The 58760-nt window shown below is 43.5% G+C and overlaps 1 protein-coding gene across 1 annotated transcript; it reads left to right on the top strand.

Annotated features, from left to right (window-relative positions):
* The first annotated feature begins 13336 nt into the window (after positions 1–13336).
* Positions 13337–56267, top strand: LOC121271494 (F-box only protein 47-like). The gene is made up of 11 exons (XM_041177477.1): positions 13337–13541; positions 14864–15025; positions 16954–17030; positions 21837–21914; positions 29838–29946; positions 36129–36305; positions 39105–39107; positions 39812–39955; positions 41879–42021; positions 42840–42999; positions 56155–56267. Exons 1-11 carry the CDS (start codon positions 13337–13339, stop codon positions 56265–56267), a joined length of 1371 nt encoding a protein of 456 aa, XP_041033411.1.
* Positions 56268–58760: the final 2493 nt, after the last annotated feature.

Raw genomic sequence — 58760 nt, 5'->3', positions numbered from 1 at the left:
ATGCATTTTTTTTTTTCTGACAGAACTTGTGCTGCAGGTAGAGAACCGAAATTATTTGCAGGTTTGCATTGGGACAGTTTGCATGGCAGCCATAGCTGGTATTTGCTTCCAGCAATTAAAAGTCAAGGACATCATTTGCAGCAAACTCCTGGTGTTCGGAAGTCACGGCTAAATGTTTGCGTAACCCTCCCCGGTTTTTGCATTCCTACGCATGTCGCTGAACGCCGACCATGAGGTTAACGTGCGTCCAGGGGTTGCAACGATGGCCTGGTCAAATCAAACCATCTATAAAACTTAGCTCATCGAAAACCGAGCCCCGTTTGGCTGTCGCTCTCGGGTGCTCGAGAGTTGGCCCCCTGTCCGGCAACATCTCGATTTTAAAGTTCTCTCCGTGTTTTCAAACCCCGCCGATCGGCCTCGACTGCTTCTTATCTCTATAACTCCTCCAGCCCCCACACCCCCACCTCTCCCCCGAAATCTTTGCGTCCCTGCAATTCTGGCCTCTTTGTGCGTCCCTGATTATTGTCACTTCGCAGTTCGTGACTGGGGCTACAACAGCCAAGGACCCTAACCTCTTAAGTTTCCCCCACCCCCACCCCACCAAACCTCTCCGCCTCTTTTAGACGTGCCTTAAATCCCCTTTGATCAAGTTTTTGTTTACATGTCTCAAAATCTCCCTTAAGTAAGAGCAGCAAATGCTGGAAATAGCATTGAGTTAATCTACGAAGAGAGAGAGAGAGAGAGAGAGAGAAACAGAGTTAATATTTCAATCGATGACTTTAATTTCACCAGACCTGGTCAGAGCTAAAAGACCTTAACAGGTGTTTGTTTTTAAGCAAATACTGAGAGAGGCCTAGTGGAGAGGGGGGAGAAAAGGATACAAGGGGAGGGTCTGTGATGGTGGAGAGCAAAAGGGATAATGGTGCAAGGTGAAAGGAGGTGGTGATGCTACAAGTAGAGAAACAAAAGATGAGAGGTGGTGCAAATGGAAAAAGCAGGATCATTAGCTTCAGCTCCTGACCGAGGAACTGGGGGCAAAGGTTATGATTTGAAATTGTTGAACTCAGTATTGAATTTGCGAGGCGAGTTGTCAGTTGCCTAGCTGAAAGATGACGTGCTATTCCTTGAACTTCGGTTGAGCTTCATTAGAACAGTATAGAAGGCGGAGGTCGGAGATTGTCCTCTCACCACCTTCCTGCTTTCCCAGCCTTAGTGTTTGCTTAAAACCTGTTAGCTTCCCTAATCTTTTCCAGTTCTGATGAAAAGTCAATTAACTGTGTTTCCCTCTCCAGAGATACTACCTCACTTGCTGAGTATTTTCAGTATTTTCTGTTTCTATTTCAGATTACTAGCAGCTCTAGAATTTTGCTTTTGTTCTAATATCTCCTTATGTGGCTAAGGGTCAAATTGATATAATACTCATGTGAAGCACCTTGGAACAATTTATTATGTTAAAGATGTGATATAAATGCAGGCTATATCTCCAATAGTATTTCTTGCCTATGTGCACATGTCTTGTTTAACCTCTTGTCATAATATTTGGTCATGAATTTATGTTAATATTTAACACTAAAACTACATATATAAATATTTAGAATGGAAATCCTGTATGTAAGCAGTTTCCTGTAACTGTAGATACAGGCTGCAGCCAGTATGTGATACTGTGGAGTGATTTTTCTAACGTCTTTCCCAAGCCTGTCACCATCATTATATACACATATCAATAATAATTAATTGTTCATGGATAGCTTAACTAATAGAAGTATTAGCTTTATTTTTTTGACATCTGCTAGTGCCTAATTTTTTCCTCCATTCTTGTCTGTCCCTTTTGATCTTGCAGACCGGATAACAGCTGTGGTTGACAAGGTAGGTGATCCTTGTATCTCTAAACCTCCAACAGTATTGCTCTGAATCTTGCAGGGAAAGTTTGGAATGCTGATTCTATTTGTTTATTGTTCCCTTCACTCAATTAATCGTTACAACTAACATGGACTAAAATCAGAAATGGAGTGGAAGTGACATCTGTGCCAAGAGGAACCTAATAGTCTATTTATCAAGTGTTATATTTGAGGAAAAGAATTATGGGCAAAGTGGGAAGAAAGTAATTTCTCGGTGCATAATTGGGTAGCTATAGGGAATGTAAAAAAAGTGCACTAGCTGTATCTGGTTTTGCAGCAGCGGAAAGGCACAGTCCTCCATTTTCCGATGATTATAAATTTAAAATAAAATGAGGCTTGCAATAAGCAGTGATGCCAATGGTGAATCCTAAGATTTTAGATGCTAAGAGAGAGAGGCTGAAACTTAATTGAAACCTTGTTGAATGTCCAACGTCAGAGTAACCTTGTACTGCCCAAAAGTGTGGAAGTGATCTGAACTGAGTGTCCTTCCTCACAACCGTCATCACCTTCTTCTATTTCTGCAACATTTCCTGTATCTGTTGCTACCTGGCCCCAATTTCTCCCGAAGCTCTTTTTTCACGTCTTTGTCACTTTCAGTCTTGATTTCAATAATTATCTCCCAGGTGGCATCCACCTTCCACAAATCACAACTCATTGTCAGTGCCATGGTCTAAGGCATCTTTTCCTTTGATTCAAAAGCAGATGCTTTGAAGATTGTCTTCAGCAAACACAGATTACAGAAGACCTTTGTTGGAAAAGTGTATTATGTTAGGGATCTTTCCAGAATGATATTCAGGAGAATGAGCATTATCCAGGTGATATTCATAACTCCTGATACTCAATCATTTTAAGACAATCATTGCCAAGAGAAATTCATATGGAATAACAATATGGAGGGGTCTATGGAAACAAACAATGAACTTTATTTTAGGCTGCTAGATATGCATCAAAATAACAAAGAAGGTTTATTTAAAGCAGGTGTTCCCCATAAACCTCCAGTCTTTTATTTTGAAGCTTGAAGATGGAGGATAGATTTAACTTTAGTTATTTTAAAAGTTAATATATAAAGGCATTTGCAAAACTGAAATATGGCATATGTCTAATGCTGGCCAGTTCATGCTATAACACATAGTTTATTGCCCACATGGCTATATTTAACAGGAACATTTGTGCTGCGCTAGTACCTTCCAAACTCCTAATCTGTACCGCCTAGAAAGATAATGGCAACAGGCACCTGGGAACACCACCACCTGCAACTTCCAATCCTCACCATCCTGACATGGAAATATATCGCCATTCTATTGTTGTTGGGCCAAAATCCTAGAATTTGCTACCTAACAGTACTGTGACTGTACCCACACCACATAGACTGTAGTGATTCAAGAAGGCTCACCATTACCTTCTCAAGGGACAATTGGGATGGGGAGTAATTGCCAGTGACACCCACATCCCATGAAGATCCCAGGTCACTCCTCCGAATATGTCCTTATTTGACTCAACATCCTTTCCGATTACACCTAGGCGAAGTGCATGGGATTGTTTTTCCAAATTAAACCAGCTCATATATGCAAGTCATTACAGTTGTTATTCTGACCTATCATGGTAACTCTTGTAGACTGCATTCTAACAAGAACATTGTTTAAGTTTGGATCCTTTATACAACTTAATACAAACATTTTCCTTGGGGAGTGGAAACAAATTTTGAAGTATCATCTAACATAGATCCATCAGTTTGGAATTTGGGATTCACAGCCTTATAGGAGTATCACAGCCCAATGATAGAGAGATTCTCCATCTCAGTAAAATTACTTGTAACAAAATGTTATGATGGAAGTAGAGTTCTAGCTTGCTTAAATCTCTATATCTTTGTCATATTAGTTTCAAATAGATGAACATAATGCGGATTTAAAATGAGACTTCATTGTAAGCTCCCCTTTGAAAAGGACACTCTTGACTTTGTGCATGGGAAGGGAGACAGACACACAAAGCACCAGAACTTCTGCTCCCTGGGGTGGAGGAGGAGGGGGGGAGGGGGGGTTGTGTGGAATCATACACCAGAGGTACCCCAGAAAATGTGATGGGGGGGGTTCTTTAGATGTTCCCACGCAAGCTGCACAGGAATTGCTTGGGAAGTTTAAACTTCTGTTGGGCAATTATCCCGCACCTGGAACCATCCAAAACTCCGATTTAAATCTGAGACTTTGGATGGTTGCTACTCTTTTAACAGATTGGTTACCCAGCAAAGGTTAGAAGGATTAAAACCACTTCTAATTCCTGGGTACCTATGATACTGACTTCACTCCTGACTAGCCGCCCCCCCCACCCCCCTCGACTACACACCCACTCACCTCTGACTACATCCCCACCCGCCCAGACTAAATCCCTGCACCCAGAACTACCCTTCTGACCCTCCAACAACCCTCCTTCCTCCCCCGATTATACCCCCGCCCCTGCCAACTACATCCCCACCCTCATCCCCCGACTACCCTCCCAGCCCCAACAACCCTTCCAACCCACCATCCCTGATTAGTGCCCTCCCACGACTCTGACTACTCCCTGACTGCTCCGCCCCCTGACTACCCTCTGACTACAACCCCACCCCCATGACTTTCCCCACCCCGACAACTACCCTCAGTCTGCCCAATCGACCCTCTCGACTACTCCAGACTCCCCTGACCACCTAACCCCTCCTTGACCACCCTATTTCCCCCGACCATTTGACCCCCCCCACTACTTGACCCCATAACCTGACCACCCTACCACCGCCACCCCCTGACCTCTGTAAAGAACATATCTTTTTATTTTTGTTGAACTGTTGTAAAGAACATATCTTTTCATTTCTGTTGGACTGTGGATTAAAATTACAATGGCTGTGGTTTGAAAGACATGTCTACTGGAACAGTGTGAGGGATATATAGCATGTTGCTTCTTGGAACAGTGTGCCATGAAAGACAGGATGGTGCCGAGGAGGAGTCTGGTCTAATGGGGAACTGCCTGGCAACATTTTAATTGGCTCCTAACCAGGTGACCAGGGTTTGTGTGAGAGCAGTGCAGCAGAAAAGCTCCTAACCTGAAAAGAGAAAAGACCTAAAACCTCTTTTTCCTGTTTGTGTATGATCCCAATGATTCTACAATTATAGCTAGCTGGTTTTTTCCCCTCATATCTCTATAACTTGCTCTTTCTGAAAAACCCCTATCAAGAGGAAAAGGGGAAAATCACCGTTAGAGACATTGAAAAGCAAGTGCTCAACCAGTGAACTAAAGACTGAAAGTGCTGGGAAGACCATGTCATGTAATCAGAAACTGAAAGGTATTTGGAAGACATCGATCAAAGATATCGAATCCTGTACTCTGGAATTGGTGCTATTGAACTGTTTTACCCCACCTTTAAAATCTATGGTTTTGTGTGTATGTATCTTGTATGTGTGTGTATTGGGATTTAAGAAGGGGTGGAGTTTAGGTTTTAGAGTTAGAAGTTAGCAGTCCATATTTCTATCTTTTGCCACTGGTTAAAGACAATCTGTTTAATAAACAGTTATTTGCTTATTAAGTTTACAGACCTGGTGCTCGTACTCTGTTAACCTAAATTAGACAGTTAGGTGGTTTGATCAAACTTTTCACATTTATCGCAGCTTGGGGAGCAGTGGGGCTTAATTTTGCAGCGCAAAGCTGAGTCATGACACCACCTGACTCCCCCCCCACCACGACACCCCCCCTCGCCTCCTGTTGACCACCCAACCCCTCACCCTCTTACCTTACACACGTAGCTTTTCCCTTGCTTCTCAAAGTAGCTGGCACCTTTAAACTTACCTGGTTTACGGCAGATAGTGCTGTAAAAAAGGGGGGCGTTGCTTCACTTCCCCTGACGTTTCTGCCCTGCACTGGAAGAACTTCGGAGCTGCTGCACTGCATGTTTCTCACCAGGCCTGGGGTGGAAGATTCGGCAGCTGCCGATCTGGGTAAGGAACAAGGAGCAGAGCGGCAAGCCAACGGTAATTGCCACTGCACGGAAGTTCTGGGCTGAAGACAGTTAATTTCAAGGCCAGGCAGTCTGCCCTCTGTTAACAGGACCACTTGTAAACAGAATAAAATCAACCATTTTGTTTGGTGAAAGCATTGGTATTGAAATGATAATGTATGCAAGTTTGACAATGTCACAACAGATAGAGGGAATTTCTGTGTTATTGCCACAATCATTAAACAAGTGGGTATTTAGAGAACCAGGTGAAATTTGAATAGGTTTTTATTCTTTAGAGTTTAGAAGAATGAGAGGTGATCTCACTGAAACATACAAGATTCTGAAGGGTTTGACAGGGTAAACAATTAGGTTGTTTTTCCAGGCTGGGGAATCTAAAACACAGTTTCAGGATAAGGGGCGGATCTTTTAGGACAGAAGTGACGATAAATTTCTTCAATTGAAGTGTGGTGCATCTTTGGAATTCTCTACCCAGAGGGTTGTGGATGCTCCATCATTCAATATATTTATGGCTAGGATAGACAAATTTTTGGTCTCCCAGGGAATCAAAGGATATATATGGAGCGTGCAGAGAAGCGGAGTTAAAGCCCAAAATTAGCCATGATCGTACTGAATGGCGGAGCAAGCTTGAAGGTCCTTACTCTAACTCCTATTTCTTATGTTCAAGCATGGCTGAACAAACAGTTCTCCAAGCAGCACAGGGGCAGCTATTTGCATGCCATTCATTGACATGACAGATAGATATAACTAATGTTATTGTGACAAAAATGAAGCATTTTTCATTTTCGCTCATGGTGAATTACATTAATTGTTTCATGAAGACATTTGGAATCCTTTCCTGTGTTTGCTGAGGTGTAGAATATAAGAACAGGAAGGTTATGCTGGAACTATATCAAACACGACTTGAGTACCATGTGCAGTTTTGGTCACCTCATTACAAAAAGGATGTAATTGCATTAGAGAGGATACAGAGGAGATTTATATGGATGTTACCAGGACTGGAAAATTGCAGCTATGAGGAAAGATTGGATCGGTTTGGAACAGAGGAGGCTGAGGGAAGATTTGATTGAGATGTACAAAATTGTGAGGGGCCTGGATAGAATGATAGGAAGGGCCTATTTACTTTAGCAGAGAGGTCAGTGATTAGGGGGCCATAGATTTAGCGATTGGTAGAAAGATTAATGATAAGATGAAGAAAAATCGTTTCACCCATAAGTTTGTGGGTGTCTGGAACTCACTGCCTGAAACGATAGTAGAGGTGAAACCCTCGACTCATTTAAAATGTGCTTGTATGTGCATCTCAAGTGCCCTAACCTGCAGGTTCTGTGTTCCAAATGCCGGAAAGTAGGATTAGGCTGGGTGGCTCATTTTTTGGTCGGCACAGACATGATGGGCCAAGTGGCCTCTTTCTGTGTTGTAAACTTTCTATGTTTCCATGATTCTATGGGCAGAACTTTGCCCTTGGTGTGCGGGATTGGTGGGGTGGGGGGGGGTTGTGATGTTGGGAAGCCGCCCGCCGGGCCAATTAAGGCTCATGAAGTGTGACACACGAGTGGCAGTGCTAAGCGCTGCCTGTGCGGGCGGTGGGAGGAGGGCGAGCAGGTCTAGCGCGCACTTCGCGCATCCACACGAGAGAACGCTGAATGAGGCACAGGACCACCTCAGGGAGATGAAGAACATATTGAAAACGTTATTAAACAGCAGAAAAAAATTAATAAAACATGTCCCCTCATATAACCCTGTCACATGAGCAGGGACATGTTTTTAATTAAAAATTAAAGTTTGTATTTCATTTGTATTTGCTTTTGAAAACCTCATCCCGCCCATGGATGAGGTTTCGAAAAAAATGCAAAGGCTACTTGGCCTCTTCGCCTGCCCGTCAACCGGTAGGTTGAATGGACAGTGAAAAATTTAGGACAGTTGATAACTTCATGGCCTTAATAGGCCTTTTAATCGTTAGCGGGCGGGCTGCCGTCTCCAGTGCGTGCCCGCCGACTGAATTATCGCGCGACTACGTGTTGACGTCGGCATGCTCAGCTGATGTCAACATGTGTCATTTCACACTCAGTCAGGTCAGGCGCGCGCCCGCCCACTGAGCTAAAACTTCTGCCCTATGTTTCTTTTCAAATAGGTTATGTATGGGACTAAATCCATAATTAATTTAAGAAATGACTAAGCCTGCCTGAAGCCTGTGATGAAGTGTCTGTTTATATATTTCAGGGAAATGTGGATGTTCCGCCCCCAAAGTTGGCACTTACCATTTTCGCAGGGCAGGAATGGGCCCGGGTTGGGATTTGTGCATGCATGTTTCTTGGAGGCAGCTGCCCATTAAAACAACAATTACTTCCAGTCTGATTTTCATTAGCCGGGAATGGGAAACACGGCTCCATCACCCCCTACACCTCAACCCCCTCCCACGGCACCTTCCCATTCAACTGCAGATGATGCAACACCTGCCCCTTTACTTCCCCTTTCCTCACCGTCCAAGGGCCCAAACACTCATTTCAAGTGAAGCAGCATTTCACTTGCATTTCCCTCAACTTAGTCTACTGCATTCGTTGCTCCCAATGCGGTTTCCTCTACATTGGAGAGACCAAACGCAGACTGGGTGATAGCTTTGCAGAACACCTTCAGTCTGTCTGCAAGCATTACCCAGACCTCCCTGTCGCTTGCCATTTCAACACTCCACCCTGCTGTTATGCCCACATGTCCGTCCTTGGCTTGCTGCATTGTTCCAGTGAAGCTCAATGCCAACTGGCGGAACAGCACCTCATGTTCCGACTAGGCACTTTACAGCCTTCCGGACTAAATGTTGAGTTCAACAATTTTAGATCATGAACTCTCTCCTCCATCCCCATCCCCTTTCCAATTTTCTCCTTCCTTTTTGTTTTTTCCAATAATTTATATAGATTTTTCTTTTCCCACCTATTTCCATTATTTTTAAGTGTATTTCCATCTATTGTTTTATCTCTACCTTTTAGCCTTTTTCGATTCCTTCACGCCACTCCATCCCCACCAGGGCTATCTGTACCTTGCTCGTCCTGCTTTCTACCATTAGTTAGCATATTCCTTTAGATATCACCACCTGCAACATCTCTTTGTCCTTTTGTCTGTGACATCTTTTGGTTATCTCCTCCTATCACTGGCCCTCTATCCAGCTCTTCTTGTCCCCCCCCCCCTCCCCCCAACCCAGCTTATATTTCACTCCTTTTCTATTTTTCTTTAGTTCTGTTGAAGAGACATGCGGACTCGAAATGTTAACTGTGTTCCTCTCCACAGATGCTGCCAGACCTGCTGAGTTTTTCCAGGTATTTTTGTTTTTGTTTTGGATTTCCAGCATCCGCAGTTTTTTGCTTTTATATATATATATTATATATATGCAGATTAGACCTGGCTGGAGCAAGCCTAAACTTTGTAGAGTTCTTTGAGAGGTGGAGTACTGTTTTGGAAAAGTAGGACACCCCTTTGGATGTGGTCCTGGGGCACCTTTGGGAAAGCTAAGATGCCCTTTAGAAGAGGTAAGCTGCCCTTTGGGAGAGGTATGGTGCCTTTTGGGATTGTTACAAGTGGACATGAGTGTGTGTAAAATGTGCATAAACTCATTGGAAGTGTCACGAGAGCTGTTAAGAGGAACTGTTGAACTGTCAAAGGCAATTGTCAAAAATGTCTGTCAAGACGTCAAGGCATTTAAAACTCCTTCCCTTTAAATCTTTGAAGAAAATGTCTGGAGTGTTTAGAAAAATCATTGCTTGCTATTTCACTCTGTCTGTTGACATAAGCCTGAGGATAACCATTACTGGATTATTGCCGCATGATTGATTTCTCAACCTTCCATTATCACAGTAGGGTGTCTTCCATTTCACAGTTTGATTGACAGTTTATAGACTCTTTGAAGTGGGACTATAAATTCTGTTGCATGTTTTTATAAGGGATTAAGCACTTAAATGAAATATTTGTTCTCATGAGGGATTATTTAATTGAAAGAATGTAAATGTTGTGAATGGCTTTTTTATGAATGAGAATTTTTAAAAATTAAGTCTGCAATAGACACTTAAAGTTTTATACTATTTAATCTCAGTATGGATCCTGAGGTCTGCCCATGGTGGGATACCGAGTGAGTTTACATGGGAGGTGTAAGGGCAAAGGGTGGCGGGTGAACGGACATTAGTTGGTATTAAGTTGGCATAGAGGCTATATAGGGCCTTGGAGCAGAGGTTGACATGGAGGGAATGAGGGGTGATGGTGTTTGGTGAAGTGGCATGGGGAGTGTATGGGGGTGTGAGGGGTGATGGCTGGAGGGCTGCTTTTTGTTTTAACCTTACTTGTCCCAGCCCACCTCCGCACCCGGCAGTCTTCACACTTGTTCCGGAGTCACCTGGTCTGCTGCTCAGAGAACCACCACCACCCCCACCACCACCACCACCACCACCACCACCACCCCCCCACTTCCAACTTCCGGGGCACTTCCTCCCAGGTCAAGCTTGCAGAGCCGGGAAAAGTCCCGACTCTGCGCTCCCAACCTGAGAGCGAAAATTCAAGCCCTCACATGCAAATGCGTATTGCTACTATTATTTTAAATTTGGAAGATCTCAGTTAGTCCAAAATTTTGAAAAAAGCCCAATATGTTCCCAGGAAGAAAGGCTAAAGAATTCAATTCGCATAGGAATATCTTTTGTGACTTTTAAAGTATATGTTTAACAACCATATTTGAGCTTGAGAGATATATCTTTGATTTCCTTTGTTTAGGAAAAACCTGAAAGGGGCGTACAAGGCCAGTTGTTCAGTCCTTATGAAGTCATCAGAAATATATAGGCAAGGGGGCTCCATGGAAGGTTAGCAGAGAACCCAAGTAAGGTTATAGCCAGGGACCTTGTTTTACATCAAGTTTTACTTTGAGTTATATAGTTCAAAGGATAGATAAACTACATATTACTAAAAATCTGCTGTTTAGATTTGCTGTTGTTACTTAAATTTATTAATATTAAAAACATCGTTAGTTTACAGCCTCAGCCATTGTCCGGTAGTGTTTATTCAACTGTTTTCGGATGTAAGGAAAATTACATGGTGTATGAATATAGTGACAAATATTTCTGTTTCATCCTTGGGCTCACCATCTATCCACAATACCCAGCTAGCTATTGGGCATGCAAATGATTGCTGTGTATGATTCTAAGGGAATGAGGGCTTACAGACAGGAATAGCCACTGACATTGCTGGCAGCTCACCACCACCTTCTCAAGGGCAACTAGGGGATGGGCGATAAATGTTCGTGCAGCCAGTGTAGCCCACATTCTGTGAATGAATAAATTGAGCTCATGGAAAATCTCTGAGGTAAATTTTTTTTTCCAGTGTTCTAAAGATGGTGGCTGTCTGAGAGAGGGTTTTGCATGAACAGATGAAGCCTCCAGAACAGCGATTGGTCGTGCAGGAGCGGCCCTTTTGACGAAGCTATATCAGTTGTAACTCAGGGGTGTTCAGTGCACTGATCGTCTCCCACCTCCTCTTCTATGGGTCAGTTCTTTGGTCAATGCTAGACCTATGACAGTATGGCCGCGGAGATGACCGTCGCTGCGCTGGAGATGTTTCTGCTCAACAGGGGACTTTTCGGCTGGAAAATCTCTGCACAAGGTGGGGGCTGAGCCAGCAAAAGCAGGCAGTCACCTCAGTCTGGAACTTTCTGGAGCAGAGGAATAGCAGAATTTCAAGGTTGGCTATGTGTCTGCTGACGGACTCTGTCTACCCGGGATCAGAGAACTTTCCAAAACACTGCATTTTGCCTCACCTTCATTCCTCATACACCTCCAGGGGACATTTTGGAGGACATGGCCACATTTGTATCCATTGGTTGTATCTGTACCGCGGTTGGCGGTGGTGGGGGTGGTGGGGGGCGGGCGGAACATGAAGACCTAAGATTCTTTTTCTATTTTCCCCTCCCTTTTCTATTTTTCAGCTGTGATTTTGGCGCTGCAATATAGGGACACGGGTTGTGGTCTTGCTGATGTAGTTCTCTCTTTTTTATTTAGGTCATGCATAAGTGATTATACCCTCAGCGAATTTCCGTTAGGACAATGCAAGTGCATTGATTGATTCAAAAACGTAACAGTTATGGCCATAATTCTTAGCCAGTGGTGTACCCTAGGGGTCATTACTAGGACCACTGCTTTTCTTGACCCATATTAATGGCTTAGTTTTGGGTGTACAGGGCACAATTTCAAAATTTGCAGACAACACAAAACTTGAAGGTATTGTGAACTGTGAGGAGGATAGTGATAGACTTCAAGAGGACATAGGCTGGTGGAATGGGTGGACATGTTACAGATGAAATATAATGCAGAGGAATGTGAAGTTTTACATTTTGGTAGGAAGAACGGGGAGAGGCAATATAAATTAAAGGGAACGATTCTAAAGGGAGCGCAGTAACCATTCTTTGATTCTATGATGCAAAATCTCCAAAGAAGCATGGTGGAAACTGCAGGTATGGAGAAATGTGGTTTGGCCATTCCTATTCTGGGCCAGTGGTTCTCAAAACATCTTAGTTGAAAGACCCTTTTCCAAATGGATCAGCAATCACAGACACCCCACCCTCCCAAATTACAATATTTTATAATACTGATAAAATGCTGCTTTAAAGAGTGTTTTAATAATGCTTTTTAAGAAATCGTGTATTTACTTAAACAGGTATCAGTTGGCTGGGTATGCCTGTTTTTCACTGCACGCTATATGGTACTTAATTAATTAAAACCTCCTTACTCTTGAACAAGGCTGAACTCACCAGCCCACCACCAGCCTTGGTAACTGTGAGTTTAACTGGCAACCTCGATGCCACTTTCAATGTACCTCCATCCGCGCTCCCCTTTCAGGTGAAACAGCCAGCCCAGCCTGCACCGTAATGTGGCGGCTGCACTCTGCTCCCACCTCCTGGCTCACACCATGCCAGCTTCCGACCACTGCTCAATTATTGAATGGATTCCCTGGAATGTCTCTATGGATCTCCAGGGATTCACAGATCCCAGTGAGAGAACCACTGTTCTAGAGTCCCCCTGTTTCCCAGTTAGAGAACCACTTTAAACTTAGTTGTATTTCCCATTACAGCAGTGAGATAGAACTCCTTAGGCAGAAGTGTGCCCACATGTTATGTATTTCATGGATTCTGTAGAAAGAGTCAGAAACGGACTTCTAAGATTTCAGACATCATTATTTTGTTTTTCAGGAACAGTTTTAAGGTATTATGTCAGTCAAACTTTGTATTGTGAAGTTTCTGAAAATCATCCTGCTGAAATTGTGTCTAGGCAGAAATGCTACTGGGTGAAGGGCAACAGGACCTCATACTCCACCTGAGTTGCCACCTTCAGGAGAAAAGGAGAGAGAGGATGTGGGGAAAGAAAAAGAAGGTGGAAGTGGTTGTAAACGAGATGTGCTTGGCTTGTAACATTTACTTGTCTGTTTCCTTTGCAAATAATAGATGAAAGCCATTGAGGGAGCTGAGGTACCTTTGGGGATAAATGCTTTCACCCTGATTCCAAACCAGAAATACAGAAGAAGTTGCAGACATTTGCAATCCAAGAAGGATGGTGACAGGCTGGAAAACTTTCACATACAATATAACTGTGGCTACTTCCAGATAATACCGGTTGAAATCTTTCACAAGGTGTTGTGTTATCTTTCAGGTACAATTATCACAATACGTGCTTTTAAGAAAATCATTGCTCCCTCCCACCAAACCACCCCCTTCCCTCCTCCTTTTACTGATTTCCCAACTATCTTAAATTTCTTCCCATCTCTCACAACGATGTTGAGAAATGCTGTGATGAAGTTCCATAGGTCAACCCTCGAGTACCTCATTCCAGTGACTCTGTGTTACAGACAAGTCTGGATGGTGATGGTCAACAGTTTATTCGATTGGCAGGGACATCACAGCCAAGCTTTATTGTGCTCTCACTCAGTGCCCATGTACACACAAACGTTTCAACTTGGCCAACCAAATATTAAATTCTTTTTCAATACTTAGGAGCACTGAGCGCAATTCTAACTTAAGTCCAGACTGTGGAAATCACATCTAGGATCTTCATGCTCCCTAGGTTCAGTACCACACTGGGTGATTCATTGTAATTAATTAAATAACTGTTAGGTGTCAATATTATATCTTAATGAGTCAACCCTGGTAAAGTAATTTACAGCTGTGGTTGTGGGGTTTGTAATCACTAATGATTGCTGATATGATTCGGTAGTTGTATCACTGTTTTTTTTTGCAATATGTTCCTAAAAACTAAAAGATAAGCATGGAAGCAGCATTATAAGTCTCCATGTGATATTGCCTAGTGAAATATGGAGCCACACAGATCAAAAGGCCCTATGTTTGATTCTTTATCTGTCCTCAATTTGCTAATCTCAGGGCAAATTCCCACTCCTGATCTCTTTCCAGTAAGCCCTGCACATGTATGGAAGTTTCGTTGAGAACAACATTGATGTCCCCCATGTTTGATTCTCAATACTTCAGTTCACAAATGAAGAACGACCACTTGGACGTGGTACCAAGAATTATTGCCATGTTTGCCAGAGCTGGTGCTTTTGGAAGATTAGGGAAGAAAGAGGAAAAAAGATTATCCGGTTTAGTTTTGTCACATGTGATGGCCATTGTGCTAAGCCACTGATGATAGTGCCAGAGCGGAGGCATGCAGTTTTTATTTCTTATGCCTATAAGTTTCTAACAAGATGCTGAGTGTGGGTTATAACTCTCCCGCAGATAACTTGAGCACTTGCAGCCTCAGGCCCTCTAATACAGGACTTTGTCAGAACTGCTGAAGTAAGTTGCCCTCCTGCCCTTGGTTGCAGGACATGGATAGGTATGAGCACCTTGTGTAGAGAGAAAACGAGGGCACTATCCTCCTCACAGTGAAGGGTCTTTATGCCCTCTTTAAAAATAATGTATAATCATGTGCTTGCATAATCAACAAACATGGTACCTTACTTTTTTACCCTGTTTTCTCAGTGACAGACATCAGTGTTCTGAGCATGGCATCAAAAGTGGTTGGCACTCAGATTGTGGGCTATATTGCCACTTCATCTGGAATCAGACGGCTTCTATTGGAGGGATTCCACTCTACCGATATTTCTAAGGAATCATTTGAGTTGGAACACTACAGATCTTTAGGTAACACCCTAACGCAAGGTCAGGCATGCTGAATGGTGCTGAAAATCAGCCCTTAAAATTTGCAAATCATTTTGATTCCTCTACGCCTGAAGGTCAATTTGCTGGGGGACTGATCCACAGAAACGAGCAGCCTCCTGTGCAAATGGCATTCTTCATTTGAAGCAGAAATTTAGTTTGTGCCAGAAGCATAAAGGAAGAACTTAGGAGAATTTCTTTTCACCCAAGTGGTTATTGAAGCTGATCCAATTACAATGTTTAAGAGACACTTGACAAAGAAAAATATAGAAAGATCAGGAAAAAGTAGCTAAACCACACTGTAGTGTGTAGCTCCAAGTCTGAAATCAGCTGAGGTACAGACAAAATGGGCAGAAATGAATCTTTATGACTTTATGATATATGAGTGAACTTAATTAAATTGGCACGTTATTTGATGATTGGTGCGGGGAGGCTTAGAGCATAGCCCAATTCAGCTCTCACAACATATACACATGTAGACAATTAGCAGGGGTCACAGTATCCAATTTCAAGCAGAAATCTTGGCTTTTTTCCCCATCTTTGGGTTTTTTGTGTGCAGCTAGCAGAAAAAGAATTATATAATACGAGTAACAACTTCAGAAAGGTCACCAAATATCAGTTAGGAGGGGGGATCTAGCAGATCCTGGGATATGGAGTTTTAAGGAGGGTCAAACATAGAATTGTATAGAATATACAGCACCGGCACAGGCCATTTGGCCCAACAGGTTTATGTTTGTGTTTATACTCCACACAAGCTTCTTCCCAATATTTACTTCATCCCACCCTGGCAACATAACCTTTTATTCCTTTGTCCCTCATATACTTATCTCGCTTCCTTTAAATCAATGTATGCTATTTGTCTCAATCACTCATGTGGTAGCGAGTTTCAAATTCTTGCCAGTCTGAGTAATGAAGTTGCTCCTGAACTTCTTACTGAATTTATTAGTGACTTTTTTATATTTTGGTACCTGGCTTTGGAGTCCCCACAAGTGGAAACACCTTTATGTCTATTCTGTGGAAGCCTGTCATAATTTTAAAGACCTCTGTCAGGTTGTCTCAGTCTTCTTTCTGGAGAAAGGAGCCTAAAGCTGGTGTCATAGAATGGTTACAGCACAGAAGGAGACCATTCAGCCCAACAAGTCTGCAGTGGCTCTCTGCAACAGCAATTCAGCTAGTCCCACTCCCCTGCCCTTTCCCCATAAACCTGCATTTTTTTTCTTCAGGTGTTTATACAATTCCCTTTTGAAAGCCACAATTGAATCTGTTTCCACCACACTCCCAGGCAGTGTATTCCAGATCTTGACCACACGCTGTATATAAAAAAAACGTTTTCTCATGTCACTTTTGGTTCTTTGCCAATCACCTTAAATCTGTGTCCTCAGCCTCTCAACCCCTCTGGCAAAAGGAACAGCTACTCTGCCTAGATGCCTTGTGATTTTGGACATCTCTATCAAGTCTCCTCCCAAACTTCTCTAAGGAGAACAACTCCAGCTTCTTCAGCCCATCTGCGACCTCCCCAGTTTTCCCATTTACTGGAACCTTCCCCGAATTCTGGTGCTCTCCTTAATTCCCTGAATTCCTTGGTGCTCTCCTTAATTCCCTGCTGCTCTCCATCAATTTCCCATATGCTGGAGCCTATTCTCAGTTCCTCCATTTACTGGTGTGGCCCTTCACGCCAATATACTGCTACTGTCCCCTATTTCCTCTGTTCACTGGTGGCCTTCCCAAATTCCCCCATACACCGAATGAAGAGGGACTAATTCTAGCACTCAATGGCTTCTTCAGCTGAAGTCATCTAACTCATCAAAGACTGAAAGTGAGTTTTAATTAACGTTTTTCATTTTGCAATCATGGACCTCATCAATCTGTGCACCATGTTACCACAATAGTAATTTTTGGTTTCTCCCACCTAGGTTTGCTGTTTAAAAGATGTACTCTTTTGTTGCCCACTAAAGAGAGACTAAAATTTGTGCATAACCAATTATTAAAGGTAAGATAGCACGATTGTAAAGATTTTAAAAATGCAGCTTATATGATAAATTCAGTATAAATGATAGTTAATGTCAAGCCTGTTGAGCCAAGGCAAAATCTAAACTGTTCCAGTATAATTTTTCCAGGTTAGCAAATACTGCAGCTTGGAATGAATGATATTGTTGTGTCAAATTTATGCCCGCCCTGAAGATGTTAAATTTACTAAACAACCCAGAATGGGTCGAGAACATCCAAAATGACTCATGGATAAATGCACCTGTACAGTGCGCCTGATTCATATAAACCAGGAAGGTTCTAGGTTCAATAAAGACAACTGCAGTAAACTAGTAAATTTGGGTTACCTGAGTCTTGCATCGGGTGTCGTTATTTTCAAAATGGTCATTGTATGTTCCGTAAACTGGATAAGCCACATATCCTCGGATTGGCTGCATTTCCTCTGGCGTACCTTCTTTTTTCACCTTCATCTGATTCTGGAGCCCTGCCAGCAGGCTGTGATTTCAGTTCATTCTGTGTAGAGGGCTTCCTTGGTCACTGCCATCCTGAGGCCCTTTTCCATTAAGGGAAGGACGCCTGAATCCTGGCATTGGCAATGTTGGCAGCTTGCGGGGTGCTGTGGCTTGCAGTAGGGGCAGAGTGCCCCTGGGATTCCTAGCCAAATTGGAGAGGGCTAATGTCCTGCAGCTCTCTAACTGGGACCCCTTCCCTTTGAGTGCCACAGCTGCTAATGTTTGAAGTGCTGGGGTCTGGTGGATGGGGAGCTGTTAGTAATTCATTAGTACCTGACATATTAATGAAGTTGGGTTGGCAACTCTGGCTGGAGGCATTCCTCAAGTTCCATTATATGCTGTTCTGGCCATGTAGTGTCTAACCATGTGATGCCAGATCACATGGAATCTGATCAGATGACTTCTACAAATGTTATTGGATTTACCTTCTAAAGGCTGGGTGCCCTATGGTTGAGAATCCTTATTTGTTGTTTATGTGCCAACAGCTGTTGTGTGAGAAGTTTCAAGAATTTGAAGGCCACTCAGGAGTAGTGAGAAGGGGAAACAGAGGGCGAGAGAGAGAGAATGCCATTCTTCCTATCTCTCACTCTGAGTGACCAGTCTTCGTTATTCCCCAAGACTTCATTCCTCCATCTCTCCCCTGAACTTCCATTTCCAAATGTTCTCTCTCTGCAGCTACTGCCAGACCCAATCAGTATTTCCAGAATTTTCTATTTTAATTTCAGCATTTCCTTATATCTGTTTTCTGAAAGAAAACTCAAAATTAAACTCCTAAATTTAAGTATGTTTGAGCAGGACTGTTGCAAAAATCATTGTTACAGACCTCTTCAAAAAGAACGCAATATTGTAGGGATCATGTCTTTTTGTTTCTGTTGGACTGTTGTGAAGAACATAACTTTTTACTTTCTGTTGGATTGTGGATTAAAATTGCAATGGCTGCAGTTTGAAAGACTTGTCCACTGGAACAGAATGAGAGATATATACAGTGTAGCAGTCCTGGAACAGAGTGTGCCATGAAAGACAGGATAGTGTCAGAAAGGAGTCCTGGACCAAGGGAGCTCCCTGACAACAGCATTTTAATTGGCTCCTGACCAGGTGACCAAGGTTTGTGTGAAGAGCAGGGCAGCAGAATAGCTCCTAGCCTGAAAGCAACAAGACCTAAAACCTCTTTCTCCTGTGTGTGGAAGATTCCAGTAATTCCACAATAATAGCTAGCTGGCATTTCTCCTCATATCACTATAACCTGCTCACTCTGAAAACCCCTGTCAAGAGGCAGAGGGGAAAATCACCATTAGAGACATTGAAAGGCAAGTGCTCAACCAGTGAACTAAATACTGGAAGTGCTGGAAGACCACCTCGTGTCATCAACAAGAACCGAAAGGAATTTGGAAGACATCGGTCAAAGTCAACCTATCAAAACCTGTACTCTGGAATTGGTGCTATTGAACTGTTTTATCCCACCCTTAGAATCCATGATTTGTGTGCCTTATGTGTCGTGTGTGTGTGTGTGTGTGTGTGTGTGTGTGTGTGTAGAGATTTAAGAAGGGGGTAGAGTTTAAGTTATAGTGTTAGAAATTGGCAGTTCATATTTCTTTCTTTTGCCACTGGTTAATGGAAGTTTGTTCAATAAACACTTACTTATTAAGTTTACAAACCTGGTGCTCGTATTCTGTTAAACTGTTCGGTAGAATTGGGGTAATCTGGTGGTTTGGTCAAATTTTTCACATTTGTCGTGGCTCGGGGAACAGTGGGGCTTGATATTACAGCGCACTATCCCCAGTGAGTCATGACAATATGCCAGTTAATTGAATTATTTTCATCTTTCATGTTCTTCAGTATAAGTATACAGATCTCAATTTTCTTTTTCTTTTTATTCTTTTATATGATGTGTGCATCACTGGCAAGGCCAGCATTTGCTGCCCACCCCTAATTTCCCTTGCTTGGCTTGCTATGCCATTTCAGAGGGCAGTTAAAAGTCAACCACATTGCTGTGGATCTGGAGTCAGATGTAGGCCAGATCATATAAGGATAGCAGATTTCCTTCCCTGAAGGACATTAGTGAATCTGATGGGTTTTTAACGACAGTCAATGATAGTTTAATGGTCACTATTACTGAGGTTAGCTTAATATTAGCTGAATTTGAATCCCATCAGCTGCTGTGGTGGGATTTGAACTGGTGTCCCCAGACCATCAGCCTGGATCTCTCAATTACTAGCCCAGCAACATTATCATTAGGCCACTGTCTCCAGTCTGCCATTGATAAGTATCTTAAAAAACTTTTGAAAATAAATATTTTGTAATTCTTAATAATGAATAAAACAGAAAAACTCGTGCACTTTTTCACCCATTAGACCCTGAAAATTATATCGGGTCCTATGAACAGTTTTGGACTCTGATTTGTGTGGTAGAAGTAATCTCACGATTGAAACAGGCAGGCATTCTGACTGCTTATTTCCAAAATGGGCTAGACATGATAGCAGGCTATCAGAGCAATTTGCAGCTCCCTTCCCAACCTATGGAGGTACTAAAAATAGATTCTGTGCCTCTGTCTAGCCTCACCCACGTTTTATATTCATTTTCTGATGAAACGTTAAACTAAAGCCCTGTGTGCCCTCTTAGGTAGACTCAAAGCACTTTCCAAAGAAGAGCTGCCCCTTTGTCTTGGCCAGTATTTATCCCTCAACTGACATTGCTAAAATAGATTATCTGTCTATTATTTCATTGCTGTTTGTGGAATCTTGCTGTGTGCAAATTGGTTGCTATGTTTCTTACATTACAACAGTGGCTTCACTTTAAAAATACTTCATTGTAAAGCGCTTTGGCACATCCAAGTCCATAAAAGATTGAAGAAAGTGCAAGTTCTTTTTCTGGCCCTAGCCCTGTTCCTATGGTCATAATGATCAACTCATCCAGCCCTAAATGCTTACACACTGCCATGGTCAGATTTATCCTCAAACCCTGGCCATGCTCTTTCCTGACCTACTTCTGTTCTGTCATTTTCCTACTTGCTCCCTTGAACCTTACAGGCTATTTAATCTTTATTTATGCTGTTAGCCCTGCTTCACGCTTGGCCCAGGCTTTTCCCTTCCCTTGACACTCCAGGCCCCTTTCACATTTTCCCGGCTCCTTTCATCTTTTGTACACCTCCTTGGCAGTCTGAGCAGAACCTTTCCAGAACCCAGCCTATTTGCCTTACCTTACTGCCATTACCAGCCTCATGGCTGAGAAGTCAATATGTTTTTGCCCATTTCTTTACATGGACAGAAAATCAAGGGCTTTGAGACCGTGATTTCCTGACCAGTGCTCTCTCTTTCTTAAGATCCTAACACCTCATTTTTAAATGATTCAAGGGTTTGTCTGTTACTACTCTTAACTGGATGTATATCCCATATATTAATTAGTCTTTATGTGAAAAAGAATATCCTGCTTTTAGCCCTTTTGCTAGTTTGAACTTATGTCTTTTTGTCCTACTCTTGCAAGTTAGAATGATGTTCCAGATTTATATTTTCAATTATTTCAACTTATTCTGTACTCTTGTAATCCAACAAGGAATTCAGGTGAAACTTCCTTACCTGGAGAGTGGTGAGATTGTGGATCTTGCTACCACATGGAGTAGTTGCAAAGAGTAGCATTGAAGGAGAAGCTAAAATAATACTTGAGAGAGAAAGGAATAAAAGAATATGCCAATAGGGTTGGATGAAATGGGATGAAAGGAGGCTGGTGTTGAGAATAAACACAGGCGTGGATCTGTTGGGCCAAATGGCATGTTTCTGTGCCGTAAATTCTGTGTAAGATCCCCTCTGAGTTGCTTCCTTTCCTGGCTGAAAAGCCAAAATTTCTGCAATTTTTCAGAATTTTGACTATAAGGATCAGCCTCGTCGCCCTTCTCTACAATACCTCCAACAATTGGATGTGTTTTTGCATCAAGACCTGGATGTTAGACTCAAGGTGCAATTTGCATGGCCAGAGCACTGTACAGCTTACCCATTAATTCCTCTGCCTTCTATTCTACAGTTTTGGTTATGTAGTTCAATTGCAACATGTTTGTTAAGATCCAAAGAAAAAATTACGAATCTTAAATTCTGAAATAAAAAAGAGAATTCTGGAAATTCATCGCAGGTTGTTCAGCACCTGAAAGAGAAGCGATAGGTTGATGTTTCAATGTGATTCATTATCAGAAATGGGCAACCCTGAATGGGCCCTCACAAAAGGTTATCCTAGATTTTTTGTTCCAATATCTTCTGCTCCTTTGTTAATATTGCTCTTGAAGGTGCCATTTTATTCTTTCCTTTTGTCAGAATCCATGCTTTAGGATGGGTGGCTGTACTATGCTTGTACAGTGTTCAGGATTTGCTTGTTTCGGGATGTTATTGCAGGTAAGGCTCAGGCAATCATATTATAAGTAGTGATTACATTAAGTTACATTAAGGATTTTAAGGCATTCAAGAAGGAATTGGATTATTATCTGAAAAGGGAGAATGTGCAGGGTTACGGGGGAAATGGCATTAGGAGCATCGCTCATTCAGAGAGCTGGTGCAGACACAATGGGCCGAATGGCCTCCTCCTGTGCGGTAACAGATTCTGTGGGCAGAAATTTTCATCCCACGGGCACACGCCCGACCTGAATGGGAGTGAAATAGTGCGCGACGACGTCGGGCGAGCATCCTGACGTCATTGTGCACTATCGCGATATTTTGCTCAGTGGGCATGCGCGAGAGGCGGCAGCGTGCCCGCCGACAATCAAGAGGCCTATTAAGGCCTTTAGTCAATTAATTAAATTGAATTTTCTGCTGCCCGTCCAACCGTTTGGTTGGCGGGTGGGTGAATAGGCCAGGCGGCGTTTGCATTTTTAATGAAGGTTTCAGGCAGTAAATAGAAAAACAACAAAAATTTTTAGAACTCGTTTTTAACACGTCCCTGCTCATGTGACAGAGCCACATGGAGGGATATGTTTCGTGACATTTTTATTTTCTTTATTACTCCTTTTTATGCCTTCATCACCCTGAGGCAGCTCTGTGCCTCAGAGGGATTATGAAGCGTGCATTTGCGTGCATGTGCGAAGTTCACTCTTGCCCTGCTCGCACTCCTCCCCCTCGCCCACACAGGCAGCGCCGAGCACTGCTGCTCATGTTTCACGCTGGGTGGGCCTTAATTGGCCCACCCAGCGTGAAATCGTCTTCTAGCCCCGATCACGGGCAGCGGTCAGCTTCCTGCCGAGCCCGCCTGACAAGGGTGAAATTCTGCGCCAAGTGATTGGCAATTGTTTATTCACCTCTTTTTTGATCAATACCTGTTTTAAAAAGGCATTATAGGTCATAGAAATAATAATATATTTGTTAGATCCATGTAAGTATATGGGGGAATGAAATTTGATTGGGGAGGCTATGGTTAGACAGTCGTGTAGACTGTGGAAGGAGCAGGCATAGTGGGCTGAATGGTCTTTAAGGGGAGAATTTTCTCCCTGTTGGGCAAGCCATTTGGGATTCGGGTGCGGAGCCAATCGCTGCCCACGCTCGGCTCTGCAACGCCATTTTACGTGGCAGGCCAATTAAGGCCCGCCCAGCATGAAGCACGGCTCCTGAGGATAGCGGGAATGGGTGGGCGGTGCCGGGAGTACAATGACTGCCGGGTCCAATGGTGACCCGGTGGCCTGTTCAAATACAGCGCTGGCAGCCTTGCAAAGGCTGTTCATCATGGCCAGTAGAAGAGCTCCCCAGAGCGCTGCTGGAGAGCAGGCCAGGCTGGAAGGTAGAGCAGCGGGGCAGTTTCCCCCTTGGTTTTCTGACGAGTGCCTAGCAGCCCTCCTGGCAGCATGGCGGGAGATCCTCGTTCCGAGGAATTGGAGGCAGAGGCCCCCCCACCTGACCAAACGTGCTGGGAGGAGGTGGCAGAGATAGTCAGCTCCCATGACGTGGTGCAACGCATGAGGGCCCAGTGCCGCAAGTGACCTCTTGCGCTCGGGAAGGATGAGTACCATGTTGGCAGAGGTCACTTGACACAGCAGGTAGGCTCTCCCCCCAGGCTCCCCCCCAACCCCACAACTCTGAGTGCAGTTACAGCATTGAATCATTCACAGCATGTTTCCCTCACTAGATGGGCCAGCAGATATTGCCCATGCCTAGTTTACCCTGAGAGGGTAGTGCTGAGAATGGGTTCTGCACCCACAGCACATGTGACGCTGACACCCAGGGTACAGTTTTGGGGGCAACCTCAAGGCTCTGCACCTAGGCACAGTGGTGGAACTGCAAAACATGTTGAAGTCAGGGTGCTGACATGCTGGAAGTGGAGCTTCCAGGTGGCGGGGCACCAATCCATCGAGTGCCCTTGGCGTTCCATGTGCTTGTGCCTCTTTGCTTTGCAATGTTAGACCATATGGTGCCAAATATGATGGAGACAGAATATGGGCAAGGTGGGGTCAGCCCTGGCTTCTTGGTGTGAGTGTGCAGCAGCTTCGGGGTGACGAAGCACTGGAGTTCTGCAATGTCCCACTCTAATTGGTGTGGCAAGGATGCGATGGGAATCCAGGTACAGGGTGGATTAATCAATGCTCTTCTCTCCTTTTTGGGAGAACACTGCACACAATGCTGGGAGGCAGAGGTCCCCGCACCTGACCAAATGTACCTGGGAGGAGGTGGCAGAGATTGTCAGCTCCCATGATGTGAAGCGACGCACATGAGTCCAGTGTCGCATGCGATTTAACTACTTCCTGCGCTTGGGAAGGGTGAGTACCATGTTGGCAGAGGATGCGGACTGGCGAAGCTCCGGCCCAGTTGGCCATCGTCACCAGATACGAGCAAGAGGCGATGGATCTGGAGAGGTGCCATACCCCCAGGTTCACCGGCGGCAGAGAGGCTGGAGTGCCACAGGGAGGTAAGATTGCCAAGCACTGAGGTCACCACGTGTGCCCCAGCAGCCACGGCACTGCTGAATGCTCAGCAATTGAAACTTGCAACATGGGTTGACCATTGATTATGGAAGGATGAGCCGGCAGCCAGGCATGCACATTGACAATGTCTCCACTTTAACTAATCAAATGTCTTTGTTCTTCCTTTCAGCATCACCGGAGCAGGGCCGGGAGGAGGAGGCAGAGGGGCCACCTCTCACACCTGAGGGCCGAGCGTCACACCATCTCTGCCAGGCAGGCACCAGCGCAGATACAAGCACCTTGGTGGGAATTAGATCGTCGGCTGGTGTCTCGGTGTACAGCAGTTAGGACACTTCACACTCACTTGAGGTGCGGGCGGAAACAGAGAGTGCCCAGTGCCCTGGCTGTTGGAGGGCTGCTTGGTCGGGGGCTGATGGTGTGCATCTGGAGTCGTCCGTGAGGCAGCAGACGCTGGAAGGATCTGGCAGAGATACATGAAGCAGTGCGTGGCATGGTAACCGTGCTGGAGGATCACCGATGCAATGAGCCTCATGGCCGAGCGTCAAGCTTCCTCCATGGAGAGGCTCCTCCAGGAGAACAATCAGGGCCTCCTGGGGTTGCGCTCGGACCTGCAAGCCCTCACAGCAGCATTGACCTCAGCTGGTCAGTGCCAGTGTGGGAGATGGTTTGGGCACGAAGTATCCCAGCTCAGTGCCCATCCATCAACGGTGAGCATGGAGGTCCGATGTGACCTCACATCAGCGCAGGAGCTGCCTGTCGTCTCTGTGGACTCCTCTCAAGGCGCTCCGGATGAGGGCAGCAGCTCTTCCGCCCCTCTGTCAGTGACTGTGGGATCCAAGAGGCTGCGGTGACTGGGGAGATGCCAGCTGTGGAACTGACTGCTTCCTCCCAAGCGGGGCCATCAAAGGCTCCGCGGGCCAGAGGATGCTCGCGAAGGTCATTGAGGCCATCAGGACAGCACAGTGGGCAGATAAAAACAAAAAACTGCGGATGCTGGAAATCCAAAACAAAAACAGAATTACCTGGAAAAACTCAGCAGGTCTGGCAGCATCGGCGGAGAAGAAAAGAGTTGACGTTTCGAGTCCTCCTGACCCTTCAACAGCACAGTGAGCAGGTTGTCTCAGATGCCAGTGCCTGTGAGTGGGGAGCACCTAGATGTAGCACCTGGAAACGTAAACTTATGGCGCCTTAGGCACACCACGGGTTTCTCACTGGTGGTATTATGTTGCCCCGCTATTAGCTCATGATCACTCGGTGTGATGCGTAACACCGTGGTAATTTTTTTTTGTGCTTCATTTTGTTAAATCATTAAATTTTGATATGTGAGCATGACTCAGGGTGATTCCTTACTTCTGCAGGTGGACAGGAACCCATGATGTTATGAGTGACTTGTTTGACATTGAGTTTTATTGACAAGGCCCTTAGTTAATGTTCCTACTCAGGCAGATTTTGCACTCAGATATCGAGTATGGAGCCTGGAGCCCTGGCATGTGTTGGAGGCCCATCTGTGGTGGGTTAGCTGAAGGCTCGCTGGAATAAAGCCTCCCAGGTGTCCCTCCTTCCCTGGAGGATGCCTGGGTCGGGGTCTATCCCCTCAGTGTTCTCCTGTGCATGCTTATCCTCAGACTCACTATTGGACTCGTGTGCAGCAGGAGCAACTGCGTCTACATCTTCTTCCTCCACTGCGTCGCCCCTTTCCAGCGCCAGATTGTGGAGAGCACAGCATGCAACCACTATCAATGACCCACAATTTGAGGGATATTGGAGATGCCTGAACGGCCCAGGCATCGGAAGTGCATCTTGAGAAGACCGATGGTTCTCTCTACCATAACCCTTGCAATAGGAGGCATGACTCCTATTGTACTGCTGCTCAGCCTCTGTTCTTGGATGGCGGAGGGGCACCATGAGCCACCTTTTGAGGGGATAGCCCTTGTCACCGAGCAACCATCCATTCAGCTGGGCTGGAGCACTGAACAGCCTTGGCACCTGGGAGTGTCTGAGGATGTAAGCTTCATGGGAGCTGCCAGGGTACCTTGCACAGACTTGTAGAATCTGCATCCTATGGTCACACACTATCTGCATGTTCAAGGAGTGGAATCCCTTCCTGTTGACGAAGGCACCAGGCTCACCCGCTGGTGCATAGATGGCCACATGTGTGCAGTCGATTGCACCTTGGACGCGGGGGTAGCCAGCAATTGCTGCAAAGCCTCTGGCTCCCTCTGTCTGGCTGGCTTCATCCCAGTGGTAGTGGATGAAAGTCAGTGCACGACTGAACAGAGTGTCTGTCACCTGCTTGACACAAGTGTAGACAGCTGATTGGGAAACTCTGCAAAGATCACTCAGCGACCCCTGGAAAGAGAGGCATAGAAGTTGAGGGCAGCCGTGACCTTCAGCGCCACTGGTATGGGGTGCCCACCCACACAGTTGGTGCAGATCTCAGGGCGTATCACCTGACAGATGGAGGTGACTGTCTGACTTGAGAGATGGAGCCTCCTTTGGCACTGCACCTCAGACATAGTGAGGTTGCTGCTTTGCCGCCTGTACACCGTGCCAGCAGGATAGTGGCGTCTTCTATAGCCCCTTCTGCCTTGGACTTCCTGTTGACCCTGCGCCCCTTGTTCCTGTGCCTCTCCTCCCAAAGGTGGCTCCCCTGGAGGCTGACTGTGGACTCCTGGCCTTCTCCAGCTTCTGCCCCCCCTTCCTCCTCAGAGGAGGTGTCTCCACTGGATAGCACAACTCCCATTGCCAGGCTAAGGGAAGGCTCGCTGAAACCAGCAAGGCCCCAGAAATGAGGTTGACTCAGAGTCCTGACCTGAAGGCTGTTGCTCCTGTCCAAGCAGCTGTGAAGAGTTTTGCAGTATTCCTGCTCACACAGGCAAGTATCAGTAACTTTAAGTATTAAATGCCTGACAAATAACACTCACCACCCCACTCACCCCTCTTATCCTGCCCGTGGAAGAGGTTTATACAAACGTGGCCTGCCTGTTGCACCCATGCCACGACCTGAAGATCGCATGGGCTCTGAAAAGTCTCCGACAATTGCTGCCTCAAGGGCCTTAAGTGACTCGTTAATTAATGACAGGTGCTCATTGGAGATCATCGCATGCCTGCCAACCGAAATATTGTGATGGCGTGCGGTGAAGTCGGGATGCTCGCCCAATGTCACCGCGTGTCATTTTACATGTCGGCGGTGGGACGCCGACGAGAAAATTCTGGCCTATGTTTTTGCCATACCCTTGGATAACTTTGGGGATGACTATGCTTCGTGGCAGCTCACAACACAGCTCATTCATTCTTGGAATGTGGATGGCATTGGAAAGATTGGCAATTATTGCCACCCCTAGTGCCCTGAGAGGATGGTGATGAGCTGCATCCTTGTACCCCTGATGTAAGGGGGTTGATACAACTGAATGAGTTGGTAGGCCACTTTCAGAGCCAGTTAAAAGTTAACCATGTTGATGTGGAACCGGAGTTATATATAGGCTAGATAGGCAGGTTTCCTTTCCTTTAGGGCATTAACGAACCAGTTGCATTTTTTGACAGTCTGACACTCCATAGTCACTTTTACCTTTACCAGCTTTTTAAAACTGAATTTAGATTCTCAAATCGCTCTGGTGGGATTTGAACTTGCATCTTTGAACTATTAGTCCAGGTCTCTGAATTACTAGTCTAGTATGTCTACCATTCCAGCTGCACAGTAGGCTGGAGGCAACTTGCTTTTTCATTTGACCTGTCTGTGTTGCTTTTATTCAGGTAAGCTTGGGTATTCTCAGAGCAAAAGATCAAAGCCTCTAGGTGACAGTGAGTTGGAACTGGAGCACCAACACACTGTGTCACTTGACTCCCCTTGGCCCCAGCCCAAAAAAAATCTGAAGAGCAGGGCACCACCACGTGAGTGCTGAAAGGTACCCACCTTGGATCTTTGTCAAAGTTTGCGCAGTCATGATATGTTTCAGTAAGCTGGGGTCATACTTGGGGGAGGGGGGGGTGGTGGGGGGCCTGCCCTCACCAAGAAAGGCTCTAAAGGTCATCCTGGAAACTCCGAATGCTCAGATAAAGTACAGCATAACCAAGTCCAGCTCTAGATTCTGAATGTTCTGATGGACTAGCTACAGGGAATTCTGCTGGAATGGCTGTGTATTCATGGGGCACTGTGCTTTTTCATGTTATAATTATTTATTTTTGGAAGCATAACAAACTGATATAATAATGAGGCCCCAGGTTTATCCACACTGAAACATTTTAAAATTATGCACTAATAGATAGCCTATTGTCCTTCAAAAATGACAAGGATACTATTTGTTCATGACTTTATTTTTATTTGATTTTTATGCCTATCAGGGCATATAGCGTGTTACTGCTAATGAATGGAACACATTCCAACAGACAGTCTATGCTCATGTGATGTGCCTTGAGCTCCCCCCGTGCCATTTAATAGGGTCGAATCTTCCGAGGAGTGGCATTCACTGAGTTTGCCATTCCGCTCCTATTTACTTACCCTGCACTGGAGCTCTAAATTTCTCATCCGGACTTCTGAACTGGGCGTCCTGAGAAATGTGGAGGGTACCTGCTCCTGGAGTCCTTCCTTTGTAGTGCAGGAGCGTGCACCACTTTTATGCCACGATTTGGCGTATACCTGGAGGTTTAAATGTCACAAAACCACTTTGACAAACTACAGAGAATGTAAGTGTGTAAGGTAAGGTGAGGGGGTAGGGTTGGTCAGGAGGGGTTGGGGGTGTGGCGGGGTTGGGAGCGTGGGGGGATAGTCAGCGAGCGTGGGGATTGGTCTGGAGTGTGAGAGGTACTTGGGGGATGGTGGGTTGTCGGGGAGGGTTGGGGGAAACCAGTTGGGGATGTGGGGGAATTGGGTTGGAACTATCCAAAGTCACCAACTTTAAATCAGAGCTTTAGAGGGTTCCGGATGAGGGGGAATTGCCTAACGGAAGTTGAAACTTCCCCGGTAATTCCCGCAGGTTTCTTGCATTGAGACTTTCGCGTGATTCCCCCAGTGCATCTTCCAGGGTACCTCTGGGTTATAACCATCTGGAGACCAGAAGACCTGAGCCATTATTTTCCATTTCCCGCCTGCAAACATTTTACGTCCTTCGTAACTTTTATGCTACCCTTTAGTGTTGAATTGGGGCAGTTTTTGTTTTGCTTCTTACCCATTGGAGTCATGTGAGGCATGACTTGAGCAGAAGAGAAAATTGGAGGGAGAGTTAATTTACCAGCTCCTGTTCATCCTCCTGGATGTTTATATAGGGGCTTTTTGTGGAGAAGTAATCCTCCTATTGTGAAATTGGGAGAATTTCTGAAGGAAAGAAAGCAATCAAGTAAATTAATGAAGAAAAGTAAAGAGAACTTTACATTTTGTTTTGCTTTGTAATACATATTTTCTTCTGCCTTCCTGCAGACTCTTATAGCAGGCTGGGATGAGCTGGAGTGCCACCGTGTGTTTAATTTTCTGAATGAAAGTGCAAATCTGCCACGGAAAATGCAAAGTGTGGTATGCAGTAGACCAGGTAAATTGGTCAAAATTACAATGCAGCAGACAAGGCCAATCAGTAAAAACATATTGCAAAACATGGTGTACCTGTAAATTGATAGAGGTGTAATTTTAACTAAGCTAGGTCAATTTATGTTAGAGGGAAATGCCTGAGAAAAACTGCTAAGCCTGACAGAGCTATACAGTTGAGAGAAAATATTAGAGATTCAACCATTAACAGCAATTTGCTTCAGTGAACATGTCATTCCAGCTCTGTCTGTTAATTCAGCACCCATGCAATGCAGGGCTCAGCAATTCTTTGCAGCCAGAAGCCCTAGCGAAGTCATCAAAACCAATCACTGTTTAAACAAAAAATAATATGTACAGACATTGATGAGTCAGTGGATAAATGCACTCTTGGTGTGGTTCTAAGTCATACAAACCAAAAAAGTCCCAGGTTTGATCGCTGCTGTTTAGTTGAAGAACTGGCCTCTAGCTGGGCCAGCAGTTGACCTTATCAGCCCTGGGTTGCGGAGGAAGAAAATTTGCCATTGTTCCTGCTGCTGATCGCTTTCCAGTGACTTGAGCTTTTCTATATGATAAAATAGCTTGTCAACACTTACATACAAGGCTCACACGTGAAGAATTGACACTTGGGCAAAATTGACACTTGGACACCAACAAGAGGCATGCACTTCAAGAAAAGAATATATGCGTGTATACAAAAATAATAGGATGATAAGTTCAATGCATAACCTTTTGTAACTATTTGATTTTTAATAAAGAGCCTGACGATTAACTCCTTTTTAAGAGGGATGTAGAGTCAAATGGGATTCATGGTCTAGTTTCAGTAGTAAAACACTGATAATATTTAGCTGTAAATTTTCCAATTGCTTTATGATTGTGATAACTGAATTAAAGTAAATGGCTCCATAAGGTTTGAAAATAAATAGGTTGTTATCAGCAATAAAATAAATGATTGGAAAACCTAGACTTACCCTTAAATAAGTTTGTCAGATGCAGTGCTTTAGTTTTGCCACCAGAGGCTGCTGCGATATTATGTAAAGTTATTTAGTTGTCAAGTGACATAAAAGCTTAAAGTCTCTGTGCTGTCTCCTTTTCGAGGGAATAACATATCAGCCTGATCATATAACTGCATGGAAGAGCCTAAGCTGTGGGGTTCCTTAGAGCATTGATGTGCTGTGCAATGGACCGATAGGACTAACGTTTGCATTCCTGTGATTTCTCACATGGTGAGTTCTGATCTCCATTCCACTGCTGATGGAACACCAGTAGGATGTCATTGAAAGTGGAGGTCAGGTTTTTCTCCAAACATCAACCAGGTGGACATAACAGATCTGATGGCACTGTTTCAAAAGAAAAGGGGAGTTCTCCCTGGTATTCTGGTCAATATTTATCCCTCAACCAACGCTTAAAAACAGATATAAAAACAAAAAACTGCGGATGCTGGAAATCCAAAACAAAAACAGAAACAGAAATACCTGGAAAAACTCAGCAGGTCTGGCAGCATCGGTGGAGAAGAGTACAGTTAACGTTTCGAGTCCTCATGACCTTTCAACAGAACTAAGTAAAATTAGGAAAAGGGTGAAAAATAAGCTGGTTTAAGCACCCCCCCTTAAACCAGCTTATATTTCACCCCTTTCCTAATTTTACTTAATTCTGTTGAAAGGTCATGAGGACTCGAAACGTTAACTGTACTCTTCTCCGCCGATGCTGCCAGACCTGCTGAGTTTTTCCAGGTATTTCTGTTTCTGTTTTTGCCTAAAAACAGATTATCTGGTTGTTATTGTATTATTGTTAGTGGGAGCTTGCTGTGTGCAAATTGGCTGCAATGTTTCCTAAATTACAATAGCGGCTATGCTTCATAAAGTTTATGCAACAAGCGGTTAGAATCTAGAATGCACTGCATGAGAGTGTGATGGACGCAGATTCAATTGTGGCTTTTAAAAGGGAATTGAATAATTGTCTGAATAGAGAAAACTTGCAGGGCAATGGGGAAAAGGTGGAGAGTGCGACTAGCTGAGTTGCTCTTGCGGAAATCCAGTGTGGACACGATGGGCTGAACGACCTTTTTCTGTACTGTAACCATCCTATGATTGAATGATACTTCATTGGCTGTTAAGCATTTGGGATGTGTTGAGGTTGTGAAAGGTGTAATATAAAATGCAAGCCTTTTTTTTCTTTATCTCATCTTCTGGACCGTGCACAGTCCATTTTTCGCGAGTGAAATCATTGTATCCATCAGAAAAAAACTGATCTGGCCTGGAGAGGGGAAGGGAGTTTATTTCTGGCACACAACAAAGCTCTCTATCCACACAGTACCTCTCATGTGTTTTATATGTCCCATACACAAATAGCAGTTTAAATGTGTTTTAAAATGTTCTCCCTATTTTTGGAATCTCCTGTGCATCATACTGTTCCTTGCCATTTAAGGACATTTAAATGGCCAGGTAGCTTGCTTCCAGGCTTTTGCTGATGCTGCTCTTGAGCTGATTGTTAAAAGACGAGGACGAAGCAGCCAGGAGCTCACCCAATTTCCTTCTGGCGGAAGTGCCTCGTGTTTGCTTTGCATCTTTGCCACTAGCATATCCCTGCTAATAGCAACTGACTATGTAAGGAAACACAGTTGCCTACCTTCAACCTACCTCTGTCTCAAATCACAGTAGAGCAATCTAACACTACTATTGTGCTTTTGTTGATGAGGTTTTAAGCAGCAACAAAATTTTGCAGTATTACAGAGCATAAACTTGCTTAGTTAGTTAAGTTCTAGGTAAGGTGATCACCTATTAGCTCAAAAAGACTAAAGAATTTGTGCCTATATTTTAAAGCATTATTTTGTATGCTGATAGGCATTTGGATATGACTTTTTAAAATTCTTTTGCTCGCCATTTTCAATTTAAAACAAGTCTACCAGTGATTTCTCTGGAACAAGGGCCCCCAGCTCTTGCTTGGCATTTTAGAATCATGTTCTGGTCTGCTGTGAGTAAGTCTGGGTACTGGAGTTTAGTGTAACCTAACCATTTTCAGGTTAATTTAAGTTACATTCATTGTAACAAGCTAACAAGGTCAAAACGCCATTTTGTGCTAATACTGAGATAAGAAGCCATTTTGATATTGTTAACCTTTTACAACAATATTATGAAGCAGCCACTGACTAGCAACAGATGATTGACCAAATAGTGTACCTCAATTAAGTTACATTTGAAGGATAAGTAATTAATAACCAGTGATTAATTAGAAGTCACTTTATGTTATTTCTGTATTTATCCATTAGCGTTTCTTCTGAGAAAATTAAAGTGCTGTAACAACTGGGAAAGAAATGGGATAAGCCTTGGACTCCCTGCTTATCAGGACCACACATTGTTCTTGATTGTTGAATTTGTCCTAATGAATGGGACTCCTGTGAAAACATCAAGATAAGAGACATAGTTTAAAGGAAAACATTGTCTTAAGTTTAAGACAATGTTCGTAATTAGCTAGAACCAATGGAGTTAACTCTTGGCACATTATTGACAAATTATAGACCAACTAGCCATTTTCAACAACTGGGCTAAGGTAGGCTTACAACATCTTTTGAGTGTAATGAAAGGGGCTGCGGGAACCATCTTTGTGTACATCAAGTGTGGAAGAACTAGTTTAGATCTTTGGGTATAGTTGAGTATCCTATCAGCGCGAAGGTCGTTTCCAGTAAACTTCAGGGCAGATGAGTAGTTAGTACTGGGACTGGTTCAGCAACGGATTGCCTGCCAGTAAAATTCCCAGGAAGGTTAGTGCTTCTCGGAGGCAGTGACTGTTTCTCTGTCGGCGTGAGGAGTTCAAGTTGTTGTCCTCTTGGATTGATCACCCATGGAGTTGGTAGAGTTTCATTGATAGGTGTACTTTACTTATATTCTGCCCCTGTTGGTTGATAAAAATTCAACTAAAATTTGCTTATAATCAATAAGCTTCGATACTATTTACTAATGTGGTGTCTGAGTCTTTGCCTGATGGTTATATCTCTGTCGAATTCAAACCGTTTAAAAGGGCAATTTGGGTTCCAGTATTAGGCAGTGCACAGCTAAATTGGAACGGTCTAAAATAACAAAGACCCCCTTTTATACTTGTAACACTGCTTCTGTGTCACTTTAAACATTATTCTGTGTTGTATGGAAAGTAAGATCTGCTTTAAAAAAAGCTATTGCTGTTACTCAATAATACATACAAAGGGCCAGATTTTCAAAGGGGGACCTGGTTTGGGCGGGACCTGAAAATCACTTTCCTGACGTCTTCTTGGGATCCTAATGCAATTTAAAAGGGCTGGTGTGGGCAGGGAACAGGAAACCGATGTTGCAAATTAAGGGCCTCTTACACTCCATAAGGAGCTTGATAAGGGGCCTGTTAGGTGCAGAATTGAAGTTTTAACGTTTATTTTCACGAACCTGAACAGCCTGGTCCATGTTCGTACACAGCTGTCAGGTTCACCATTGGCCCAATTAAAGTTTTCATGGCTTAATTTTTTACCTGCTTTTCCCAAGACCCACTTATGCCAATGCTAGATCCTTTCATGGCTCCTTTCAGAGCTGTCCACTCTGCTGGCTCACCAAGGAGCTGCCTGCTCTCTTTGGTAGCCCCCAGAATGATTGCCACCTTCCTTTGCCACTGATCCCAGGTTGGCAGCTCCAGCCTTCAGGGGGTGCTTGACGCCACTGCTTGGGCGCTAGGCTCGCCTCTTGGCCAATTAGGCCATTCAAATTTAAAAATAGCATACAAAAGTTATGCTGCTGGGAAATGGGGTTGTTGCAATTATGAAGTTTATAAGAATGTAATGTTTTGGGACTGTGCCTTTAATTTAGGGCAAAATGAAGAGAGTCGTGTGACCTGTTCTGTAGTCTGCCTGACAACAGACTTGGGTGAGGGGCTGTTAAAGATTAAAGGCCCAGATTATTTTACTGGGAAGAAGATACAAGGTGCTTACACTTGGAAACAATGGCAGCAACCTGTGTGCTAACAGTGAGTGATTGTGAGACTACAATGCCCCAGAAAAGTGTTGAGAATATCATGTTGTAAACAGTGTGCTGTAAGTGGTATATATACTTCCAAGTTGGGATCTCAAGGATAGTTAATCAGTATTTCTACTTGGATACAAGGCCCAAGTGATTCACTTTAGCTTTGAGAGGGGAATGGCCTAAGATATCCCTGAAAACGTAAAGACAAGGTTAGTTTGCCATGATTTGGGAGAGCAGCTATGGTTCACCAGGTCGGGGCTCGCATTCAGATCGTAAAGACTGAATTCATGAGGAGTTAAAACAAGGCTGGAAGACTTGCTTCGCTTGCGCTAGAGGGAGAATCTCTGGCGAGGGGGAACCTCACTGTGAAAGACAGTTCTGAGATTAAAAGTTTCCAGGCTGAGAAGGGAAAAGAACAAAAGTAAACCCTTGGGAGCTAAGAATCACCTTGAGCTGGTTCCGTGAGAATTGAATGTCGACTTAAAGGCCAATATAAAGTGTATTTGTGAAGTGTGTTTTCTATTGTGCTAAAAGATAAAGGGGAATGATCTGTTTTGTGGTTTAAAGTACCGCATTAGTTGCCTACAAAGATAATGTTTAGTCAATATTGATTTTAGACTTTTGTTTCAGTAAAAGTCTTAAATGTGAAGTCTTGTTTTGTCATCCTTTTAGCTATTAACTGGAAGTTCAAATTTCTTTTTAAAAGCTATCGGTCTGTACGAAATCATAACAGGGTTGGAATCTGGAATTCATCTGGGTATCGGGCTCCCACCCCACTTTGAAAATCAGCCCAGACTACCCGATAACATTGCTATTCACAGTTATTATTTTCACCACATTTATTAGTCTCACTATCTGTTTTCCTTCTTTATCATAAGGAGTTGGGGAGAAGAGGGATAGATCAGGAGAGCAGGAGGGATTACATGTTGCTTTACAGAGCAAATTGTAAGAATTTTCTATTCACTAACACATATTGTAGACTCCTAGTTGTATCAGTTATACTTAGAGGATATACAAGTCTCCTTGTGTTAACTTTTAAGCCCCCTGTCCATTTTCTTGTTCCTGTGTCTTTCCGTCTACGTCACCAGCCCAACAAATCCACGCAGCCTGATATTCAGCCTGATTATTCTGGTGATCTGAATCCCATAAATAATGCATCTTGGTGTTGGGATTTATAGAATTTCGACAACTTTTTGTGTTGTGCTTGAAATAGGTGCGACTAGAAAGCTGGAGCTACAGATCCGCCTGTTCTACCGGCGCGTTCTCTTAGATCACTGGGAGCACCAGTTCGATATAGCTTTCTGGTTGACTCGCATCCTGAAGCCATGGCCGATGGTGAATCAAGCAAGACTGTTGTACTTACTCTATGGGCCTCTGTCCCTCAGTGATGGTAAGGATTGGCATAAAACATTTATCCAATTTAATATACTTTTGAAAAATTAGTTTTCTCTCATTTTTTGAAGTGCCTGACTCTTGCTGAAGCAGTTTTGTGGGTGCAGGCAAGTTTCTAATACCTCACTCAAATGATCATTCTTCATGTGTGAACCCCCTCAGTAAGTGTGTCAATCAATTGTGATGAGCACCATAGGGCATTCCCCCATCCATTTCATAGCCTATTGTGTGAGATATAAGTGTGAGTATATTGTGTGAGTACCCCATGGTACTATCTCAGTAAGAATCAGCACTTTTACTTGTAAACAAATGGTTTGGCCCCAGTTGGAGTGTTATATTCAGTCCTGGGCACCATGCATTGTTGCGGATGTGAAGGATTTGGAGAGAGGGTGCAGAGAAATTTACTAGAATGATTCCAGGGATTAGGATTACATGGTGTATATAAAAAGAAAGAGGGTGGCTAAAGTGAACGTGGGACCCTTGGAAGATGCGACTGGAGAATTGATAACGGGGAACAGGGAAATGGCAGATAATTTAAACCAATATTTTGCATCGGTCTTTACAGTGGAAGTCACTATAAACATCCCAAAGATATCAGATAAGCAGGGAGCTAATGGGAGGAAAGATCTTGTAACAGTCTCTATCACAAGGGACAAAATATTTGACAAACTGCTGGGACTAAAGGCAGACAAGTCACCAGGACCTGATGGCCTGCATCCAAGGGTTTTAAAGGAAGTGGCTGCAGAGATATTGGAGGCATTGGTTGAGATATTCCAGAACTCATTGGATTCTGGGAGGGTCCCAGTGGATTGGAAAACTACTCATGTGAGGCCCATGTTCAAGAAGGGAGGGAGACAAAAAACGTGAAACTATAGGCCAGTCAGCCTAACATCTGTAGTTGGGAAAGTGTTAAAATCCATTATTAAGGAAGAAATAACAGGACATTTAGAAAACTTAATGCAATCAAACAGAGACAACATGGTTTTGTGAAAGGGAATTCACATTTGACAAATTTGCTGGAGTTCTTTGAGGGATAACAAGCAGAGTTGATAAAGAGGAACTGGTAGATGTAGTGTATTTGGATTTCCAGAAGGCATTCGATAAGGTGCCACATAAAAGGCACAAGATAGGAGCTCACGGTCTTGGGGGTAACGTATTAGCATGGATTGAGGATTGGTTAACAGAAAACAGTCGGGATTAATGGGTCTTTTTCAGGTTGGAAAGACGTAACTAATGGAGCGCCACAAGGATCAGTCCTAGGGCCTCAATTATTTACTATCTATAATAATTTGGAGGAAGGGGCAGAGTGTAATGTATCCAAATTTGCTGATGACACAGAAATAGGTGGGAGGGCATGTTGGACATAAGGAATCTGCAAGTGGATATAGAGAGGTTGATTGAGTGGGCAAAAACTTGGCAGATGGAGTTTAATGTAGGAAAGTGTGAGGTCATGCACTTTGGTAGGAAGAAGCAAAAGGCAGACTATTATTTAAGTAGAGAGAGACTCCAAAAAAGTGCAGCCCAAAGGGAGATCTGGGTGTCCTTGTGCATGAAACATATAGGGCAGAATTTTTCCATCGGCGAGCTAGGGGCGGGGCCCACTCGCCAACATGAAAATGACGCGGGATGATGTCGAGGGGGAATCCCCGACGTCATCTCGCCCCATTTAAGTATTCAGGAAGGTGGGTGGACAGCAAAATCAGCAGTCCGCCCGCCGACCTGTCAATGGCCGCTTGAGGCCATTGACAGGGAAGTTAAATCAATTAAAGACCTGCCCGTCCAACCTTAAGGCTGTTGGACAGGCCAGGAGCTCCAGCGGCAAATAGAGAAAACATGAAACCTCATTCACTGGCGGGATGAGGTTTCATGTCGGTTTTAAAAAACTTTGATAAAGTTTCTGTGATATTTATTAACATGTCCCATCTCATGTGACATTGTCAAATGTGGGGGACATGTTAATAATTTTTTTATTTTTCTACTTTTAAACTTTCAAAAACTTGCAGCGCGCTCCCTGAGGCAGCACTTAGACTCAGGGAAATGTGCACTCTTTCGTGCATATGCGCGAAAGAGGGCACTCTGGCAGTTGGGGAATTACCCACCCCCCCCACCACCACCCCCCTGCACGGGAAGCGCATAGCGCTACCTGTGGGTGGCTCACTGGGCGGGCCTTAATTGGCCCACTCTCTTAAAATGGCGGTGGGGCCTGTTTCGGCGGCGGCGATCGGCTGCCTGCCCGCCCACCACCAAGCCGGTGGGGCCTGCCCGCCCATCAAGGGCAAAATTCTGCACATAAAGTTAGCATGCAGGTGCAGCAAGTAATTAAGAAGGCAAATGGAATTTTGACCTGTATTGCTATGGGGTTGGAGTTTAAAAATAGGGAGTCTTGTTACAACTGTACACGGTGTTGGTGAGGCCTCAACTGGAGTACAGTGTACAGTTTTGGTCCCCGTATTTAAGAAAGGATATACTGGCATTGGAGGCTAGGCTGATTCCTGGGATGGAGGGGTTAACTTATGAAGAATGGCTAAACAGGTTAGGCCTTTATTCATTAGAGTTTAGAAGAACGAGGGGTGATCTTGTTGAAACGTACAAGATTCTGAGGGTGCTTGACAGGGTAGATGTTGAGAAGATGTTTCCACTCGTGGGGGAATCTTGAACTAGGAGACATAGTTACAGGATAAGGGGACACTCATTTAAAACTGAGATGCAAAGGAATTTCTTCTGTCAGGGTAGTGAATGCCTGGAATTCTCTACCCCAGAGAGTTGTGGAGGCTAGATCACTGAAGTATTTAAAGAGGAGGTAGATAGATTTTTGAAATATCAGGGAGTTGAGGGCTACAAGGAGCTGGCATGAAAGAGGAGTTGAGGCCTGGGGCAGATCAGCCATGATCTTATTGAATAGCGGGGCAGGCTTGAGGGGCTGAATGGCCTACTCCTGCTCCTATTTCTTATGTGAGATTGGAGGAGCAGGGGTTGTTCTTCTTGGACAGGGAGGGCTGAGAGGATATTTGAAGGAGGAGCTTACAATTGGGAAGGGTTTATAGGGTAAATTAACGTGTCAGTACAAGAACCAGAAGTAGCTTGAGGGAAAACCTTTTTTCACACGAGTGGTGTGAATTTGGAGTGTACTGCCTTTGAGAGTGGTGGAAACAGATTCAATAATAGTTTTCAAATGGGAAATGGATAAATGAGAGAAGAAAAAATTGTAGGGATATGGGGAATGAGCAGAGGAGTGGGACTAACTGGATTGGCCTTCGAAAGATTTGGCATCAAATTCATGTACCACATGTCCTACATGCTGTACTATTCTATGATGCTTTTCGAGTTTTTTTTTTCCCTCATGAAGGTTCATATTCATGTTGGGCTACAGTGTCACATACATATATTGTGATCCTCTAGTACACTCAGCATTCTTTTCCTGAATGATGAGTCTTATGACGTCAACTATTTTAAAGGTGCTTTATGAATGCAAGATGTTGTTGTTTGTGTATCTTTCATTCTCAGGTCAGATCCACTGGCATCATATGACCCAGTTACCTGCGAGCGAGGACAGTATTAAGGGTATTGCAGCAGCGGTTAGATTGTTACATGAAAATGCCAAGGAATGGACAGCTGATGACATTTTCACCTTGTTAGAAGAATTAGCAGGTAACTGCTTTTTATAGAAAGCCTGAAAAATGTAAGAGAAAGGAGAGACTGTGAGATGTGATGAGTTCCACAGTTTTGGAGCCCTGGGGTAGATTGAGTAAGACTAGTGGATGATGCGATGACTCTCAGTTTCATTTAAAAAAAAACAAGGCTCAACGTAGCATTCAGTGAGGAGAAATATAGAAACAGATGTATAAGTCCAGGCTTGGAAGAAGCAAGATAAGTTCATTCAGAAACGCACTGACTGGTATAATAAGTAAAATTGAGATAGCGGCAACATCTTATTGAAATGTACAAGATTCTGAGGGGGCTTGACAGGATAGATGTTGAGAAGATGTTTCCATTAGTGGGAGGAATCTCGAACTAGGAGACATAGTTACAGAATAAGGGGACACTCATTTAAAACTGAAATGCAAAGGAATTTCTTCTGTCAGGGTAGTGACAATGTTGTGAAGGAGAGTTAAGAGTTACTGAGGGGAAAACAAATTGAATGACGGACTGAAGAAACTAAGCTTGAAGGCATCCTAGAGATAAAGTTTATGGTTGACATTTCTATAATCCCAGAAGCACAGGGACCATAATATCCTGTAGAGGACTTGATCATCCATATCTATAAGTCTCTTTCTAATCTTCAGTCCTTGTTGATAACCAGCAGCTATTTTTTCCAATGTATTGATCAATCAAACATGGAATGTTGTTGATGGAAGCTTAGGCAATGCACCCAGTACATTGTCTCTAGTTATAAACCTCTAGTTCAACTTGGCACGCTAACTTTGCACAGTGTGCTCTCTGCTGGTTAGAAGAATTGTCTGTGTACCAGCCTTATTTTAATGCATAAATACAATGGCCTGAATTTTCAGCTCGACGGGCGAGCGCGATCAGTGGGCCCGGGAGCAGTTGGGAAATGGACCGCTGACCACGATTGGACCCCGACCGCGATTTCATGCTGACTGGCCAGTTAACGGTCAGCCAGCGTGAAGCACGCGCTGAAAAGCCCAGCACTGCCGGGGTGGGGGCGGGAGGAGGGCAGGTGATGATGCCACTGTGGGTGCGGGCGAACGTGGACAGAAATTTCCCTGAAGACAGAGAGCTGCCTCAGGGAGCTGAAGACCTGAAACACAGGAAATAAAGTTTTTTTAAAATCAGGAAAAGCATCGCAATCAGGCACCTGAACATATAGATTATAAAAATACTGTCCACAGATTTTATCCTGTCCTTGGATGAGGTTTGCTGAAAAATTTAAAGGCTGACTGGCCGATTCACCCGTCCGCCAACCATGAGGTTGGACGGTCAACGTAAAATGACACACAATTGCGCCGTTAACGGGCTTAATTGCCCTCTTAATTGTCGGCAGGCACACTTCCGACTGTTGCACTTGCTCACTGATTGCGCGAGCACGGAGTGACTTCAGGACGCTCGCCTGACGTCATCGCATGTGATTTCACACCCGATTTGATCAGGTATGTGCCCTCCTGATCAGCGTAACATTCAGCCCCATGGGGGTTCAGCCCATATGTAATGGTACTGATAGCTCCCAGGTTTGATTCATTGTATGTGCTAAGTTGTTGTTTGGGTCAGTAATGAGAATGTTACTTACAGTTGACCTTGGCAGGCTTGGATTAAAAAAGAGACGACAAAAGCCTGGGTTTCAGATCCTGAGTTATCGCTGCTAAAAAGTACACTGGTAAACTTCAGGCAAAGATAGGATGGAGCTTGAATGTGATGCCTCAAGAGTTCAATAGTCTTCTCACATTCAGTATCTAGACTTAGACAGGAGAAATGACCACTGGGGCAAGGTAGTCGGCTGATGCTGCTGAACATGTACCCAACAGGAGCTTATGCCTTGAGGAAAAGAGGCCTGAAAAGAGGAGAAATTTGAAAAATTTTAGAAGAGAGTGATGATGGAGTCTGCATCTATTCCAGGTTTCCCTCAAGAGTGGCTCCTGGAGAACAGTGCTCGCCTTCTGATTTGTTGTGGGAATAACATGTGCTTTACGTTCCTGGCCAATAAAGCTGTAAATGGGAGGCTCAATGAACTTGCCACACTTATTGTGTTCCTGTCTTTGGTGAGTAGAATGAAAATAACTGAATCAAGTTCTATTAGACATGGGAGAAAATATTTGTTATGGTCAGGTATCCTCAGGCTATTGCAGTTATGGATGTAACTAAGCTGATATTTTTCAACTCATCTGTCCTTGTAAAGTGTTTTTATTAAGGGGATAAAGGCTGGCTAAGTGCAGTTTGGAGAGGGGGAATGGAAATAGTTATTAAGAAAGATTATGAAAATTAAAAGTGGGCTGAAAAGTAGTCTCAGAGCCCCACATTCCAAACCATGGCTTGGATGCCTGCAGGATTTAAAAAATCAAAATTGTAAAGCCCAGGGTGTTAAGACAATTCTTTCCTTTTACAACCGAAATTTGAGTTTGGACATGACCAAAATTGTCTCACCGTCAATTGTAAGGCCCCAATATGGGATGACTTTGAACAAGTCCTATTGAGGGCACAGCACAAAATGTCCCTGAATCAATAAAATTGGCATTAAGTTGGCAATCCTACTGAGAGAGAATGTAAGATTGGCTGGTTGGGGGTGGGGAGTTGAAATGTTAACTTTTGCTTCAGGTGGTATTCTTCAGAGGCTGGGTTTATGGCATATTGTTGGGGCAGAGTGGGGTCAGCTTTACTTTGCACCTGATCTCTGATCTGATTCTGATGAAAGGTCACATTTGAGATGTTAACCCTTTCTTTCTCTTTCAGATGCTGTGTGGCCTGGAGTGCATTTTCTGTTTTCAAATTACAAGCAGAGTTTTACTTTTTATTTAATATTAATCCCTAGCATAGTGTTTGTGCTTGTAGTAGATACCAACACTTTGAACTTTGTGTATAGGTATGTGAAAAGGATGGGTACTGCATGGACTGGACTGTGAAAATGGTTCATAGAATCTGCAAGGTGATACCCAACAGTGAAAGCAGGTGGAATTTTCTACAGGCTATTGAGAAGGTCTTTGCACGGGTTACCATGGATATGATTGAATCCTTAATGTTTAGTGAGTACATTTAATTTATATATTTTTTAATAAGTCAGGAAATAAAGAATCATTTTTGGTACAGGTGTTCACTGTTGGTTAGGGAGGGGGTTCTTAACTTCTGTGCCAATGTTCAGCAACTGTTTCTGGGCAAAGACACTGCTTCACCAACATTGGCTACGAGAAAAGCAACAATTTGTATCTATATAATGCATTTAACAAAATAAAACATCCTAAAAGTGCTTCACAGGGGCTTATCAAGTAAAAAGTGGGTGAATTTGCAAATAACTGAGGTAAGGTTCTCAGCAATCTTCTGAACATGAACATAGAACTCTTCCCCTCATTCATATTTTAACCAATTAAGTGAAAATCTAACTCTGTGAAATGTAAACTCATATATATATCACTCACCCATCTAATCCACTCAACAACTACTCACTGGTTTTTCTTGCTCAAGTGTTCTATTGTTTCAACAATCTGACTTTCAAAGTTTAACTTCTGTACAAGTCAAGGGGATGTTCATTCTATAGTAACCTTTCTAAATTGCTGAGGTGATAGCTGGGGTTGTATAACTTAGAATCTGCTGAATTACCCCATCTCCATCTGATTTATCTTTACTCTCATTGGTCCAGCTAATTGTTGACTCAACTTCCATCAGCCTTTCAGGCAACACATTTCAGGTCAGAACAACTTGGTATGTAAAAATGTTTCTCCTCATTTCCCCTGGTTCTTTTGCCAATTATCTTAGACCTGTGTTCTCTGATTACTGATCCTTCTGCCAATTGACAGTTTCTCCCTATCTCTCAAAACCCTTCAAGATTTCGAACACCTCCATTAAATCTCTCTTTTGCCTTCTCTGCTCTAGGGAGAAGAATCCCAGTTCTTTTAGTCTCTCCACAGAACTGAAGCTCCTCATCTCCAGTACCATTTTAGTAAATCTCCTCTGCTCTCTCTCCAAAGCCTTGACATCCTTTTTTGAAATGATTCAAAACAAAAATCAGCTTCAAAGATCCAGAATTAAAGTATGAAGTTCAAAAACACTTAAGGACTGTGGATTAACAGACAAGAGTTCAGCCAATTGGCTAGTAGTGTGCTTACTAATGGCCAAAGTGCTTGCGAGAAAGCCACATTCAAAGAATGGTTATGTGGTTATGTTGGCAAATGAGACTGCTCCTGGGGACTTGCAACAAATTTTTAACTAATATATAATATTCAAGATTAAAGAATATGTAAACTGATTTTTTGAAACCAGTACTGACATTGGGCTTTTAATTCAGTGAATTTAAAACCCATAGGGAATTCAGGAGAAACTTCTTTTTTCAGGGTGGTTAGAATGTGGAACTTGTTACCACAGGAAGTATTTGAGGCAAAATAATACATTTAAGGGGAAGCTAGCTAGATATGGGAGAGCTTGTCGTGCAGTGGGCAGTTTCCTTGCCTCTGAATCAGAAGTTCTGGGTTCAAGTCCCACTCCAGGGATTTGATGGCCATGGAAGGAGTATGAGTATTGTGGCCAAACTGACTAATCCACTGTGGCCAATCCATCCAATATGCCTATGGCAGGCAGTAAGAGTGGGAGAATCTCCTTGTCAGTCATGCTTGATGTGGAGTGGTACCCCTCAAGCTATAGCCTCTGGTAACAGGCTGGTAACCTGTTCCAGGGAAAAACTAGCCTTGGAAACAGATGTGCTATTAGATACAGGAAAGCCTCTAAGTCTAAGATGAGCATGAGTGAGGAAAGGAATAGAAGAATGTCATGATATAATTAGGTGAAGAAGGGGATAAGAAGCTTGCGTGCAGCATAAAAAACAGATCTACCCTGTTGTACCAAATGGCCTGCTTCTGTAAATTCTCTGTAATCTATTATGACATCATTAGTCAGATTGCTGTGAATGGCCTTTATGATATCATAAGCTTAGCTACAGTCATTGACTGTTGTTTTCAGGCACATGCTAACAAACAAAATTCACAGGTCAATCAAATCAAATATTCTTTTAAGGACCACTTGGTTATCTGTGATCTGAACAATTTGAAGTTAATGATCATGGTAGGTGGGGGAGGGTGGCAGGGTTGGGGAAACTGGGAAGGAGAAAGAAAGTAAATCAGCGACAATAACAACTTACATTTATTTAGTGCCTTTAGGATAATAAAACCTCCCAAAGTGTTTATTGGAGGATTGTAAAACAAAATATGACACCAGGCCACATATTAGGCCAGGTGACCAAAAGCTTGGTGAAATAGCTAGGCTTTAAGGAATGTCTTAAAGGAGGAAAGAGAGTTGGAGAGGTGTAGGGAGGGAATTCCAGAGCTTTGCTGGGACTAGGCAGCCGAAGGCACTGCCATCAGTAGTGAAGAGATTAATATGAGCACAGGGTATCTTGAAGGTTGTAGGGCTGCAGGAGATTGAAGAGAAAAGGAGGGGTGAGGCCATGGATGGATTTGAAAGAAAGGATGAGAATTTTAAAATCAAGCCGCTTCTTGACTAGAAGCCAGTGTTGGTCAGTGAGCACATGGGATAGTTGAGTCTAGAGATAACAAAGAAATGGATGAGGGTTTCAGCAGCAGATGAGCTGAGGCAGGGGTGAAGTCGAGCAATGTTATGGAGGTGGAAAAAGACTTAGTGGTGGCGTGAAAAATAGTCATAAGCTCATCCTCGGGTCAAATGTGATACCAAGATTACCAGCAGTCTGACTTGCCAGGGAGAGGTATGGAGCTGGTGGCTAAGGAATGAATTTTGGAGTGGGCACAGAAAACAATGGCTTTGATCTTCCCAATATTTAATTTTAGTCCAGGATTTCACAGCATGAAAACAGGTTTCTTTATTCTTTCATGGGATCTGGGTGTCATGGGCGTGACCAGCATTTGTTGCCCATCCCTAATTTCCCTCGAACGGAGTGGCTTGCTAGGCCATTTCAGATGGTAGTTAAGAGTCAACCACATTTGCTGTGCTGGAGTCACAGGTAGACCAGACCGGGTAACGATGGCGGATTTCCTTCCCTAAAATGGCATGAGTGAACTAGATGGATTTTTATGGCAATTGATGATAGTTTCATGGTCGCCATTACTGAGATTAGTTGTCAGTTCCAGATTTTATTAATTACATATAAATTCCAGCAGCCGCTGTGGTGGGAATTGAACTCATGTCTCCCAAAAGCATTAGCCTAGACCACTATATTATTAGCCAGTGACATTATCACTACACCACCGTCTTCCCCCGAAGCGCTTTCTAATTCAAAACTCCTTCATATTGGCAATCAGTGTTTGGGGAATGATGCCAATTGAATCGGAAAAGTTAAATGATGAAAAATGGTAGTAGATTTGATTCATGGGGCTGAATTTTACCGGCCCCCAGAAGGCAAGGAGAGGGATGGAGGCTAAAATTGAGGCTCCCTGACCATGTCCCGCAGTCAGAGAATTTTACCAATGACATGACTGGAATTGAAGAGGCTACCTGCACCAAGGAGGCAGGCAGCCAACTTCTACAAATTAATGCCCAATTAGGGGCCATTTAATGGTGCTGTTGGCATTTTGTCATTAGCGGATCAACCCCCCTGCCTTGTAAGGAGGCGGCCAGTTAAATGGAGGCAGCCTCCCAGTGGCAGCCCTGGGGCAAAGGTTTATAGACAAAAGAGGGGGCCACAGGCAGGGAAGACAGTACCACAGCCCCAATGATTTCCCGAGAAGCAGTTTCCCTTCTTGCCTCAGCCCTGTATATTTTTTAAAGATATTTTTTGCCTACCTTCTGTAGGCTGTAGGGCTCTTAAGTGGTGCTGCTGATGCTGCCTTCTGATTGGCTGCTGCCCCTTAAAATGTCAGGCCGTCCACCCAATTGGTAAAATTCATATTGTAATTTCGTAATATGGATTAGTTTTATTGTGTTCATTCAGCCTGTTTATAATTTGAGTTCATATTTGTTTTTGTTCCCCTTGTTGTTTCTTCTACTCAAATAATTTAGCCCATATCCCCCAAACTTAGTAGAGCTGAAATTCATCTTGGGCACTTGTGCAAAATAGCGTAAACAAATCAGCATATTTTACATTTGCGCATGATTTTCTTTTCAACATCAATGGCAAAGTAAACCCAGTGGAGTATAAAGCGAGCTGTCGATTTGCTTTCACCCATTTTGTACAAATCCACCCACCCCAGGATCAATTTTACCTCCAATGTTTCTTCCAGAAGTTTGAAGCATTAGGTGAGAAATTGAGTGAAACTATTGGTAAACTGACTATTAATCTTGCGTTGAAATAAATTCTGCTCCCTTATGTGGTTTCAGAAAGCTTGTTCCATTCTTGAGTCCATGTCATCCTACACCCTCTAACAAATGCAGAATAAAAAAAAAACAGTTCTGTCCATTACAGTAATTTATCCTGACAGCTCCTGCTTCCTCCAATGCAGCCTTGCAGCTTTCCCTTACCTAAAACAAACGACAGAAAAATATGATAGCAATTATGACAATCGGCTTAATAAACTACATGTGGTGAAAAATGGCAAGATTTCTTGAATGACTGCACGCAAATAGAATATATTTGTACAGGAATTCATCTAAATACTTTTTATAATCCCATCCCACCCCATCATACTTCTGTTATTTACCACTTATCCTTATTAGGGAGAATTTCAACCCACCCCGCCTATTGGGGTCGGTGTGCAGTTAAAATAGCTGTAAAAAGACCTACCGGACCTTTCCTGCTTGATTCCTGCCCGCTATTACATTAACTAGGCCTCTTTGTTAGGTGTTAGAGGTAGACACCTACATACATACGAACATACGTAATAGGAGCAGGAATAGGTATTCTGCCCCTCGAGCCTGCTCCACCATTCAATAAGATCCTGGCTAATCTGTTTGTGTTTTGAGTTCCACATTCCTGTCTACCCCCGATAGCCTTTCATTCCCTTACCTAACAAGAATTTATCTACCTCTGCCTTAAAAATATTCAGTGACCCTGCTTCCACCTCCTTTTGAAGTAAAGAGTTCCAACATCGCACAACCCTCTGAGAGAAAAAAATTCTCCTTATTTCTGTCCTATAAGGGCAACCCCTAACTTTAAAACAGTGCCCCCTAGTTCTGGACTCACCCACAAGAGAAAACATCCTTTCCATATCCACCTTATCAAGACCATTCAGGCTCTTTTATACTTCAATCAAGTCACCCCTCATTCTTCTAAACTCTAGTGGAAATAAGCCCAGCCTGCCCAGGTCTTGCTGCATCTGTGCATGGAAAGCTTCACTATCTGAGGGGTTGTGAATGGAACTATACAATGTGCAGACGTTAGTGAAAACCCCATTTCTGACCTTATGATGCATGGAAGGTCTTTGAGTAAGTAGTTGAAGATGGTTTGGCTTAGGACACTGCCCTGAGGAATTCTTGCAGCAATCGCCAAGGGACAGAGATGATTGATTTCCAACAACTACTATCATCTTCTTTTATGCTAGGTATGTCTTCACCAGGGTAGAGTCTTCCCTGATACCCATTGACTTCAATTCTGCAGGGCTCTTTGATATCGCACTCAGTCAAATGCTGCTTTGATGTTGTGAGCAGTCACTCTCAGCTCTGGAATTCTGCTCTTTTGTCCATGTTAGGGCCAAGACTTTAATGAGGGGCAGAATTTTCTCTTCCAAAGACTGTATGGTGGCCGGTGGGTTTCGCGGTGCGTTTCTCACTGGGTGATGGGGTAGGAACTCGCACCTGGTTTCATGCTTGGAAGCTCATTAATTATGCATCAGCGAGTAGCTCGTTGAATCACATGGGGGCGGGGCGGGCAATGATTCATCCACTCTACCATTACCTAATAGAGTTGAAGGTCCGGGTGCCACATTTAAACACCACCCGAACACACAGTACTCTCAGCAGATCAGCTGGTTGTCAGGAAAAGCCTTGCAATGTCTGCACCAAGGAAGAAAGCTGCACTGAGGTTCAGCAATCACTCCCTTGAGTCCCTCATATGTGCAGTCCGCCAGCATCTCGATGTCCTCTATCCAAGGGACGGCTCCAGGAAGCCCACCAGTCTCACCTCGCCAGCCTGGGAGACGGTTACAAGGAAGGTCAGCTCGTTGGGCACCTGCCCAAGAAACGCAATCCAGTGCAGGAAGAGGACGAATGATCTCTTCGGCTCCGCCAGAGTAAGTCAACCTCCAGCTCGCTCCAATCTCTGGCATCATGCACTCAAAGGGTTACACTGCTCGGGGTTCTCACACAATATTAGCGGGGGACACATCAGCACTAATTGTCTCATGGACACTTTAACATCACCAGCATCTCATCTATCATGCTCACAAACTCAATCTTCAGTTCTTACTGGGGAGGGCTAGCACACATAGCAGACATGCGTGCTTCCCAACCTCTCCTCCATCTTTTCTCATCACATTCCATTCCATTTATCTTCGTGCAGGCTAAGCTTGCCCACAACCGCAGGGTCATATCCCAAACGAGAGGATGGAGGGCAGACACCCATGAGCTGATCCACTTTGAGGAGGATGCTGCCGAGTTGGTGGGCGACAACAAGGATTGCTCCTGTGGGGAAGGCGAGATTGGCCTCCCCCAGCAAGCCAGCCTGGATGAACCATCCATGAGTTGATCACATCCTGATAATTTCAGTGAGTGACATACAATGTTGTATTCTGCCTGCTTATGAACTATATTTATCTTCTCTCTCTCTTACAGGCACTGGCAGGTCCAGACAGACCACCAAAGGCTCAGACGGGAGCCTTATTAATATATGCTAATGTCTATAGTACTCCAGTGCCTTTTCCCCAGTTTAATGGGAAAGAAGAAGAAACAGTCTTCTGCAGTAAATTAGTGATAGATGGTGGTGTACTGATAATGTCACTGGACTAGTAATCCAGAGGCCAAGGCTCTGGGGGCATGAGTTCAAATCCCACAATGGCAGCTGGTGGAATTTAAACTCAATTGATAAGAAACTCTGGAATTGAAAGCTAGTTTCAGTTAAGGTGACCATGAAGCTAGCATCAATTGTCATAAAAACCCTCTGATTCATTAATGCCCTTTAGGGAAGGAAATCTGTCATCCTTACCTAGTCTGGCCTATATGTGACTCCCGATCCACGGCAATGTGGCTGACTCTTAACTGTCCCATGAAATGGCCTAGCAAGCCACTCAGTTCAAAGCCAATTAGGGATGGGCAACAATTGCTAGCCTTGCCAGTGACTCCCACATTCCATGAAAGAATACAAACTTTTCTTAAGTGGGGCCAGGATGAATAGAAATGCTGTTTATCTACATGCAAGTCCTTCCTCTTCAAATGATGATGAAATGAGGGGGAGGGAACACAGTAACCAATGACAGGCAGGACGTTTCCTTGATCTTGCTTGTTTTGAAGTATTTCAAGGGGTCTGGCATTAATGTTGAGAACTTCCAAGGCACTCCTATTGTGTCCCTACATCTGTTGGTTCAACGTATAGCTGGTTATGATGATGGAGGCTGGTACTGGAGATCACGGCATATAAATCAACCTTTGAAGCTTTGAAAAGTCCTTCCAAAAACCAGGGTCGACTAATATGCTGAGTATAAAATGTGTACCACTGATGTTGGTGTAGGGAAGATCACCATTTTGAAATGTGAAAAAAAGCAATGTAACACCGGTAATTCAAATTAAATCAATGTGAATGAATTCATTCCACAAGGATATTTTAACTAAAATCAAAATGTTTTAAAAACTGGCGAATTCATTGTCTTTTGCATCTGAGGCAAAGATTTCATTGGAACCCACTCTGGATCAGATTTGGCATTTTCGGTTTCAGGTTCACCCCTCAACAACAAACCATCTTTCCTCTCCATCCATTAAATTGGATAGTCCACATTTTTTGAATGATCTGATGACAATCTACTGTCCCTCCGACAATGCGGCACTCCCTCGGTACTGACCCTCTGACAGTGCGACACTCCCTCAGTACTGACCCTCTGACAGTGCGGCACTCCTTCAGTACTGACACTCTGACAGTGCGGTGCTCCCACCATTTTGAAATGTGAAAAAAAGCAATGTAACACCGGTAATTCAAATTAAATTAATGTGAATGAATTCATTCCACAAGGATATTTTAACTAAAATCAAAATGTTTTAAAAACTGGCAAATTCATTGTCTTTTGCATCTGTGGCAAAGATTTCATTGGAACCCACTCTGGATCAGATTTGGCATTTTCGGTTTCAAGTTTGATTTGATGACGAAACCACAAAAGCAACAAGTAGGGCAGCATGCATGTTTCCACTCTTTGTGAAGATTTTTTCTCCATCAACCATCTACCTATTCCATTCGGCACAAGCATGAACCTTGAACGGCTTGTTGAGGCATACATCCAAAGGTTGAACTACGGATGTTGGACCCCCAATATTTGCAATTCAGATGTTATTTCTTCGCAAGCGCCTTCTGATCTCATCTGTTATCTGGGATCTGAAAATGTGTCACACTAATAAGCTGCATTCTTTCCGTACATCACCTTGATGTCTATTCTACACATTACTGATCCACAACTTCACTCCATCCTAATCCCTTCAACCATCGTCATAAGCATGCACAAAAACTCCTTCAGGGAACTTGATTTTTGGCATGGTTTTAAGTTTGAAAATTAGCATAGGCTTTAATTGCATTCCATCAGCCATGCAGACTAGTACCACTGTGAATCTTGTCTTCTCATGGCCTGTGGTTTTTACTAGAACTGTTTTCAAACCCTTCTACTCCACAATTTGGTTGTTGGGAATATTGAAATTCATGGGCATTTCATCCATGTTGCTGATGTGACTTAATGGGTATTCATGTTTTTGCCGCTGTCTGATGATGAATTCCTGGAAGCTGGTAATTTTGGCACTGAGGTCTTTTGGTAGTCTTTGATTAATCTTGGTTATTCTGCCGCAACACTAGACATTTTGGATTTGTAAAACAGCTACACCAACTAACTGTTGCTCTGAAATATTTGCTGGATGCTGGGTTTGATTTGACCCACTTAAGTATGTATATGTTGTAAAGAACATATCTTTTTGTTTCTGTTGGACTGGGGACTAAAATGACAATGGCTGCAGTTGAAAGACATGTCTACTGTACAGTGCGAGAGATATATACAATGTTGCTGTCCTGGAACAGAGTGTGCCATGAAAGACAGGATAGTATTGAGGAGGAGTCCGGTCTAATGAGGAACTGCCTGGCAACAACGTTTAATTGGCTCCTGACCAGGGTTTGTGTGAGAGCAGTGCAACAAAATAGCTCCTAGCCTGAAAAGAAAAAGACCTAAACCTCTTGCTTCTGTGTGTGTCAGAGTCCAGTAATTGTACAATAATAGCTAGCTGGCTTTTTCTCCTCATATCTCTATAACCTGCTCTCTCTCTGAAAACTCCTGTCAAGAGGCAAAAGGGAAAATCACTGTTAGAGACATTAAAAGAAAAAGCTCAACCAGTGAACTAAAGACTGAAAGTGCTGGGAAGATCACGTCTTGTCATCAACAAAAAACTGAAAGGAATTTGGAAGACTGATGAAAATCAGCCCATTGACTCCTATACTCTGGAATTGGTGCAATTGAACTGTTTTCACTCACCCATAAAATCCATGTTTTTGTGTGTCCTGTACGTGTGTGTATAGCGATTTAAGAAGGGGTAGAGTTTAGGTTATAGAGTTAGAAATTAGCAGTTCATATTTCTTTCTTTTGCCACTGGTTAAAGACAATTTGTTCAATAAACAGTTATTTACTTATTAAGTTTGCAAACCTGCTGTACAATTCTGTTAACCTAAATTAAACAATTAGGTGGTTTGATCAAACTTTTTTACATTTGTCGCGGTTGGTGGAGCTGTGGGGCTTGATATTGCAGCGCACTATCCCCAGTGAGTCGTGACAATGTGCATTGCGTTTCTAGTGATGATGTAATCATTTGACGATTTTTGAAGACCCATTCCAATACATGCTTCTCAAGATCAGACCAGTGGCTGGCCCCTGTTCTCATGGCGCATTTCATCTTAGGCATCTACTTCAGGGCAGTTTCCATCTTCCATTCCCACATCAGTTTTTTGGGAACACTGAGTTCCCAGCGTCGCAGCGCGGTTATTTCACGAGTTAGCAGGTGTTGTGACTTTTAACTTGAAACCAGCTTTGTACTTTTTTCTTTTTGCCAGAAGACCCATTTCTGTTTGTTGTTCGCCATTTGCAAGTCTGCTCTGTCTGCATGTGTTTTAAACTTGCATCTTCTTGGCAACATGGCCCGTATCACCTGCTTGATCCCAGGCACCAACTTATAAGATGAGTAAAACATGCATTTCTGACATGAAAAATTGAGGCCGGCTCCTAAAGCGAGTATAGCATGCCTTAGCAGAAAAAAGGGAGGTGGACTTATAAGCAGAGTATAGTCCTAAACATGATTCTTGGCACAGAAAAAGTGGGGTCGTCTTCTACACCAGGTTGACTTACATGCCGCGATCAACAGTAATTTTGGCTGAAGGATTTGGTGCCCCGAGGCTGCTTAGCTAGCATTGTAGTTCGGATGTCCAATTTGACCTGCAGCCCCCAGATGTTAGTGGGGTCTAAATTGCAGCATGATGTAGGCTGACTTCTTGTCCTGATAAAAAGGTTTGTGAATCTTTGGAATTCTCTACCCCCCCCAGATCTATGGACCTTCAGTTGTTGAGTATATTCAAAACAGATATCAGTTGATTTTTGGATGCTTTGGGAATAAAGCGATAAAGGTAAGGTGGAATTGAGGTAGAAGATCAACCGTGATCTTCTTTCTAACTTTATTAGAATTATTTATCAAGAGGCTTGCAAAGCCATTTCAGGGGGCATTAAGATTCAACTGGAACTGGGCTGATGTACAGGCCGGACTAGAGATGACAGGCTCCCTTCCCCAAAGGGCAGTAGTGAACCAGTGAAACTTATACCAATCCAACAGCGTTCAGTTGTTTTTCTGGTGGTGGTGTGTTACAATTCACTCAGGGAGAATGTTCTTCACGTCGGTGGGGAGTTGTGCGCAGGCGGGTGTGGAGCCAATCAGCGCCCCAATTGGCTGGGTGCTGCCATTTTACGTGGGTGCGCCAATTAAGGCCCACCCAGCATGACTCGCGCCTGGAAGTGCTGAGGGCTCTCTGTGCGGACCGGAGGTTGGCCTGCGTCGGGAGTGTGCTCTTTCACGTATGTACGCGAAAGAGCTTAGAAATCTTACTGAGGCACAGAGGTGCCTCAAGGAGATTAGTTTTAAGTTTAAACAGTCTAATAAAGTGTTGTAAAAATTTTTGTGATGTGCCCCCTCATGTGAAACCGTCACATGAGCTGGGACATGTGCATCAATTTTAATAAAAATTTTTCTGAAAATTTTAAATCATTCATGAAACCTCAGTCCGCCTGTGGATGAGGTTCCATGAAAAATGCGAAGGCCGCCTGGGCTCTTCGCCTGCCCCCCTGCCAACCTTAAGGTTGGACGGGCTGCTCAGCTGATTGCCTTAATTGCTTTTTAACAGCCCTCAATAGGCCTTTGACAGTTCGGCAGGTGCACAGCTGACTTGGCTGCGGGCCTGCGGAACTGAAAATCTAAATGACGTGCGGTGGCGTCAGGATGCACGCCCAACGTCATCCCACATTATTTTACGCCTCGGCGAGCGAGACCCGCCCCTGAAGCGAGCTGAAGATTCTGACCATGTGCCTTTTCTACACGTGTAATAGTCTGGAGTATCCTGCTTTCTACCCTTTATGTCACCATTAGCACATCCTTCAGCTAATATCACCACCGACAACACCCCTTTCACCTTTTGTTTATGACATCTTTGGCAATCTCTCCTTTGCCTCCTCCTATCACGGGCCCTCTATCCAACTTCACCTGTTCAACCCCCCCTTAAACAGCTTATATTTCACCACATTTCTATTTCTCTTTAGTTCTGATGAAGAGTCATATGGACTTGAAACGTTAACTGTCTTCCTCTCCACAGATTTTGTCAGACCTGCTGAGTTTTTCCAGCAATTTTTGTTTTTGTTTCAGATTTCTAGCATCCGCAGTATTTTGCTTTTATTATAGTAGTCTGGAGCTATGGATAGTGATGATAGAGGCTCCAATGTTCTTTCCATCACATGGCTGACCAGGAATCTCTCCCACTCTTATTGTCTGTCATTGGCATATGTTGGAAAGCAGGATTTGCAGGTTGATACTCAACCTGTTTATGTTTTTCAAGTACTGGGCTATTGTCATTTTTCATATTGATTTTGTTGATTATTTCTGTGCAGACATGCAGACAGAAAACTCTCATGACATCAATAACCAATGGAGAACAGTGCTAAACCTGATAACATGACCGGTTTTATACATATACAGTCGATGAGTCGAGGGACATGCCCACAAATCTGTGTTAAGCGGAGCTCCGTGATAGACGAGGAGGCCTCATTCCCACATGAATGGATCTCTATGTAACCTGGCATGCCTACGAATGTGGCCTACATCAAAAACAACATTAGCGATACTCGAGTTTAGTCATACTTGCAGGCTTTGCACATTCTTTCACAGGGAAATATGGATGTCAAATGATAGCTTACTCAACGCTCCATGATTTTGTGCTCTTGTGTGGTCTAACTCTGCTCTGATTGGTTGGCATGGTGTTATGACAAGCTTATACAAGATTGGCCAATCTGGAGCTTCCGGTGTGGAATTTCGGTTTATCACGGGCATCATTCTATGGGATTTGCTATTCTGCCAGCAGGATTGGTTGACAACTTTGACATAACTGGAATTTCATGTCACCTGAGTTTGACTCAATGCAATTCGACTGTATACATTTGAGATGACATGATCACTGAAATAAACCCAAGTTAATGACTGTACTTGTGCCCATGTTAATCTAGTTTCCTCACACTGTCAAACCAAGTAACAATATCAAGAAATTCCTCCCATAAGTAGGCAAAAAGCCTTGGAGACAAAATAAATCATTGTTCTTGTTCCTGATTGTGTTATTCAGTTCCATTTACTCTCCTGGGTCTGAATATTGGGAGGGGGTATAAACAGGCAGATGCGATATCACCAGTTTTGTGTTCCTGCCCAAGTCGAATTTACTTCTATAGAAATTAACAAATGGACTTTGCAGCTGTGTTATAGTTTTTGTATGGGTTTCTGTTACTGAAAGTAATTCTTTAAATGAGATGAAGTGTAATTAAATTTGCTAATCCGATAATGGCTAATTTGCCGCTGCACTGTTTGTGTTGCAGGCGGCCTTGATGAAGACGAAGGCGTAACATACAACATGTACAATATGGTGAATGCTCAAGCAGAGTTTCATAAAGAAGTCATGCTTTGTGCTTTCAGCAACATCCTAACGTGAAAGGCATTCTTGAAATCAAAAGTAATACTTTATATAACCTAACCTATTGTCAGACCAAACAATCTTCTGCATTCCTTTTTTGCTTATATTTCCCTGGCCAATTGAGAAAACAAAACAGTTTTCCTTTCACTTGGGGCAGCATTCATTTTGAGCTCTAAGAGTAAAACTTACTCCAGAGATCAGTGTGGTTAATTCTTGAACCACCGATTTTAACTGTTAGAGGTGTTGGAGAGCTCTGCATACCTGTTAACTGGTTTTGGTCTGGACGTTTAGGTAATATCCATCCATCCCATATTCATGCTTTCCTCTTGGTTATTTCCTTCATGAGTCCCTCTTTCACTATGCTTCTGCTTGAGGGATTCCTCGATCTCCTGGAGCACTTTAAGATTCCTCAAAGAGTCGATTGTTTCTCTGTTCTTAATGCCGTTGTACTCAAACAAGGCCCGAATCACCACTTCTGGTGAGCGCTCCAACACCTCTAACTTAAAACTTTCTGAGGGTAAAAATTACTCCAGTTAAAATCAGTGGTTCAAGAATTAGCCACACTGATCGCTGCACCCGATTTTCCAAACTGCTCTCCTGTGAAACAAGAGTTCATGGCAAAAAGAAAGTCACACAGCACTCAGAACTCCGAGGCATATGACACATGGTTGTGTTAGATAAAATGTTGCATTATATATCTGTGTGTCCAAAGTAGAGCTGGGCTAAAGTGCTGCAGTGACGAGCGCATAGTAGATTTTGGCATGCTGAGAGGAGTGCTCCAGTGAGCTGAGGATATTATGAAACACTTGCAGATGTTGGACTTGGATAGGGACGCAAAATAGGCAGAATTGCATCTTCCACTTATTGAAGTTGATGGGATTGGAAATCAGGCAGAGTATATAACAGGCAACCAATGCAATACTGTTCTGCTACCTCCCCACCCATGTTCCAATTACATCCCCTTGGATTTTCTAGCCCTCAACTTTTCTTGTTCTGTTTCAAAGCTGCTGTTCGCTGTTGCTGCTGCCAGGACACCTGAAAATTAGGTTAGTTAGGGTTACTTTAGAAATCGGCTTTGTCTTGGACTTTACTCTAATGTCCTAATATCTTCATTGCATTCATGCCACTTCCGTTCTTTACTATTTAATAATTCTAGTGCTTGGTCAAGAAAACTGGGTAGATAAAGCTGATGGCTTAGTGCAATGAAGTGAAAAGAAAAGAAGTCACTTGTTGGTGAAGGTTAAAATTCTGCTGTATTTAAAGCACTGGTTAATGTTTTCATGTAAGATCCCCATGCATTATTTTAACTGAATCAGTAACACATTTAAAATAAGTAGGTTAAAGATTTTATTCAAACACATCCAAAGGAACTTTACGCAAATCTGTTAACTAGTGTGCTAAAAATAGTGCCCAGTGGAATTTAGGCCACACAAATTTGACGTATCTCTATAAAGAGAAATTAAAGGAATTTATAAAATATGCTCAGAACACTATTCCAGTATCTGATTCTTAGCACTACTATTTCTTTTTTTTTGAGCCCATTAATTACTGGTAGATTTCTCCTGGCAAAACCCACGTAACTCAGTGCACAGTGAATTGCCCTCAGGGTGATGCTGTGTGTTTGGTGTGGGGATCTGCAGCTTAACCAGCCTTGTACATTGCAGGCACATGTATGTGTCACAGAATGGTGAAGCCCAAATAAGGTTTGTTTGATATTATTGCCAAATTTTATAAATTACAGATTTTCCCTTCTCTTTAGGTTCCTCCAATACTGCACTGCATTTTCTTGCTGAAAGGTCATGCATGTGAGCTGCTCCTGAACTCCTGGCTGTACGTCAGCTCAAGCTAGCCACTAGCTAATGTACTAGAAAGAACCCATTTTTTTTCATCTTCCCATTATTTCTTCCTGGGGTGAATTCTCAGAGCTCTGCTGAGTGTTTTTCCCTTCAGCAACACAACTGAGGTTAGAATTTTGACCTATGCGACATTGTGAGCAAGGAACCAGTACCTTAAGACATAGTTGTATTAATACGCTGGCTTAAGCATAGATCCATACCCTCTGAACACTGCTGTTTCTTTTCACCCTGCATGTCACCAATCCCTTTTGCACCTGGTGAGGGCTTGTGGAAAGGAGACTCGTATTTTTTTGTTACAACTCTGACGGTTCCTTTTCGGAGCCCAGGAAAAGTTGAATTTTGTTGCTGTTGGAGGTGCAGAAATTGTTTCCTTTATGCTGGTGTGCTACCAGCTTATTTCTGACAGCACAGCAACAATATTAGAAAGCCTTCAGAGCAAAAAAGCACTGCTTCACTGCCATAGTAGTTAATATGTTACCCACCTCCATTACATAGTAATGACAGGTTTAAAAATTAATCATCCACTTACTGGGAGCAGTCGCTTATAACCTTGTTAGCAATCTTTTGTCCACCCAGTAACTATTGTCTACTGCTAGCTAAAATACATAGGGAAATTGGAAGATGTCAGTATTAGAGGACTTCTTAACATTGGGGC

Source organism: Carcharodon carcharias, chromosome 31, assembly GCF_017639515.1.
Source record: "Carcharodon carcharias isolate sCarCar2 chromosome 31, sCarCar2.pri, whole genome shotgun sequence".
NCBI classification, from domain to species: domain Eukaryota; kingdom Metazoa; phylum Chordata; class Chondrichthyes; order Lamniformes; family Lamnidae; genus Carcharodon; species Carcharodon carcharias.
Note: the sequence above shows the minus strand (reverse complement) of the source record. Positions and strands in the feature narration are given on the sequence as shown.

Coding starts and splice junctions, on each gene's coding strand:
- LOC121271494 (XM_041177477.1), top strand. CDS start 13,337: ATGAAAGCCATTGAGGGAGCTGAGGTACCTTTGGGGATAAATGCTTTC. Junction 21,915..29,837: donor GTTTCGGGATGTTATTGCAG/GTAAGGCTCAGG, acceptor GCCTTCCTGCAG/ACTCTTATAGCAGGCTGGGA. Junction 43,000..56,154: donor GATTGAATCCTTAATGTTTA/GTGAGTACATTT, acceptor TTTGTGTTGCAG/GCGGCCTTGATGAAGACGAA.